Source organism: Monodelphis domestica, chromosome 4, assembly GCF_027887165.1.
Source record: "Monodelphis domestica isolate mMonDom1 chromosome 4, mMonDom1.pri, whole genome shotgun sequence".
NCBI lineage: Eukaryota > Metazoa > Chordata > Mammalia > Didelphimorphia > Didelphidae > Monodelphis > Monodelphis domestica.
The window spans coordinates 432,792,941-432,854,885 of record NC_077230.1 but is presented as its reverse complement, the minus strand read 5'-3'; the positions used below and the strand labels follow the sequence as shown (position 1 = coordinate 432,854,885).

Genomic DNA, 61,945 nt, shown 5'->3' with positions numbered 1-61,945 from the left:
TCTCTATCTTCTCTTTCGGTCTCTTTTCATTCCTCTTCTCTCTCTTCCATCTTTGTCTTTCTCCTTTCTCTCTCTCCTGTCTGCCTCTCCCTGTCTTTCTTCTCTCTCCTCCACCCCTGTCTCTCTCTACCTCTTTTTCCTTTCTCTTTAATCTCTTCTCCTCTCTCCCTCCCTTGTGTCTCTTTCCCTTTCTTCTCCCCATCTCCCTTTTTCCTTTCTTTCTCTCCTTTCTCCCCCTCTCCCACTCCCTTTCTCCTTCTTTCTCTCACTCCTCTTTTTCTCTTGAGTGTATCTTTATCTCTCCCTCCCTCTTTTCCCTCTCCTCTTTCTCTCCCTCTCCCAGTCCCTCTTCTTTCTCTCCCTTCCTTCCCTCTTGCTCTCTCTTCCTGTCTCTCTTCTTTATATCCTCCCTCTTTTCTCTCTCCCTTCTTTCTCTCCCTCCCCTTGTGTCTGTCTTTCTGTTCTCCATTTCTCCTCTTCCTTTCCCTCTACCCCTTTCTCAGTATCTTATCTCTTCTCCATCTGTTTCTGTCCCTTTCTCCATCTTCTCCACCTGTCTCATTCTTTATTTCTCTCCACTCCTCTGTCTTTCTGTCTCTATCTCTCCCTCCTTCTTTCTCCCTTTGTCCCTCTCCTCTCGCCCTCCCTTCTGTGACTTTGTCTCTCTTTTTCCCTTCTCTCCCTTATTTTCTCTTGCCCTCCCTTCTCTTTCTTACCCACTCCTCTTTCTCTGTCCCTTCTCTCTTTCTTTGTCTCTTCTCTCTCACTCTTTCTTCTGTCTCCATCTCCTTCACTCCCTCTGTTCTTTCTATTCCTACCTGTCTCTCTTCTCACTTTCTTTCTCTCCCTTTTCTGCCTCTGCCTTTCCCCTCTCCCTCCCTCCCACCCTCCCTATCTCTGTCTCCATTCTTTTCTCTCTCCCTTCTCCTTTCTCTTTCCCTTTTTCTCTCATGTTTCACTCTTCTCTGTCTCTCTACCTCTGCCTTTGTCTTTTTCCTTCCCCCTTTTTTCTGTCTCTTTTCCTTCCTCTTCTGTCTTTCTCCTTTTCTGTCTCTCCTGTCTGCCTCCCTGTCTCTTTCTTCTCTCTTTTCTGTCTCTTCCTCTTTTCTTTCTCCTTTCTCTCCCTCCCTTCTGTCTCTTTCTCTCCCTTCTGTCTTTTCCTCCTCTTTTCTCATTTCCTCTTTCTCTCTTCCTCCATCCTTCCCTCTCTGTCCCTCTTTCTCTTCTCTGTCTCAATGTCTCTTTTTCTTCTTACTCTCTCTCCTGTCTTTCTCCCCTCCCCACCTCTCCTTTCTCTCAATCTCTGTTTCTCTCTCCCTCTTCCCTCTTTCTTCCCCTTCACCCCATTTCTTTACCATCTTCCCTCCTCTGGTTCTCTCCTGTGCCTCCCCTCATCCTTTTCTCCCCATCCTCTTTATGACCTTTCTCTCTCCCTCTCTCCTTTGCTTTCACTTTCACGTTCTCTCCTTCCCTTCTCTCCCATTGCCTCTCTGACTCCCCACCTCCCCTCCCTCGTTCTCCCATCTTTTTCACTGTCCCCCTCTCCTTTTTCCTCTCTAGCCTCTCCACTCTATCCTTCTCTCTCTCTTCCTTCCCCCTCTCATTCCAATGCTCCCCGTCTCCCCCCCCCCCCGTTCCTCTCCACTTTACTCTTCTGTCCCCCCAACTTCCTCCATCTCGCAGTCTCCCCTCTTCCCTTATTTGGCCTCCTTTCTCTCCCTTGTATCTCCTCTCTGCGCGCCACCACTTTTCCTCCTTCCCTTCTGGTCCTCCACTGGATTCACTCCCTCTCTTTGAGCTCTCCCCCCTCCCCTCTCCGGCCTCTTTCTCGCTCCTGGGGCCAAGCAATGCGCAGGAGTTATTTACCTCAGCTGGGAAGTGTCTGAGGCTAGATTCAAACCCAGGCCCTGGCTGCCCCCCTCTCCTTCGCTTTCCAGTCCCTATTGATTACCGTGTGCACTGTGCGGGCCCAGGCCAGACCATGGGGATGGGTTCAATGGAGTTTTCTCCGTCTTGTGCCTCCTCCCTCCTCCTTTGTCACGATTGCCCTCCTCTCACCTCTCTACACTCTTCTCCCTTTTGTCCTCCTCTTCCTCCACTCACCCTCAACCCCTTCTTCTCTACAACTGATCCTCTGTTCCTCTCCCCTCCTTTTCTTTGTCCCTTCCCTCCACCCTTTGCTTCTCACTTCCCCTCCCTCCCTCTAGTTTTACTTCCTTCTCCCCTTTTGTCTCTACCTGTCTCCTGTCTTTCAAATCTCCACTCTCTCCCCTTCTCTGCCTCTTCTCCCTTCCCCTCTCCTTCTTTCTTACCCCCTAACTTTCCCTCCCCTGCCTTCTCCATCCCCCTCCCTCTCCTCTTTCCCAGCCCTTCTCTTCCTCTCACTTCTAGTTTTACTCCTCCCCATTCCACCTCCTCTCTCTTCTTTTCTTTCTTCTTTCTCTCCCATCCTCTCCTTTTTTTCCTTGCTCTCTCCCACTTCCCTATCTTTTACTCACTCTTTCTCTCCTCCATTTATCACTTTCTCTCTTCCTATCCCAACATTCTGTCTCTCCCACTTTCTCCCCTTTTCACTCCCTCCAACTTTCCTTCTTCTCTACACCATTCTGTCCCTCTCCTCTCCCCATTGCTTCCTTCCTAATCCCTTTTCCCCTTCTCAGACTTTCTTACTCCCTTTTTCTTTCTGCGTCTTTCCCCATTTTTGTCTACTCCCTCCTGTCTTATTTTCTTCCCCTCCTTTCTTCCTTCTCTCTTCCTCTTTCCCATCACTCTCTGCTTTCTTCTCCCTCAAAATTTCTCCACTCTCAATTCTCTCCCCTCCTGTCTCTCCTTTCCTTTGCTTCACTCCCTAACTTTCCTTCTCTGCCTCCTCCTCTCCACTCCTCCTTTTGTTCCTCCAACTTTCCCTCTACTTCCATTCTCTTCCCTATTTTCTTCCTTCCACCTTTTTTCTTTCTCTCTGCCCCTCTCCCTATCTTCTTTGCTCTCTCTTCCCTTTTCCTACCCTCCCATTTTCCAGTCTTTCCCTCCTTTTCCCCTCTCCTCTATTATTCTCTTCCCCTCCTCCAACTTCATCTCTTCTTTTTCTCTTCTCTTCCCCCTTTCCTTTGTCTGTCTCCTTTTCCCCATTCTCTCACACCCTCTACCTTCTGTCCTCTCCTCTCCACCCCCTATTCTGTCTCCTCTCATCACATTTTCCTCATTCTCTCCTCCTCCCTTGATCGCTTTCTCTCCTCTTCCCCTCTCTGTTACTTTTCTCCACCTCTCATTCTCTCTAACTTCCCCCTCTTCCTCTCTCTCTTCTCTCCCCCCCCCCCAAGGTTCTCTCTCCATCTCTCCTACTTTGGCTCACACTTGCATTTTCCTCTCTCCGTTATCCCTCTCTCTCTCCTCTTCTCCATCTTCCTCCTACTCTGTCCCTTCTCAGCAGTATCACGGAGTGGTTCCAAGGCAGAAGAGTGTGAAAGGGCAAGACAAAGGAGGTTAAGTGATCTGCCCAGTCACACAACTAGGAAAATGCTTGGGGCTGGATTGGAACCCAGGACCTCAATTCTCAATCCACTGAGCCACCTGGCTGCCCCCCTTTATCTTTTCTTCTCTCCATCATGTCTCCCTCCTTCCCACCCTCTGCCTCCTCCATCTCCTTCCTTTTCTCCCTTCTGGATCTATTGCTAGCCCACCTCGATTTCACCCCTTAACGCCCCCCCCCCCCCCGCTTTCCCCACCTTGTACTGACATTTTCTCTACCATTTCTCCTCCCTCCGGGCCTCCTGGCTCTCTAGTCCCCCCCATTCTTCCTTTCTGTCTCCTCACTCTTCTCCCCTCACCCCCCCCCATTCCTCATCCGTTTCCGTCCTTTTCCTCCTTAAATCACTCCGTTCTTTTTTGTCTCCCAGTCAAACCTCCTTCCCGTTTCCCCCCTCTTCTGTGTCCAGTCTCGTCCCCAATTCTGTTGTGCTCTGCATTCTGGGTAACCATTAGGTCCAGCATTTATGGAGGGCCCACTATGTGCAAGTATTTCCTCTGAGCTTCACTAGAGCCCTGGGAGGTCAGTGCTATTGTTATCCCCATTTTACAGTTGAGGAAACTGAGGCAAGCAGAGGCGAAATGGCTTGGCAAAGGTGACCGTAGCTGAGGCCAGCTGTGAGCTCGGGTGTGGTTCAGGGACGAGAGACGGGCTCAGTTGGCTACCCTTTGCCGAGGGCCCCAGAGACAACCTGAGTGGCAGCTTCTGACCCGTTGGCCTCCATGGTGCCGGGGGCTCCTGGCCTTTGCTTCCTGTGGACACTGCTGGGCCAGTGCAGCAAAGGCTCCTGGGAAAGGAGCAGGATTGCAAAGTGTGTCGAGCAGAGGACAGAGCACTTTGAGGAGGTGGAGGGCGGCCCACCGGGGCTTGTCGGGAGCTCAGCCTCGGCCTTGCCGCCTGGCTCTGTGGGTGACCTCAGTCTCCTCCTCTGTAAAAGCCCCGGGGGTTCGGGCTGGGCGGCCTCCAGGGCCGGAGCGGGGACAGTCATGGGAAGGAGCCCAGGACTGTCCGCGGAGGCCCCCGAGCCCGGCCCCTCCCCAGACCTTCCTCTCCCCCCCTTTCTGGCCAGTCAGACCCCCTAGTTTACCTGGGAAGACACTGAGGGCCGAGTGGGGGCTGGGCGGGGGCTGGGCAGCCCCTCTGACTCCTGTCTCTTCTCTGCCTGTCTCACGCCCCGGACCCGGAGCCCAGCCGAGGTGGCGCCAACAGGAAGAGGAGGACCCCGGCGGAGCCCCTTCCTCACAGGTGCCCATTCCCGAGGCCTGGGCGGGAGCTCCCGTTCCAGCCTTCTTCCGAACCCCCTGCGGCGTCCACAGGTGCTGCCCCGGCCCCGAGAGCGCGACGAAGCCCGACGAGGACGCCGCCGGCTCTGGCCACGACCGCCGTCCGTCCGGAGGGCCAGAGAGGAGCCCGGAGCCTGCTGGTCCCTGCAAGGCCGTCTGCTCGGCCGACTCGCTTTGGGGGGGCGGGGGGGGCAGCTGGATTGTCGTTGGAATAAAGTGCTTCTTCCCAGCGGGCACCACCACCCAGGGGTGCTCGGGGGCGCCCAAGAACGTGTGACCTTCTGGCCCTGGGACGGAGGCCCCAAAGCGGGGATCGGCCCCCCAAGCCCTGCTGGGCCGTGCGTGGGCGCCTCTTCGGGCTGCCTTGAATAAGAGCGGATTCTCCCTCCTGGCTGGGGCTGCTCTTGCTTGGCAGCCCCCCCCCCCCCCCCCCACCGGGTGGCAGCCCCAGAGCTCCCGAACCGCAGAACCGACTCCGCCGCTGTGGCTCCGCCGGCACCGGGGGGGGGGGGGGGGGGGGGGGGCGCGGCTCTGTGCAGCGATGCGCCCCAGCGGGTTTGGCTGCTCTGCCGGGGCGCCCAGTGCTGGCAGCTCAGGAGAAGCCCTCCCCGACCTGGCTGCCCCCCCCAGGGCTCTCTACGTCTCCTGCACTGGGCGAGGGAGCAGCGGCCATGCCCCACTTTCTGCCAGCTCGGGGGGCTCCCAGGGGCCCCCCCCTCCAGCCATCTGAAGGGCCCCCCCCATGCCCAACTCGAGCCAGGCCACATGAGGGGCTCGCACTCGGCTCCCAGCAGTTTATTCAGTGACAAACTTTACATCAAATAAACAGCCCCCCCCTCACCTCCCATTGCCCCCACCCGCCGCTGCCCCCACCCCCTCCCTGGCTGCCAGCATCCGGAGCGCCAGACATCATGAGGAACAGGACGATGGGCACGATGTACATCCACTGCAGAGACGCCGGGCGCAGGCGGGAGGGAGAGACAGAGAGAGACAGAGAGAGACAGAGAGAGACGGAGAGAGACAGAGAGATGGAGAGATGGAGAGAAGGAGAGGGAGGGAGAGAGAGACAGAGAGAGACGGAGACACAGAGACAGAGAGAGAGACACAGAGAGAGGGAGGGAGGGAGAGAGAGAGAGACGGAGAGAGACAGAGAGAGAGAGAGAGAGAGAGAGACACAGAGAGACAGAGAGAGAGAGAGAGACAGAGAGACACAGAGAGAGACAGAGAGACACAGAGAGAGACACAGAGAGACACAGAGAGAGAGAGAGACAGAGAGAGAGACAGAGAGAGAGAGAGAGACAGAGAGAGGGAGGGAGGGAGAGAGAGAGACAGAGAGACAGAGAGACAGAGAGAAAGACAGAGGGAGAGAGACAGAGAGACACAGAGAGAGAGAGACAGAGAGAGAGAGAGAGAGACAGAGAGAGAGACAGAGAGAGAGAGAGAGAGAGAGAGAGAGACGGAGAGAGACGGAGAGAGAGAGAGAGACAGAGAGACACAGAGAGAGACACAGAGAGACACAGAGAGACACAGAGAGAGAGAGAGACAGAGAGAGACAGAGAGAGAGACAGAGAGAGAGAGAGAGAGAGAGAGACGGAGAGAGACGGAGAGAGAGAGAGAGAGAGAGAGAGACGGAGAGACACAGAGAGAGACGGAGAGACAGAGAGAAAGACAGAGGGAGAGACAGAGAGACACACACAGGGGGAGACAGAGGGAGAGGGAGACAGAGAGACAGAGAGACAGAGGGAGAGAGAGAGATTTGTGAGACTTGGTGCCCTTCCCTTCCCTCCCCCTAACCCCGGGAAGAAGGGATGGGAGCCTCCATGTGAGGGGCAGTAGAGGCAGGCAGTGAGGGTTGGGGGGCCCAGGGTCCCCTACGTATCTACTGGAGGGAGGGCGGGCGGGCGGGCCAGGCCTGGGGCTGGGGAGGGAGGAGGGGGTTACTTGGGTCCTCACTCAAGCCTCAGGCGACGGTGCTGGGCCCCGGGCCGGACGCATGGCAGTGAGAAAGACGGCGCCCCCCAGGATGAGGTGCCACTGAGGAGGGAGACGGGGAAGGCAGGGTCAGGGCGGCCCAAGGCGTCTCCCAGCTGGCCCCCGGCCCCCACCCCACAGGCCAGGAGGGGAGCCTGAGACGCCGCCGGGTCGGAGGAAGGGCACAGAAGGGAGGAGAGCCGAAGAGAGGAAGCGGCCACCTGACCACCTGACCGCCAGGCTGCTGGGGTGCAAATGTTAGGAAAGGCGGCCGGCCGGGGAGAGCAGTTCCGAGGACCCAGGAGGGTCCCTCGGGCTAAACGCCCACCAAAGGGGTCTTTTGGAAGCTCTCGGGGGCTCCGCCAGGGAGCGGGACGGCTCTTGGGGCTGCAGGGCCCAGACGGGGGCCAGATGTGTCCAACTCCTGCTGCCCTGGATGACTTCCTGCCAGGACTGTTGGACTGGAAAGAGCAGAACAAGATGGCAGACGGATCCCCAGGGTAAGCTGGGAGACGAGCCAGAACAACTGCACCCTGGGTCTGCAGAAGACACCTGGGCACTATTGGGGGACAGGGAGAGGTCCCAGAGAGCCAACACCCCAATTTTCAGAAGAGTGGGAGGAACGGACCACAGGGCGCCTCAGACAAGTGGGCAAAGGCTAGGCGATGGGATTCAACGACGTGCCCCCATCACGCGGGGGGAAGGCCACGTACCCCTGGGGTGCCCTTTGGTCCCTGGCCAAGTCCCATCACACAATAGTAAAAGGGTGGCTCGTGAGCGAGGAGAAAAGGAAGCGGGGATCCCCCGAGCCAGTGGGCTGCATCAGGACGGGGTCGCCAGTCTAACCCGACTTCCTTTGCAGACAGGGTGACGGGCCCGAAGATGTGCCCGAGACCCACTTGTAGCCACGTCTGAGCAAAGCCTGCCACAAAGTCCCGAACCCTCGGCCCAAAGGCCGCCTCCGCCGTGAAGGCCTCTCCTGGTCCTCCAGAAGGCTGACAGCCCAAGATGACTATTTTGTGGGGCTGCTCCGGGGCGCGGGGGGCACGCGGGGGGCACGCGAGCAGGCCCGAGGCCGACACGCGGCGGCTCCAGAGGCAATCCGGGGGCAGGAGAGACGGGCGAAGGAGAGGGGACGGGCACGGCGGGTAGAGAGCCCAAGAGTGCGAAGCGGTTACGCGGCCCTGGCCACGGCGGCCATCGTGCTCTTACGGCACCCTTGAGGGAGGGGAGGACGGAGGAAGCCCGAGAGCCCAGAGAAGGCGGGGAGGAGCGGGAGGCTCCCCCTCTCCCGGGGCCCAGGAGGCCCTCCTGAGGCCAAGGCTCAGCAGGGAGGGACGCCCGGGGAGAGGTGGGGAGAGAGAAAGGAGGAGGCGGACAGAGCGCGCCGCCCTGGTCCTCCTTCCCCTCCGCCTGCTTGCTGCGGCTGCTCTCGGGCCTGGGAGCCCCGACACCGCCCAGGCTCTGGCCCTCTCCGTTCTCCCTCCGCCATTGCTCAACGGCCGGCGCCTGCCCAGGAGACCAAAGGGGCCTGGAGGGGGCCGGGAGGGGCCTGGAGGGGGCCTGGAGGGGGCCGGGAGGGGCTGGGAGGGGCCTGGAGGGGGCCTGGAGGGGCTGGGAGGGGCCTGGAGGGGGCCGGGAGGGGCTGGGAGGGGGCCGGGAGGGGCTGGGAGGGGCGGGGGCTTTCCCAACTGCTTGGGGGGGCACTCACGTATTTGGCAAAGAAGGACTTCTGTTCCTGGGGGTTTTTGGCCTTCTGGGCCTGTTCCATCTCCAACCGCTCAATGAAGGCGGCCGTCTCTGGCCTGGGGAGAAGTGAGCAAGTGAGACCACGGATGGAGCCAGAGGAGAGATTGAGGCTGGGAGAAAGGGGGGACAGGGACACCCCCAAGCCTGACCAACAGAAGAGCAGCCCAAGAGACCAGGGGCCCAGGGGCAGCCCCCCACCCCTGGGGAGACGTTCCGAGGCAGCAGGAGGGGGGTGCTGGGACCCTCACCCGGGGGCCGTGAGGGGGGGCTGCAGCTGGACGGTGGTGTTGAACAGCTCCAGGTCGACCTCCTCCACCTCGTGGCCCCGGCAGCCCCCAGGCTCGGTCACCACGGACAGGCCCACCACGTTGCCAGCAACATCCACGTGCAGGGTCAGCCGGTCAGACAGGTGGGACTCGACCAGGGAGCACTGCGGGGGCACCCGCGTGAGCCAAGGGCGTTGCTCCGGGGGGGGTCCCCCCAAACTCCCCCCCGCAGCACACGCCCTGCATGTGGGGGCCGCCCACGCCCCTCTGATCTGGTTCCCTCTAGCTGTGACGCGGGGACCCCCCACCCCGCAGAACAAAGGCCCGGCGGGAGGTGTTTCAGGGGACTCACCGCGGGGACGAAGGAGGAGACGTAGCCGGCTGCGGCCAGACCCTCGGCGGTCCCTGGCTTCCGGGGCACCCTGACCCTGTACAGGCCGTGGAGAGCCGCCACATCCTGGGGAGAAGGGAGCGGTGAGGGCCGGGGGTCGGCCCCTCGGGCTCCCTGGCGCCCCCGTGCCCCCGGCTCCTCACCCTCAGGCGGCCCCGTTCGTCCTCGGTCAGCTGCCTCTGAGTCAGGGTGATCGTCCCGTCCTGCACGTTCCACGTCAGGGAGCCCCGTTTCCGAAAGTGGACGCTGTCATCTGGGCGAGGGGGAGAAGGCTCAGGGAGCCTCCCGGGCTGCGCCCTCCCTGGGCCCCGGCACCCCCCAACGGCCCAGCAGGCTCCAAGGGAGCTCGGGCCGACCCTCGTCTTAGAGAGGGCCGCTGGGGGGGTCTCTGGCCTCACCTGTCTCGAAGGAGTGTTCCAGCAGAAGTCCGGTGGGCCCACAGCCTTCAGCCCCAGCCTGGCAGGAGAGACGGGAGTGGGGTCTGAAGGGCCCCCAGAGACCCAGGCCAGCCCCTCCCTGGGCAGGGAGAGACTGAGGTCCTTGGAGGGGGTCTGTGCCGGGCCCACGCTCTGGTGTGGACAAGATGGTGCCCCACGGACCGTGCCTCGGTCTCCCCGTGCATAAAGGGGGGCGCCCCAGGGGGCTCCATCTGTCCCAGCTGCCATCCCCAAGGTGGGGGGCCATGGGGCTCGGACCCCCCCAGATCTGGGAACCACAGGCACAAGGGACAGAGACCCCGGACCCCAGGCCTGGTTCCATCCGCTGAGCTGCCCGCTGCCCAAGGACTGCGGACTTCTTGGTCCTGCCTCGGGCTGGCTCCTCCACCGCCCCACTGCTGCCCATCTCCCCTCCACCCCCCACCCCATTCCTCCTTTCACCCAGTGTAGACTGCATGTCGTCTCCCCAGGGGCCTCATAAATGCTGGTCCGCCCTTAGGCCCCTCCATCTCCCGCCTCTGGGCCTTTGTCAAGGCCGTGTGCCTTTCCTGGAAAGCACTGTTCCCCCACCACCTCTGGAAACACGGGGCTCCCCTCAAAGCTCAAGCGCCGGCTCCTGCGGCGTCGTGTACCACGTGGGGTCCGAGGGGGCTTTCTGTGTGGCCAGGAGGCGCCTCCTCCCCCTGCTCTGCCCCCTTCCCCATCCCGAGCTCCCAACAGCATACCGCCAAGGCTAGCGGGCCCGACTTTTAGACAGAAGGGCCGTCTCCCCGCCCCCTCATTTGCATGGAGCCCCATTCGCCCCGCACCTCTCAAGACGCACGGAACGGTCGGCGCCCCACCCTCCGCTGGCATAGCGCCGCCAGACTGGCGCAGAGCCCCGCTCCCGTCTTTATTTGCATGCCAGCATTCCACGGAAGCCGGCCCCCACGCGTTTGCATCCTGCAAAACCTCCCGCCCCTCGATCCCGGCCGGCCGTACTGACCCCCCGAGCGTTGGCCCGGCAGCCGCTCCCCTGGATTGCGTCCGGCGCCGCCAGCAGCAGGAACAGGAACCAGGGGGCCGCCATTACCGTTCGGCCGTACTCACGTGACCGCGCGCAAACCTCTCTGGGAGCCCCTGCTCCAGCGTTCTGTCGCTCTCTCTCAGGCGCCTCCTCTCCCGTGACGTCACACAACAGAGAGCGCCTAAAGCAGGCCACGCTCCACCCTGTTCCCCGAATTACGCATGCGCATTGTCTCCCACGCGGGAGGCTCCGAATCGAGCCTGCCGTGTTCGAGACCATGTTCTGCGCGTGCGCAATTCCTTCCGCAGCCCCATTTTCATTGGAACAGCTGTCCTCGATGACATCACAGACCTTCGGTCCCGCCCGCGTCGCCATAGGAACCTGTTGATGTTAGGAGCCGTGTGGGATAAGTGGGAGGGGTCGAATTTCTGGGCGTGGGAGGAGCGCGCCCTACACCGCCTCCGCTCTGTCTATCCCAGCCACCCCCAAGGCCCCGGTCCCAGCAGCTACCCCCAACCTCGGAGAACCGCGAGGACCAGAGAGGGCCGACATGAAACCGGGCCGCGGACAGGAGCAGGGAGCCCCGCGAGGGGCAGGTGAGGGCGGGGCGGGACCGGGGTGGAGGTGGGCTGGAGGCCGTATCTCTCTGGGGCAAGTGAGGACAGGCTAGGCATGAAAGGGGGACCCACCGGCCAGGTGAGACTCACAGCGCTCGGGTCCGTCTGTCCACAGGGGCGAAGGCCGTCCCGCGGCCCTTGCAATCCAGCTATCCCCGGCCCGGTCGCCTCCAGCGCTACCTGTGCAGCGGGGAGTTCGACCAGCTTTGTGACTTCCCCATCTTCGAGAGCAACTTTGTCCAGGTGCCCGGGGCGGGGGCGGGTCTGAGCTCCCCACGAGCCCAGAGCTCTCCCCGCCCCCGGCCACCCTGGATCGTGACCTCGGACCCTGGGCCCCCAGGTCACTCGTTTTGGAGAGGTGGCCAACAAGGTGACCATGGGCGTGGCGGCCACCAGCCCGGCCCTGGAGCTGCCCGACATCCTGCTGCTGGCCGGGCCTGCCCCAGGGAAAGGGGGCCTACAACTGTTTGAGTGAGGACCCCCCAAGGCCCGCCCCTCACGGCACCCCCCCTCCTGGAGCCTCTCAGCCTCAGTGTCCCCATCTGCCTTGCCCCAGAGCTTGTGGGAATCAGAGGCAGCACCAGTCCAGGGACTGTGGGGAAGGTGCTCTGCCGATCCTCATCCTTTGAGGATCCTCCCAGATGGGAGCCCAGCCCGTGTGCCTCCCAGGGCCCTTGGGTGCTCCCCAGCTTGCCAGGCTTCAGCCGCCATTCTTGGCGGGGGGGGGGCTGCCACATTGCCCTGCCCATCCCGAAGCCCACACCCCCAGTTCCAGCCAGCCAGCCAGGGGCAGGATGGGGTTTATGAGCCTGGGCTCATGGGAAGGAGAAATGGGTGCTATCCGCGGGGCCTGGAGAGGGGGGGGTGAAGGGCAGGGAGTAGGAGCGAGCTCGGGGCCGCCCCGAGAACACGGAACAGCAGTGAGGGAGTGAGCATCCTGTCCTGTCAGCTGGCAGCCTGGCAGCCAGCACTTAGCCAACACCCTCAACAAGCCGGGCAACAGTGCTAAGCCCAGGGGGTAACGGGCAAAAACCAGCCCCTGCCCCCACAGAGGGGAAGCGAGGGGGCGCTGTGGTGCCCAGCGACCTGGGTTCAAGAGTGAACTCCGATACTTATTAGCTGCGACCCTAATCTAGTCGCTTCGCCCTGTTGGCCACAGTTTCCTCCAGTCAATGGAGCTGGAGAAGGGAATGCCGAGCCCTCCAGGAGCTCTGCCAAGAAAACCCCAAATGGGGGCACAAAGGCAGACACAAAGCCTGAGATCACGGCCCGTGAGGGGGAGACAGCACGAGAGAGGAGCTGAGCCGCGGAGGGCAGGCGCCTCGGGGGAGCTGGGAACGGCTCCTGGGGGATGTCGGGAAGGGGCGGCTGAGGCGCACAGTAGGGGGAGCTTGTGCCTCCTCCAGGGTCACAGGGGCGGGCGCGTGAACTTGGGGGCCCTGGGAGATGGGAGCAACAGATCAGGACTCCCAAACCTGCTCGCAAATTGCGCAGCCCCTGCCTGGCTCTAGCCGCAGTGACGGGAATTCGGCCCGCAGGAGCTCCTTGTTCTCCTGGGGAGAGAACTAAGCGCGCCGCCGCCGAGGGTTCAAGCCCAAGGCCACCTCCTCTGCCAAGGCCGATCTCTCTTCTGGGCGAAGTGGGGCATGGGGCCCCAGACTGAGCTCTTTGGGGCAGACCCATGTTGGTCTCTTGAGGGACCAAGGCCTATCTCTTCTGGGGGGCGGGGCCAGGCTGGTCTCCTGGGGAGGTGGGGACTGGCTGGTCTCCGGAGGCGGGGCTAGGTTGTTCTCTAAGGGGCGTGGCCAGGCCGATCTAGAGGGGCAGGCTAATGATCTCTGTGGGGGGCGGGGCCAGGCTGCTCTGTGAAGGGCGGGGCCAAGTTGGGCTCTTGGGGAGGTGGGCCAGTCTGGTCTCCGGGGACGGGGCTAAGTTGTTCTCTAAGGGGCGTGGCCAGGCGGATCTAGAGGGGCAGGGGCCGCCTAATGATCTCTGTGGGGCGGGATCAGACTGCTCTGTGAAGGGCGGGGCCAGGTTGGTCCCTTGGGGAGGTGGGGCCAGGCTGCTCTGTGAAGGGCGGGGCCAAGTTGGGCCCTTGAGGAGGTGGGGCCAGGCTGGTCTCCTGGAGAGGTGGAGCCAGGCTGGTCTCCGGAGGCGGGGCTAGGTTGTTCTCTAAGGGGCGTGGCCAGGCCAATCTGGAGGGGCAGGCTAATGATCTCTGTGGGGGCGGGGCCAGGCTGCTCTGTGAAGGGCGGGGCCAAGTTGGGTCCTTGGGGAGGTGGGGCCAGACTGGTCTCCGGGGGCGTCGCCAGGCTCATCTGTGAGGGGCAGGGCCAAGTTGGTCCCTTAGGGAGGAGGGGCCAGGCTGCTCCGGGAAGGGCGGGGCCCAGACTGGTTTCCGGTGGCGGGGTCAGGATGCCCTGTGAGGGGCAGGTAATGATCTCTGTGAAAGGGCCGAGTTGGGCTCTTGGGGAGGTGGGCCAGTCTGGTCTCCGGGGACGGGGCCAAGTTGTTCTCTAAGGGGCGTGGCCAGGCAGATCTAGAGGGGCAGGGGCCGCCTAATGACCTCTGTGGGGCGGGGCCAGACTGCTCTGTGAAGGGCGGGGCCAGGTTGGTCCCTTGGGGAGGTGGGGCCAGGCTGGTCTCCGGGGGCGTGACCAAGCAGGGAGGAGGGGCCAGGCTGCTCTGTGAAGGGCGGGGCCAAGTTGGTCCCTTAGGGAGGAGGGGCCAGGCTGCTCTGTGAAGGGCGGGGCCAAGTTGGTCCCTTAGGGAGGAGGGGCCAGGCTGCTCTGTGAAGGGCGGGGCCAAGTTGGGCCTTTGGGGAGGTGGGCCAGTCTGGTCTCTTGGGGAGATGGGGCCAGGGGCAGGCTGCTCCGGGAGGGGCGGGGCCGAGTTGGGCCCTTGGGGAGGTGGGGCCAAACTGGTCTCCGGGGGCGTCGCCAGGCTCATCTGTGAGGGGCAGGGCCAAGTTGATCCCTTAGGGAGGAGGGGCCAGGCTGCTCTGTGAAGGGCGGGGCCAAGTTGGTCCCTTGGGGAGGTGAGGCCAGGTTGGTCTCTTGGGGAGATGGGGCCAAGGGCAGGCTGCTCCGGGAGGGGCGGGGCCGAGTTGGTCCCTTAGGGGGCGGGGCCCAGGCTGGTTTCCGGGGGCGTGGTCAGACTGCTCTGTGAGGGATGGGGCCAAGTTGGTCCCTTAGGGCGGTGAGGCCGGGCTGCTCCGGGAGGGGCGGGGTCGAGTTGGTCCCTAGGGGGGTGGGACCAGGCTGGTCTCCGGGGGCGTGGTCAGACTGCTCTGTGAGGGACTGGGCCAAGTTGGTCCTGGGGAGCTGAGGCCAGGGGCAGGCTGCTCCGGGAGGGGCGGGGCCGAGTTGGTCCCCTTGGGAGGCGGGGCCCAGGCTGGTTTCCGGGGGCGGGGCCAAGCTGATCTGTTCTGGGGCCACGGGGTGGGGGGAACCCAGGCTGATCCCTCTCCAGTTTGCGGAGCTCTACATCCATGACGAGAAGCGGCAGCAGCTGAAGGTGAAACTGTGGTCGGGCCGGACCTTCTACCTGCAGCTCAGGGCTCCGGCCTCGGAAGACCAGGAGTTCGGCCGCTGGGTCCGGCTGCTCTACCGCCTGCGCTTCGACTCAGGCGCCAGGGTGCCCTTCACCCAGGCCCGCAGCGCCAAGGAGGAGGAGGAGAGGGTGAGGCTGGGGCCTGGGCTGCAGGGCTCCGCGGGCCCCGCAGCCGCTCGCCCCCGCTCCCGTGTCTCCTAGTGAAGACCGGAAGCCCCTCAGTTGTGCACATGGAATGCCGCCGCCGCCGCCGCCTGCCCCCCGGAGCTGGAGGCCCCAGCCGCGGGCCTCTGAGCCCAGCTCCCCAGGCTGCGGGCCTTCCAGGCTCCCCGCCCCCGCGCAGGGCCAGGACTCGGCCCCCTCCGTCCCCTGGACCCTGAGGGGCCAGAGAGAGACCTTTGTGCCGAGGACGGGCCAGCGGAGTACCCAGGCTAATAAAGATTCCCTATGTGAGAACCGCAGCCGGCGCCTCCCTCCCCCCTTCACTGACGACAGGAGCCTCGGGATGGGTCAAGTCTCGTGTTGGCCAAGAGCTGCAGAGGCGGGGCGGGGCGGGGCGGGGCCTCTCCGGTCTCCCGTGCCCTCGGGCGGGATCACTGCGGCACTGCGAGGAAAGAAGGGGAGCGGAGCGCCTTCAGCCCTTAAGCGGCCCCTCGCTCTGTCCCGGGGCTCCCCCACGGGTTCCTGGCAGGAGGTGGGCCGGGGGTAAGGAGGCCTTCTGTGGGGCCCCGGGGAGAGGGAGCGCCCGAAGAGCTTCATTGGGCTCAGAGCCAAGGCGCACCGGCAGGCCCCCATGGGAGCTGCCCACCACGGGGCCATCAGAGCTAGCCTTCCGAGGTTGTCCCCTTTCACAAACGAGGTGAAGTGACTTGGCCAGGGTCACAGAGTCGTCAGCTCTCCCAGCTCCTCTGGCCTAATCCTCACCCCGTTTGGTAGAAGAGAAGATGAAGGGCCCGCCTAACACCCACCACCGCTTGGTAACAGGATTTGAACCCACCTCCCTGCCTTCCGGAGCACCAGGCTCTGGGCCTCCCAGGGGAGCCAGCAGAGTCGGGCAGCCAGGCTGCTCCCCCCACCCCGGGCCCCCTCCTCACCTCGGACCTCGAGCTTGCATTCAGCCAGAGCCTCGCCCAGCTCGTTGAAGGCCCGGCAGGAGTAGGTGCCGCCGTCAAAGGGACTCGGCCGCCGGATGTTGAGGGTCAGGATGCCCTGCTGGTTGGTCATCAGGAACTTGGGGTCTTCATGAATCTCCATTTTGTTCTTCATCCAGACCACCTTCGGCTGGGGGGAGAGCGGGGGAGCATGGGAGCGGCCCTAGGGCCCACCCCTACAAACAGAGAAACTGAGGCCCCGAGGGGGGAGCGCCTCTGCCCACCTTGGGGTGCCCCCGGACAGCGCAGTAGAGAGCCGCAGAGTAGCCTGCCACCACCACGCGGTCCAGCAGTGGGGTCAGGAACTTGGGCGCCGAGCGGAAATCGTGCTCCCGAAACTCCGCAGGCTTGAAGGTGATCCCTGGCGAGGGCGCGGCCAGCGGCGTCACCAGTGGGGCCTTCCTGGTCCTGTGCCCCAGCCCCCCCCCCAGACTGCCGGCTGGGTCCCTGCCTCCCCCACAAGCCGCCTGAGGGTGCAGAGGCTGCTGGGGAAGCGGCTGCCTGCACCGAGCCCGCCGGGAGCGCCACCCCCTGAGCCACCCCATCAACAGCACCTGTTTTGAGGATCTTGGCCGTGTTCTTGGACACGCCAGGAGAGTCGCTGAGCCCACAGATATTTTCACTGAACACCCGGAAATAGTACTCATTGCCGATGATGAGGTCAGAGACGGTGCATCTGGTGGGCCGGCTGTGCTCGTAAACAGTGAACCACTCCTGTGGGGGGACAGAGAGGATTCTGGGGAGTCGGAGAATTCTAGGGGGACGAATCCAGGCAGAGGTGCCAGAGGGAGACTGGACGGGCACCTCGGCCCTCCGTCCCTCCACTTCCCATCCCTAAAATGAGGAGCCCCGGCCAGGTCACACTCTCACTCACTCACACTCGCACTCCTTCACATACTCACACTCAAGCACACTCATTCTCACACTCACACTCCTTCACATACACTCACTAACACACTCACACTCTCACACACTCACCATAGTCTTCTTGTCGGCCTTCTGGATGAAGTAGCCGGTGACCTCGCTGTTCCCATCATCCTTGGGGGGCTGCCACTCCACGAGGGCGTTGGTGCCCCACACCTCCTTCACCATCACATTCTCCGCAGGCCCTGCCTTCTCTGGGGGCAGGAGAGGGAGGGCTCTAGGCCACGGCGGGGCTCGGCTGGGCCCCGTTCGTTCTCTTGGAGCACCTCGTCCACTCCGTTCCCCGCCCATCTTCCTTCTCCTCCCTCTGGACCGGACTGGCCTCAGTCTCCCTGCCCGGCCTCCTGGCCTCTCCCCATTCTTCGGTCCCCCATCTCCTTCCCTTCCCCCGGCTCGCAGCCAGTTCCCCGGAAGCTCTCGCACCCACAACTCGGATGCGGATGGTGGCCGTGTCTCTCATGTTCTCGATTTGCACGCTCAGCTCATACTCTCCGGAGTCTGAGCGAGCCGCCTGGCGCACGAAGAACACGGTGTCCACGTCGCTCGTCCGAATGTGGATGCGGGACGTGTCCAGGGGCGCCCCCCCCTTCGTCCATGCCACCTGGGGTCGTGGCTTCCCCTGGGGACAGGGAGGGAGGTGAGGGGATGCCCCGCCGGCCAGCCCTCCCGCCCTGGCCCCGGCCTCTCCTACCTGGAACGGAATGAGCAGGTTGAGCTGCTCTCCCACCCTGCGGATGTAGGTCTGCCGCAGGTGTCTCGGGAGCCGGATCTTGGGTTGCTCTGCGGGGAGAGTGGGGGGTCGGGGTTCAGGGCCCGGCGGCGGCGGCGCGGGGCTCGCTCCAAGAGGGGGAGGTCGGGGTGTCCCCCGGCAGTGGGCTCGGCAGGTTGGGGAGGGGCCTGGGAAGGGCCACTCACGCACGATCTCCCTGATGGTGACCGGCTGGACCAGGGTGGCCGGCTCGCTGCGGCCGGCGATGTTGACGCCCACCACGCGGAAGAGGATTCTGGCCCCCGTGGGCAGGTCTTTGACGGTGAATCCGCAGCGCTCCACGGGCTCGCTGTTGGCGGCCACCCAGGCTTCGGCTGGCACGGGAGAAGGAGGGCTCGCTCGGGGCTCCCGTGCGGCCTGGCCCAGCCCCCCCGCGCCCCAGGCCACTCACAGCCCTCCAGGCAGTACTCCACGAGGTAGCCGTCGATGCCCCCCGCCCCGATCCTGTCCGGCGGGCGCCACTTCAGCGTGGTGGTCGTGTCGGTCACATCCTCTACCGTCAGGTGCAGGGGCTCGCTCGTGGGAGCTGCGGGGAGACAGGCGGGGGCAGGGGGGAGGCCCCGTGAGGAGCCTGCGGCCCCCCAAGCGTGGAGGGCCAAGTGGGTCGGGGGGAGGTCGGAGCGTCACGCGGGGAAGCTGAGGCAGGGCTGGCTCGTTACCGATGGGCATGAAGGGCTTGGTGTTCGTGCTGGGCTGGGAGACCCCGATGGCGTTGACGGCAAAGACGCGCATCTCGTAGAGGACGCCCTCGATCATCCTGGTGGACTCGTACGTGGTCTCCGTGAAGACCTCAAAGTTGAGCTTCATCCAGCGCTGGGAGCCCTTCTTCTTCCTCTCCATGAGGTAGCCTGGGGGCGGCGGGCAGAGCGTGGGTTGCTGGGAGGGCCCCGAGCCTCCCCGAGCCCTTCTCGCCTCCTGCCCGGAACTCACCGGTCACGGGCTGGCCGCCATCGTACTTGGGCGGCTCCCAGACCAAGATGGCCCAGTCCTCCCCGACGGAGGTGATGCGCACGGCCTCGGGAGGGTCGGGCACATCTGGGGAGAGGAGGGAGAGGTGGAGGCCGGTCCGGGCCTCACCCCCCCCCCAGGCCCGCGGCCGGCCGGCGCCCACTCACCCACGACCTTGACGAAGATGGAGGCCGTGTCCTCGCCGACGGGGTTGGTGACCTTAATGGTGTACTTGGCCTCGTCCGAGCGCTCGGCCCCCTCGATCACGAAGCTGCTGCTGTCCGGCCGCTGCTCCACGTGGGTTCGGCCCTCCGTCTCGGCGAATACCTAAGTGAGGGAGGGCTCAGGCCGGTCCTGCCCACCCAGGCTGGGCAATGGGGGCCCCCGGGAGCAAGCGTCTGAGGCCAGATTGGAACCCAGGACCTCCCCTCTCTAGGCCCGGCTGTCCATCCACTGAGCTAGCCAGCTGTCCCAAGGAGGGTGGTCTTCTGTCGGGGAGGCTCACTGGACGACGGGGCCCCAAAAGCTTTGCTTCCATGGTTGTCCAAGTGTCCGCCTCCTCAGGACCTCCGTTTGCCCGTCTTTGAAATGGGGCTGGACTCATCTTTCAGGGCCCCTCGTAGCGCCAGAGTCCAAGGTCTTGGGGAGGGTGGGCAGGAGCTCCTGCCTCAGCAGAGCCTGGGGAGGCCGTGGGAGAAGGCTGGGCGCCCCTCCGGAGAGCCAGAGCCTGCGGGGGGCCGCGCCCCTGCCCCCCAGTACCTGATCCCCCTTCAGCCAGGTGACGGTGGGAGGGGGCTCTCCTGTGATGGCCACGTCCAGCCTGAGCTTGTTTCCGGCCACCACCACGATAGTGTTCTCCGAGGTCTTCCCCGAGCAGTCCAGGTGGATCTTGGGGGGCTCTGGGGGTCGACGGAGGGGAGAGACTGTGGTCCCCCAGGGTGGCCAAGGCTGGCCCGGCCCCCCTGAGCCCAGCGCATCCGAGCCTCGGAAAGGCCCTGCCCAGGCCCCTGCCCGGCGCTCCTTACCTTGCTTGGGGACGTAATCGATCTTGATCTCTGGGGGAGAGGAAGAGAAGAGAGGAGACTCGCAGCCGTGGGGAGGGCAGGGGGCGCCCCTCCGCCAGGAGGCCGGGGCAGGGGGAGCCCCCGAGGGAGAAAAGCATTTGCCCCACAGCTGTGGCTCTTGCCCGTGACTGGCTTTGGGGGTCCCTCTCCCTTCCTCTGGGCTGCCTCGATGACTTCTGGGCCCCGGAGGGAGCTCAGGGGCCGTGTGGACCCCACTGTCCGGGGCCGCCAGAGCCTGGGGTGCTGACCCTGGAGGCGCCGGGAAGCCCCAGACCCGCCCTGCCCCCCAGAGGCCAGGCGCTTCCTCAGCGGTCTCTCCCTCACTGGCAGCAGCGACAGAGCCGGAGTCGGAAGGACCTCAGCAGCTACCTGGTGTAGCGAGCCCGGAGAGAAGCCCCTGCGGCCCGGCGAAGGAGCGGTACCGGCTGAAGTGACTCGGCCAGGGTCACACGGTGGGGTTTGGCCCAGACCCCCCTCATGCCCCCCCCCCCCCCCGTGCTCGGGTACCCCCCATCCTCACCCAAGAAGTTGAGCTTGGCCGACAAGGTGAGGGCGAAGCCGTCGGGCACGAAGGTGTAGTCGGCCTCGTCCTCGGGCCGGACGTCATCGATGACCAGCTTGTGCATCCTGGGGGAGGGGAGGGGAGGGGGCTCGGGGTGCTATTCCTAGCGGCGGAGAGATCCGGCCCCGCCCTCGCCACGCCCCGTGCCTCGGTTTCCCCATCCGTAAGGCGAGGGGCTGCTCCAAACCCGGCTGCCTCCTGCCCCGCTCTCCGAAGGCTCCACTCACCGGCCCTTGTGGGAGATGGTGATCCGCTTGCTGGGCCGAACCTCGACGCCGTTCTTGTACCACTTGCCCGTCACCTTCTCGTCGGACACCTCGCACGTGAACACGGCCTGCTCCGAGGCCTTCACGGTCAGGTCCGCGATGTCCTGGAGCACCTCCAGCTGCTTCTCTGGGGGCGGGGCGGGGCGGGGCGCGTCAGCGCTCGCCCAGCGGCCCGGGAGCCCCGCCCCGCCCCGCGCCGCCCCCAGCCCGCCCTCACCCTCCACGATGAGCTCCGCCTCGCACTGGCCGCCGTTGGTCAGGACCTTGTAGCGGCCCATGTCGTCCTGGGAGACCTCGGAGAAGATGAGCAGGTGCCGCTTGCCGTCCTTCTTGAAGCGGTAGCGGGCCTTGTAGGAGTCCTCGCGGGTCATCTCCACGCCGTCCTTCATCCTGCGCCGGGGCGGCAGGGGCCGTCAGGGGGCGCGGCGCGGCGGGCGGGCGGCCCAACCCCCGCCCGAGGCACCCACCACATGAGCTGGGCGCCCTCTTCCGACACCTCCACCACCATCTCCACGCGGTCCCCCACGAACACCTGCTGGTCCTCCAAGGGGGTGACGATGAGGACGGGGGGCTCTGGGGGCGGAGGAGGGGGTCAGGCGGGGCTCCCCAGCCCTGGCCCTCGCGCCCCCCGCCTCTCGCGGCCCCACCTTTGACGAAGAGCTCGGTGAAGCACTTCTCGTCCTTGATGGCCACCTCGTAGGCGGCGTCGTCGGCCAGCGTGCACTTGTTGATGGTGAGGATCCTCTTCTTGCCCACGTTCTCGAACACGTACCTGGCCCGGAGTCCGGACATGCTGGCCCCGCCCACTCCCCCGATGCCCCGCCCGCGCCCGATGGCCCCGCCCGCGCTCCCGCCGGCCCCGCCCACACCTCGATGGCCCCGCCCGCGCTCCCGCCGGCCCACGCCCCAATGGCCTCACCCACTCTCCCGATGCCCCGCCCACTCCCCAATGGCCCCGCCCGCACCTCGATGGCCCCGCCCGCGCTCCCGCCGGCCCACACCCACGCCCCAATGGCCGCACCCACTCTCCCTATGGCCCCGCCCGCGCTCCCGATGGCCCCGCCCACTCCCCCGATGCCCCGCCCGCGCTCCCGCCGGCCCCGCCCACACCTCGATGGCCTCACCCACTCTCCCGATGACCCCGCCCACTCCCCAATGGCCCCGCCCGCGCTCCCGATGGCCCCGCCCACACCTCGATGTCCCCGCCCGCGCTCCCGCCGGCCCCGCCCGCTCCCACACACACTTGCTGCTGGGCTTGAGCTCCTGCCCGTTCTTGTACCACTTGAGCGGGAGGTCGGGGTCGCTGATCTCCACCACCAGCTTGATCTTGTTCCCTTTGTCTACTTGGTAGGCGGGGTCCAGCTTCTTGGTGAAGGCTGCGGGGCGGGGTCAGGGGTCAGGTGGGGCCGGCCCCGCCCCGCCCCGCCCCGCCCCGCCCCGCCCGGGCGGCGCCTGACCTGCGCTCTTCTTGACCTCCACCTTGACCTTCTTGAGGCGCTTGAGCATGCCGCGCAGGTCGGTGATGCCGTACTGGAAGGCGATCCTCTCGTACTCGCTCTTCTTGGCGCCCTTGAGCAGCTCCCAGACCTCGGGGGGCAGGCCCAGGTCATCCTCGTCCTTCTTCTTCTTCTTCTCTTCCACCACCTCCCTGCGGCAGGGCACAGCCAGGCTCAGCGGGGGCGGGGCGGGGCCGGCGGGGCGGGGCCGGCGGGGCGGGGCCGGCGGGGCGGGGCGGGGCGGGGCGGGGCGCGCCTCACCTCTTCTTTAAGAGGCCGCTGAAGTCCAGCTCGCCGGCGTCTTCAGACTTCCCCTCCCCCCTGCGGGGAGAGGCGGCGTGAAGGGATGTCCAAGCGCTGGGCCGTCCCCCTCCCGCCCATTTGACAGCGTGGTGGGAGCCCCGGATTGCGGGCTCCTGAGGGGGTCCCGGGTCCGCCATGGCCCCCCAGGGTGCTGAGGGTCCGAGCCCGGCCCTGGGCCACTCACGAGCGCTTGAAGCTCTCCAGGATGTTGCCGCTGTCCTGGCTGGGGACTGAAGAGAGGGCACGGGGCCAGGAGTGAGCGGCGGCGGCCCCCTCGCGGGCCCACGCGCCCCCCCTGCCCCGGGCCCCCACCTTCCACGTCGATGTTGAAGCTGCAGCTGTCGCAGGCATCTTTGGCCTTCACCTCGCACCGGTAGTCCCCGCGGTCGCCCACCACCACCTTCCCGATGTGCAGCTCCGCGGTGTAGACCTGGGCAGCACCGGGAGAAGTGAGGCAGGCCTCCGGCCGGGTGGCCCTCGGGCGCCCCCTCGGCCGGCCGACTCACGTTGCTCTGCGGGTCGTGGGTCTCCTTGAAGCTGAAGCGCGCCCCGCTCTTGCTGCCCAGCTCCAGCCACTTCCCTTTGAACCACTTGATGGCGGGCTTTCCCGGGAGTTCCTTCCCGTTCACCCTGGCCGTGATCACCACGTCCTTCCCTGGGGACCAGACGGGGATGGCTAGGGTCCGAGGCCCTCAGCCGGCCTCCCCCGGGACCTCGTCCTCCCCTCCTTACCCGTCTCTACCGACACAGTCTCCGGTTTCTTCAGGAAGATCCCGGCGGGCTCCTCGGCGGTAGGCGACTGGTCCTCAGGGGCCGGCTCTGCTGGGAAGGTTGGGAAGGTTCAGAGGCTCCAGAGCGCAGGGAGGAAGGTGACCTCAACTGCCCCAGAGTGCCGGTCAGCAGCCCTGTGCCAAGCGCTGGGGAGGCCCAAAGAGGCAGGACAAGTCCCGCCCTGGAGGGGCAGGGATGGGGATGGGGGTGGGGAGGGCAGCCACTCCCCAGCGGTAAAGTGAGCTGGGCTGGGGGCCAACCGCAGAATGTTGGAACACGAATCCTCGGCCAGTTCTACACCTGGGGAAACTGAGGTTCAGAGCGCATTAGGGTGGGCCTCAAGGCCACCGAGGCTGAGCCTGGACTTCCCCCAGCCTGCCATTTATCAGGTGCTGCGATGGATACCCAGACAAAAGGGAACCCTGGGGAAGGAGGGAGTTACACAGCAGCCAGGGACATCGGGCCCATAGAAAGGGAGAGGAGGCAACTCCCAGTCTACAAAGACAAGTGATGCTCCTGCCAGCCTCCAGGCAGCCTGCTCCCAGCTCAAACCCTAAGCCAGTACCAGAGCAGCTTCGGAGGGGAGAAGAGGAGTGGCGCAGCCCAGCTCCCCCTGGGGGATCCTTAGCCAGCCGGATTGGCTTTCTGGCCACTCCCCTGCCCCTACCCGGGCTGCTTGTCTCCTCATCAGAGCATCCCGGAGCGCTGTGCTGTGCTGTGCCGCGCCGCTACTTAGGGCAGAACTTATCACAGAATGAAGCGGGAAGCCAGAGATGGAGGGAGGATGGGCTGGGAGAGGCTGACTGGGGAGGGGGGAGGGGGGCACTAGGAGGCTCCTTGGAGAAGGCTGAGGCTCTGAAAGCTCCAGACCATTCAGTGAGGACGGATGGTGGGAGTGGCCAGGGGAGCCTCTCCGGGTCGTGGGACAGTCCATGATGGGGCTCGGGAGCTGGAGGGGCACCAGTGGCCTCTACATCACTCTGGGCTTTGCATGGCAGAGCGAGGTGCAGGGAAAGGAGTGGGGAGTGGGGATAGGAGCGAGGGAGCGAGGGAGGGCAGAGCTTCCAAGATCTGGGGGCGTGGGACAAGGGAGCACAGAATGGAGGATCCTGGGGGGGGGGCGGCAGAGGTCCCTCTCATCCCAAGGGCAGGAAGGGCAGGGCGGGGGGGGGGGGGGGTGAGTGGGCCAGGGCCAGTCCTACCACTGGGTGAGGCAGGTGGAGCCTCCTTGGCTGGGTCGGGTGCTTTGGGGACATCCTTGGCTTTGGCAGCGGACTTCTTGGCAGCTGTTGGAGGGATGGAGGCAGGGGAGGGTCACGAGGGACCTGGGAACCCCAGAATCCTGAGCCCTGGCCCTCAGCCCCTCACGGACCCAGGGGTGCCGGACAGAGCCCCTGTCCTCCTGGTGGCCTCCGGGCCGGGGCAACACTTCCTCCCATTCTCTGGCACAGAGGTAGGGCCAAAGGGAGTTCCCCAAATAAAGCCTCAGCTCCTTCCTCCCTCCCCCTCCCCCCAGAGCCCAGGCCAATGGTCCTGACCTTTTCCACATGGGCTGGCCTGGGGTATAATTAGCTTGATGTGGGGTCAGGTAACTGGATATCCATGTGCTGAGCTGAGCTCAGCACCCAGCACCCAGCACTCAGGACCCACCCAGCACCCTACTTGGGGCCCCCTTCTTCCACTGAGTGCAAAGGGGCTCCCTCTCCCTATGAGCTCCTTCTTTTATATAAGGGGCTCCCTCCTCATGCCAGGGGCTCCCCCCTTATGCCAGGGGCTCCCTCCTCATGCCAGGGGCTCCCTCTTCATGCCAGGGGCTCCCTCCTCATGCCAGGGGCTCCCTCCTCATGCCAGGGGCTCCCTCTTCATGCCAGGGGCTCCCTCCTCATGCCAGGGGCTCCCTCCTCATACCAGGGCCCCCTCCTCATGCCAGGGGCTCCCTCCTCATGCCAGGGCCCCCTCCTCATGCCAGGGCCCCCTCCTCATGCCAGGGGCTCCATCCTCATACCAGGGCCCCCTCCTCATGCCAGGGGCTCCCTCCTCATGCCAGGGGCTCCCTCCTCATGCCAGGGCCCCCTCCTCATGCCAGGGGCTCCCTCCTCATACCAGGGCCCCCTCCTCATGCCAGGGGCTCCCTCCTCATACCAGGGCCCCCTCCTCATGCCAGGGGCTCCCTCCTCATACCAGGGCCCCCTCCTCATGCCAGGGGCTCCCTCTTCATGCCAGGGGCTCCCTCCTCATACCAGGGCCCCCTCCTCATGCCAGGGGCTCCCTCCTCATGCCAGGGCCCCCTCCTCATGCCAGGGCCCCCTCCTCATGCCAGGGGCTCCCTCCTCATACCAGGGCCCCCTCCTCATGCCAGGGGCTCCCTCCTCATACCAGGGCCCCCTCCTCATGCCAGGGGCTCCCTCCTCATGCCAGGGGCTCCCTCCTCATACCAGGGCTCCCTCCTCATGCCAGGGGCTCCCTCCTCATGCCAGGGGCTCCCTCCTCATACCAGGGCCCCCTCCTCATGCCAGGGGCTCCCTCCTCATACCAGGGCCCCCTCCTCATGCCAGGGGCTCCCTCCTCATGCCAGGGGCTCCCCCTCATGCCAGAGCCCCCTCCTTGATCCTGGGGCCCGGTAGGGAGCTCTCCTCCCTCCAGTTCTCCTCCAGAGGGCTCCTTCCCCTCTAGACCAGAGAATCTCTCCCCTGTCCTCCAGCAGGGGCTCTTTCCACCCCGGCCGCCCCGGTCTGCCCTCGGGGGTCCTCCTCGTTTGGGGCTCCGCACCTGGTTTGGGCACGGGCATCTTAGCCTGGGCCAGTGGGGAGCCTTCGTGAGACAGCAGGCCCGGGCGGTGGCGGGGCGTTTTAAGGAGGCCGGAGCTCCCCAGAGACGCCTGACTCCGCCCCCCCCCCCCCCCCCCCCGCCGAATTCCCCAGGCGTTCTCTAAAGGGCGAGAAATAACAGCGGTGGCTCCCGGCGGCCGGGGGGGGGGGGGGAGGGGAGCGCGGAGAGCCGGGACACCTGGGGCGCCGCAGAGGGCTCCAAGGGGGCGCACCCAGCCTCGGGGCTTCTGCAAGTCAGGAGTTTTCAGGAAATTGGAGCCTGGGCTGGGGAAAGCAGGGCCGGCCGGCGCCCAGGGGCAGCGGGGAGGGTCGGGTTTCACCAGGCCCGGCCAGAGCTGAGGGCGCCTGGCACCCCAGAGGCCCCGCTCTCCGCTCGGGCTGTCGAGAGCCACTGGGGGCCCCACCTCGGGGAAGCGCTCCCAGCCCAGCTGCTGCGGCCAGCCACCTGCTCTGCTGGGCTGCCCCTCCCCGGAGCCCGCTTCCGGAGGCCTGGCGCCCAGCTCCCCCAGGAGGGAAGGGGCAGGGAGGGCCCGGAGCCAAGCTAGTCTGGGGTAGAAAGTAGCGGAAGGAGGGTTGGAGGGACTCCGTTAGCTCCGGCCCTCCCACGCCGACTGGCTGGCCAATCCAGCGGCCGGATGCTTGGTGACGTCACCAGTCTCTGGGGAGACTCTCTCGGAGAGGGAATGGAGCGGGGCCGGGGCTGAGCAGGGGCGCCGGGGAGTGAGAGAGCCCTGGGGAGGAGGAGAGCCCGCAGGGAGACCTGAGAGCCAGAGAGACGAGAGACAGAGACAGAGACAGAGGCAGGCCTGGAGGGGGGGGGGGGAGCCCCAGAGGGCCCTCGAGGAGACAGCGGGAGAAGGGCAGAGAGCAGGAGCGCCGCCTCCCAAAGGAACAGGCCGAATCCGAGTGGGATCATCTTTTATTGCAAAGTCGCTGCCTGGCGGAGCGAGCCGGCCGCGCGGTGGCTGCTGGGTCTCTAGGCACTGGGAAGGAGGACCGTCGGGGCCTGGCCATGGTCCTGATGGAGCTCTGGCCTCTCTGGGCCCGCCCCTGCCCGAGGCCCAGGGGGCCGGCACACGCCCTGGTGAGCTCTGGGACCCCAAGGCGGAGCCTCCACAGCATCTGGCCAAACTCCCTTAGGGAGAAACTGAGGCCCGGGAGGGCAGTAGCGCCCTGGAGCTCCCGCCGAGGGAGGCGCCTGGGCAGGAGCCCTGGTTTGCCGCGCGCGGGGACGCCGAGGCCCCCGGGCCGCTCTCTGGGTGGGGGAGGCAGTCAGGCCCGCGCGGGGGGCAGCAGGGTGCTGTCGAACTGGTAGGTGAGCTTCCGCTTGACCTTGCGGATCTCCCCGGTCTTGGCGTAGTTGCGCAGGGCCCGGGCCAGCTTCTGGTAGGTCATGCGCTTGCGGTTGCCTTTCTGCTGGCCCCAGTGGCGGGCCAGGGTCTCCTTGTGCTTGGACGAGAACTGGAACACGCCGGCCCCGGGTTCGACCCACCACACGCACTCCCGCATGTCCCCGCGGGTCAGCAGCCCCAGCAAGAACTGGTAGAGGCGCAGCTTCTTCCGGGCGCCTGGGGGGACGGGGCGGGGTCAGGCCGGAGCCCCCCAGGAGCTCCCGGCCCCCGCTTAGTGCCAGCCAGCGAGGAAACGGGCCCCGAGGGGAGCCCCGCCCCGCCCCGTACCTGCGTCGCCTGCTCTCCCCTCCCCTCCGGCCGCCACGGCCTCGTCGGACTCGCTGTCGGACACCTCCAAGGCCCGGCTGTCCAGCGGGAACTCCTCATCCTCCGACAAGCCGGGACGGGGGAACTGGGGGAGCCAGGCGGCGGCGGGCTGGGGGCGGGAGGGGCGGCTCAGAGCCCGGCCCGGCGGCCGGCCCGCCCGCCGCCCGCCGCCCGCCCGCCCGCCCGCCCGCCGGGCCTCACCTGGCCCCCGAAGGTCTCCTCCAGGCAGGCGCTGCCCGCCGGGCCCAGGCCCGGCTCCGGCTGCCCCCCGGGGCCGTAGGGGAGCGGCAGGTAGGAGAGCTGCAGGCCCTGGAACGAGGGCTCGAAGGGCTCGTAGGCAGCGGCCAGGCTGGGCGTGGGCTCCGTCCAGCCCCACGGGGAGTCTGGCCGGGCACAAAGGGGCGATTGTGGGCCGGAGCTCCGCCGCCGCCCCGGGATTTGCATGCGCGGGGAGGGGAGGGGAGGGGGGGAGGGGACTCGGACCCTCCGGCGCGCTGCGGCCCGAACTTACCCAGCAAGCCCTCGGGGGCCGCGCCGGGGCCGGCGTGGCTGCTGCAGTCTAGATCGTAGAAGTCTCTGTCGGGGTACTGAGGGGGCGGCAGCAGGGGTCAGCCGGGCCTGCCGAGGCCGCCCCCCGCCGCCGCCCCCGCCCCCCCCCGCCGGGGCAGGCGCCGGAACGTGGGCGGAGCCTCCTCACCTGGCAAGAGAAGGGCGAGTCCTCCAACCTGCCGAGAGGAAAAGGGTCGGCCCGGGCTCCGCGCTCGGACCCGGGCTCCCGGGCCCCCCGCCCCCAGGGGAGGTGCGCAAGCGAACGGGAGCCAGCGTGGGAAAGTGCCCGGAGAGCGGAAGGAGGGGGCTGCCTGCGGCCTCGGGTCCGGGGCCCCACTTACAGCGCGGCCTCCAGGGCGAGCATGGCGGAGCAGGGCCGGGGAGGGCACGGGCGCGGGCACTGGGCTCCGACCTGGCATCGCCATCACCTTATAGCCGGGCCGGGGGCGGGGCCAGTGACCTCACCGAAAATCCCCTCCGAGGGGGGGCCGGCACTTGGGGGATTGCTCAATGGCTCACGTGACTGGGGGGCGGGGGGGGGGCACCCGGAGCGCCGGGCTGGAGGGGGCGGGGGGCGCCTCGGAGACACCTGGGGAGGGGGCGGGGCTCTTCTGTCCTGGGAACGAGGAAGCTCGGCTGGGGGCGGGGAGGCCCCAGGCTCAGTCTCCCTCTGGGTAAAATGGGCTCAGGGGGCCCCCAGACACACAGAGCACACGAGGGTCCGAGCCCAGAGTCTTTATTGCCGCTTCTCCCCCCCCTCCCCCCCCCCCCCCGCCGTTGTCGTCCGTCCGTCGTCACCAGCAGGCCGGCCCGGGGGGCCCGAAGCGCGCCAGCAGCTGCTCCTGGTCGTCCAGGTCCTTCTGCACCTTCTTCCGCATGTAGAAGATCGGGCAGTCGCGGCTGCAAGAGGGCGTCGCGCTGCCGCCTACCGGGCCGTTCCCAGGACTTTGCCCTCCCCGCGCCCGCCGCAGCCTGATAAGCCCGAGGGCGGCCTGTGGGAACCCGGCGCTCCCGCCCGTTCCCAGGGGAAAGGCCGGCCTACCTGGTGCACAGCACATCCTCGTGCAGGCTGCCCTGGCAGCGCTGGCACTGCGTCCACAGGCGCGAGAAGCGCTCCTCCAGCGCGCTCAGGTGCGCCACCTAGAGGCGGGGGAGGGCAGGGCAGGGCGGCTGCGGCAAGGCGCCGCCCGGCCGCCCAGCGCCCGCCGAGGGTCCCCCGGCCCGGCCGCCCCCTCACCTCCTTCTGGTAGAGCTCCGATTCCCGGGGAAGGCAGAACTTGCACACGGCTCCTAGAGCAGGCCCAGAGGGGGGTCAGGCTGGCCGAGGGGCCGCCGCCCCCCCCCCCCCCCCAGAAAGTCCCGGCCCAGAACAAGGGAGCCTGTGTGTGGGAAAACTCCCCGGGGAAACCCGGCGGGCGAGGCTCCCCCGCCCGCCCGCCCGCCCGCCCTCACCGTGGTGGCCCAGGACGGCCCGGCAGCCGATGCAGCTGCTCCTGCGGGTGGCGAAGGCCAGGAGCCCCCCGACCTTGGCCGTCAGCACCGTCTTACAGCGGGTGTGCTCGCCACCTGGGGGGCACAGGGGGGCTCAGCCGCCACTGGCCCAGCCCGGCCCCCCCCACCCCCCCACCCCCACCCCGCGGCCCTCACGCAGCAGCACGGCCTCCGCCCGGCCTTCCCCCAGGATGGGCTCGAAGATCCTCAGCAGGGGCTTGGCCAGCTGCTGCTCCAGGTAGTACTGCGTGTCGATGGGCAGGTTGTGCTCCAGCACGAACAGGGGGTCCTGGGGAGAGGCAGTGGGCGCTAGAAGGGCCCCGCCTGGCCCAGGGAAGCCCCCACCCCCACCCGGCTGCAAAGGAGCAGTGGGGGGCCCACCTCTGACTTCATGTAGGCTGCCACACCCTTGGCCGCGCTGATGATGACGTAGGGCACTCGGTCCCCCAGGCTGGGGGCGCTGCCTGGGTCCCTCTTCCTCATCCTGCGGGACAGGAAGGGTCACCCGTGGCTCTGGGAGCAGCCCTGCCCGGCCGCCGGCCCGCCCCCGGCCCGCCGGCCCACCTCTCGGCCAGCTCCACATGGGCCTGCTTCCCCGCGTAGTCGGCCGCGGCCCTGGTCAGCTCCTTGGTGATGACCAGCTGCGAGATGTCGATGCGATTGCACAGGAGGTCCGAGATGACGTCCTGGGCGTGGGCCACGGCTCCCAGGGGGTCCCTGGGCGAGGACAGACACAAAAGGGACCCAGGCCTCAGGCCAAGGAAACAACTTCCTGATGTACAAAGGGTCAGAGCCTAGAGACCCATCCCACAATCCCACCCACACCGACCGCCGGACCGAAGGACCAGGCAGCTGGGCCCCCACCCCTCCATCAGCCCTGGAAAATGCACGCCAGACCTCTCTGGGGCCCCGGGCTCCTCTGCTGGCCTACTGCAGCCCCCCAACTTCCAATGTTGTCCCTCATCTGTCTGATGGTGACTCAGGTCTGTTTCTGTGTCTCATCTTTCACGTGTCTCGTCTCTTTCACATCTGTCTCGTCTTTCACATGTCTCGTCTCTTTCACATCTGTGTCTCGTCTTTCACGTGTCTCGTCTTTCACATCTGTCTCGTCTTTCACGTGTCTCGTCTCTTTCACATCTGTCTCGTCTTTCACGTGTCTCGTCTCTTTCACATCTGTGTCTCATCTTTCACGTGTCTCGTCTCTTTCACATCTGTGTCTCGTCTTTCACGTGTCTCGTCTCTTTCACATCTGTGTCTCATCTTTCACGTATCGTCTCACATCGGTCTCTCATCTCAGGTCTGTGCCTCGTATTTCATGTGTCTCATTTCTCACGTCTGTGTCTCGTCTTTCACGTCTGTCTGTGTCTCATCTTTCACATGTCTTGTCTCTTTCACATCTCTCATCTCTTTCAGGTCTGTCTCATCTTTCACGTGTCTCATTTCTCACGTCTGTGTCTTGTCTTTTACATGTCTGTGTCTTGTCTTTCACGTCTGTCTGTGTCTTGTCTTTCACGTCTGTCTGTGTCTCATCTTTCACATGTCTCATCTCTTTCAGGTCTGTCTCATCTTTCACGTGTCTCATTTCTCACGTCTGTGTCTTGTCTTTCACGTCTGTCTGTCTTGTCTTTCACGTCTGTCTGTGTCTCGTCTTTCACATCTGTCTCGTCTTTCACGTGTCTCGTCTCTTTCACATCTGTCTCGTCTTTCACATCTGTGTCTCGTCTTTCACGTGTCTCGTCTCTTTCACATCTGTCTCATCTTTCACGTGTCTCGTCTCTTTCACATCTGTGTCTCGTCTTTCACGTGTCTCGTCTCTTTCACGTCTGTGTCTCGTCTTTCACGTGTCTCGTCTCTTTCACGTGTCTCGTCTTTCACATCTGTCTCGTCTTTCACGTGTCTCGTCTCTTTCACATCTGTGTCTCGTCTTTCACGTGTCTCGTCTCTTTCACATCTGTGTCTCGTCTTTCACGTGTCTTGTCTCTTTCACATCTGTCTCGTCTTTCACGTGTCTCGTCTCTTTCACATCTGTGTCTCGTCTTTCACGTGTCTCGTCTCTTTCACGTCTGTGTCTCGTCTTTCACGTGTCTCGTCTCTTTCACGTGTCTCGTCTTTCACATCTGTCTCGTCTTTCACGTGTCTCGTCTCTTTCACATCTGTCTCGTCTTTCACGTGTCTCGTCTCTTTCACATCTGTGTCTCATCTTTCACGTGTCTCGTCTCTTTCACATCTGTGTCTCGTCTTTCACGTGTCTCATCTCTTTCACATCTGTGTCTCATCTTTCACGTATCGTCTCACATCGGTCTCTCATCTCAGGTCTGTGCCTCGTATTTCATGTGTCTCATTTCTCACGTCTGTGTCTCGTCTTTCACGTCTGTCTGTGTCTCATCTTTCACATGTCTTGTCTCTTTCACATCTCTCATCTCTTTCAGGTCTGTCTCATCTTTCACGTGTCTCATTTCTCACGTCTGTGTCTTGTCTTTTACATGTCTGTGTCTTGTCTTTCACGTCTGTCTGTGTCTTGTCTTTCACGTCTGTCTGTGTCTCATCTTTCACATGTCTCATCTCTTTCAGGTCTGTCTCATCTTTCACGTGTCTCATTTCTCACGTCTGTGTCTTGTCTTTCACGTCTGTCTGTCTTGTCTTTCACATCTGTCTGTGTCTCGTCTTTCACATCTGTCTCGTCTTTCACGTGTCTCGTCTCTTTCACATCTGTCTCGTCTTTCACATCTGTGTCTCGTCTTTCACATGTCTCGTCTCTTTCACATCTGTGTCTCGTCTTTCACGTGTCGTCTCACATCTCTCATCTCAGGTCTGTGCCTCGTATTTCATGTGTCTCATTTCTCACGTCTGTGTCTTGTCTTTCACGTCTGTCTGTGTCTCGTCTTTCACATGTCTTGTCTCTCACATCTCTCATCTCTTTCAGGTCTGTCTCATCTTTCACGTGTCTCATTTCTCACGTCTGTGTCTTGTCTTTTACATGTCTGTGTCTTGTCTTTCACGTCTGTCTGTGTCTCATCTTTCACATGTCTCATCTCTTTCAGGTCTGTCTCATCTTTCACGTGTCTCATTTCTCACGTCTGTGTCTCGTCTTTCATGTGTCTCGTCTCTTTCACATCTGTGTCTCGTCTTTCACGTGTCGTCTCACATCTGTCTCTCATCTCAGGTCTGTGCCTCGTATTTCATGTGTCTCATTTCTCACGTCTGTGTCTTGTCTTTCACGTCTGTCTGTGTCTCATCTTTCACATGTCTCATCTCTTTCACGTGTCTCATTTCTCACATCTGTGTCTCGTCTTTTACATGTCTGTGTCTCGTCTTTCACGTCTGTCTGTGTCTCGTCTTTCACATGTCTCATCTCTTTCACGTCTGTCTCATCTTTCACGTGTCTCATCTCTTTCACGTGTCTCATTTCTCACATCTGTGTCTCGTCTTTTACATGTCTGTGTCTCGTCTTTCACGTCTGTCTGTGTCTCGTCTTTCACATGTCTCATCTCTTTCACGTCTGTCTCATCTTTCACGTGTCTCATCTCTTTCACATGTGGGTCTCATTTCTCACATCAGTGTCATCTCTTTGGTGTCTGTCTGTGACTCGGCTCCCCATCTCTGCCTGTCTTGCTGTTTGTCTCTCACTAGGGTAACCAGCTGGGATCTCCTCGTTTAACAGCCAATTGTCTCCACCTGGACATCTCCCTCATCTTCCTGGCCTTGTGATCAGCCCCCTCCTCCTCCCCCATGTCTCCTCCTCCACCCTTCACGCCACACCCAGTGCTGGGTCCAGGCCCCTGGATCTCTGAGCTGGCCTTGTGCCACCCAGCCATCACAGACGCCACCCTGATGCTCCCTGGTGGCCCCGGCACCCACCCCCACCTCTGCCTCCGGCCGCTCCTCGGGGGCTGGGCACTGACCGGTCAATGAGGAGACGGCGCAGCGATGAGGTGACCAGGTTGGCCACAAGTGGGCAGTTGTCTCGGCGCACGGCTTCCAGGCCTTTGCAGTCCATCTTGTCGTGGGTGTCCGGGCGTGAGGAGAAGAGCAGGCCAGCATAACGCTTCTTGCTGATGAGGAGGTAGGGGAAGTAGACCTAGAGGCAGGAGAGCTCCAGGGTGACCCCGGAGGCCAGGAAAGCCCCTCCCCACCCCCAGCCCCCAGTTACCTTCTCAAACTCCAGCCGTATGGGCGACACAAAGTGGCCGGACACCCAGTCGGCCGCCTCTCGGCCCAGGGCCATGGCCTCGGCCACCGAGGAGACTCCGAAGCGGCACATGACAGAATCCGTGTCCCCGTACACCACCTGCGAAGCAGCGGGCGTGTGGAGGTAGGCCCCAGCCTTGGGGGCCCCTGGCTGGCCCGGCCCGCCCCCTCACCTTGGCATCAGCGCTGTACCCGCTCTGCACTGTGTACTTGGACTCCACCAGCTGCTTGGTCTTCTCGATCATCTGGCGCCCGAAGCCCGTGACGCTCTGAGGGCCAGAAAGGAGAGGAGGCCGGACGTCCCGTGGCTCCAGGCCCGGCACCTGCCCCCTGCCCCCGGGGGCCCGTCTCCTCCATCTTCCTGATGACTTCCTCCTGTCTATCTGTCCATCTCCTACGCCCCGCCTCCCTGCACCCCCCGCCTCCCAAAAGAGCCTCAAGAGGGACGCCCCAGGGCCCGGGGCTCCTGCCTTAGAGAACAGCTCCCCGGCAGCAGTTTAACGCCCTCGGTCAGGACTATGCGTCGATGCCAAGGCAGGGGAGCAGCCAGGGCCACGCTTGAACTCAGGGCCTCCCCTTCCTGGCCCAGGAGGTTCTGGATCAAATCCCAGCAGAGGCAAAGCTAGAGGGCCCACAAGCGAAGGGGGGGCTGCCCCAGAGTCCGCCACCTACTCCCGGGGTGACCCAGGACCAAAGGATGTGACTGTTGCAGGGGGCCAGCTGAGCCCCGAGAACACGAGGACCCTCCCTGAGGAGCGGCCTCCTGGGGGACCCGTGCTGCCGCCCCCGGTTTCCGTCACGCAGCTTACCTGGGAGATCTCCACACAGGGCAGCTTGCCCACCTGGGCCCCGGTGAACCCGTACACAGAGTTGGCACTGACCTTCAGCGCCAGCTGCCGCCCATCCAGGACCTGCCGCCGCAGGGGATCCGTCTCTCTGGCCAGCTCAGCCTTGGCCCTGGGGGGATCGGGGGTCAGAGCCGGGCCCCGGGGGGCCGGGGGCCGCGGGGGGCCTGGGGCCATTCCCACCTCTTCCGGGCGCTGAGCAGGTTCTCCAGGATCTGGGGCAGAAGCCCCTTCCGCACCGACGCCTTCACGAACTCGTTCCCCGTCGGGGTCTTTATGAATTCGTCAGCGGTCAGGCTGTGGAGGCAGGCGAGGCATCCTGCGTCAGGAGGGGGCCCCAGGCTGGCCCCCACCACAGTGCCCCCCCGGGCGGCCCCGTACCCCAGCTTCTGGGCAGCCCCCGGCCTCAGCAGCGTGGTGTAGCACAAGTTGTGGGCCATCATGATGGACGGGTACAGCGAGGAGAAGTCCAGCGTCGCGATGGGCACGTCGTAGTACCTGAGGGGACGCGGGGGGTCAGCGAGGCTCCCCCGGCCCCAGCCAGCCCCCTCTGCCCCCCCGCTCACCCTTTGAGGGGCTCGATGACGGTGGCGCCCGCGTAGTCCTCGCCCCCCTCCGTCTTCACCACCGGCATCACCAGGCCCTGGCGCGCCGCCTGCGGGGAGGGACGGGTGTGGGCGGGGGCGGGAAGGTGGGAGCCCCGCCCGTGCCACCCACCGCCGGGCACAGGGAACGGCCCCACCGCAGAGCGGGCAGGAGATCCCGGGGAGGAAACCGAGGCCGGGCGTCGGGGGGAGGCTGGAACGCGAGGGAGCGGAGGCGGCGGAGCCGCGGCTGACCTGCCGCAGCAGCTGCGACACCACCTTGACCTGCTGGCCCCGGGTGAGCAGGTAGCCGAGGGGGACGCCCGTGACTCGGGCCATCTCCACGGCGTTGACCAGGACCATGAGGCGCTCCAGGAGCCGCAGGGGCAGGAAGGCGTCCTTCAGGCAGTAAACGGCCAGGCGGCGGCGGGACTGGTCGTTGCCGTTCTGGGGTGAGGACGGGGCCACGGAGGAAGGGGTTAGTGGTAGTGGCAGAGGACGGGGGCACAGAAGGGGGGGGCACGGGGGCAGAGGACGGGGGGCACAGAAGGGGGGGGCACCGGGGCAGAGGACGGGGGGCACAGAAGGGGGGGCACCGGGGCAGAGGACGGGGGGCACAGAAGGGGGGGGCACCGGGGCAGAGGACGGGGGGCACAGAAGGGGGGGGCACCGGGGCAGAGGACGGGGGGCACAGAAGGTGGGGGGCACCGGGGCAGAGGACGGGGGGCACAGAAGGGGGGGGCACCGGGGCAGAGAACGGGGGCACAGAAGGTGGGGGGCACCGGGGCAGAGGACGGGGGGCACAGAAGGTGGGGGGCACCGGGGCAGAGAACGGGGGCACAGAAGGGGGGGGCACCGGGGGCACCAGGGACAGAGCGGGGGGGGGGGGGGGCGGCACCGGGGGCACCGGGGTCAGAGCAGGGGGGGCACAGGTGGGGGCACGGGGGCACCAGGGACAGAGCAGGGGGGGGCACCGGGGCAGAGCGGGGGGGGGGGGGGGGGGGGGTACCAGGGCAGAGTATAGGGGGGCACCGGGGGCACCAGGGACAGAGCAGGGGGGGGGGGCACGGGGCAGAGGGGGGGGGGCACCGGGGGCACCTGCAGGTCAGTGATGATGCTGTGCTGCACGTCCTCCTTCTGCTCGCCCAGGAAGTGGAAGCTGACTGCGTTGAGGGTGTAGGAGCGCAGCTTGTGCTCTCGCAGCAGGACCTGGGGGGGGGGGGGGCGTGCCTGAGTGGGGGCCGCGCCTAAGTGAGGGCCGCCCCCTCCGCGTCGCCCCCTACCTGCAGCATGTCCATCTGCACCCGGCCGGCCATGCTGACCACTTTGCTGTCCCTGCGGCCCGTCTGCTTGGACTGGAAGGACGAGTCCCGGATGTTGGAGCGAAGGCCGGAGATGCGGCCCAGGAAGGGGAAGGCGGAGACCTGGAGCGGGAGAGGCGGAGGGGAGGGGCTGTGGCAGCCGAGGGGAGGGGGAGGGGCCTGATGGGGAGGGGGGGAGGGGAGGGCTGCCCACCCACCGCACCTTGAGCGTCTGCGCCCGGGCGATGAGGTAGGGCAGGTCGAAGTTCTGGATGTTGTAGCCGGTGATGACGTCGGGGTCGAGGGCGCGCACGAAGCTGGCCCAGGCCTGGCGGGAGGCAGGGGAGGGTCAGGGGGGCCCCAGAGGTCCCTGGGGGGCCCTGAAGCTGGAGGCGGGGGAGGGGCCGTCACCTGAAGGAGGTCCTCCTCGCGCTCGTAGCTGCGCACTTGGGCGCCCAGGATGGCGGCGCAGGGCCGCAGGGTCAGGGCCAGGCGCAGGAAGGGCTCGGGCTCCCCCCAGCGCAAGACCACGGAGCAGATCTGGATCACGGGGTCGCGCTCGGGCTCCGGGAAGATGCCTGCGGGGCGCCGGGGATGACCAGGGCTCGCCTGCCCCGCCCCCCTCCCCAGGCCTCGGTCTCCCCACCCGTGAGGGGGGCCGCCAGCCGCCCACTGCCCGCCCCGCCCCCGCCCCACCTTTCCTCCCGGCACACTCGATGTCGAAGCTCAGCACCCGGAGCGGCGCGATCCGCTGCCAGGGCCCCTCCGGGGGGTGACTGACCACGTCCGACCACAGCACGTCCGCCTCCAGCTGGCACAGCGTGGCCTGGGGGGAGGGGCGGCTCAGCGGAGGAGCCCCGCGAGGCTGCCCAGCCCCCCCTCCGAGGCCGGGCCTCACCTTCCCCTCCGTCCTCAGCCGGTACTTCCCCGCCGGGAGCTCGATCCAGTTACAGCCCACGATGTCCGCGTCCACCATGAACCTGGTGGAGGGGAGGGGGCGGGGTCAGGAGGTGCCGGGCGGCCCCGGGCGGGCAGGGGCGAGGGGGGCGGGGCCACTCACCGGATCTCGAAGTCCACGTTGGCCTCGTAGGGCGCGAAGCTGGGGGAGCCGAGGCCGGGCACGCGGATGCCGTTCTCTAGGAGGCGCCGCGCTGGCGCCACCAGGCGAGGCAGGGCCAGGGTCACCCGCAGGAAGGGGGAGGGACCCCGACCCACATAGCCGTACATGCCTGAGGCAGAGGAGGGGAGCTGTGGCCGCGGGGGCGCCGCCCCTCCCCATGCCCCCCTTCCCCGCCCCGCATGGGCACCGCCCCCTCCCATGCCCCGCCCCCGCCCCGCATGGGCACCGCCCCTCCCCATGCCCCCCTTCCCCGCCCCGCATGGGCACCGCCCCCTCCCCCGCCCCGCCCCCGCCCCGCACGGGCACCGCCCCTCCCCCGCCCCAGCATGGGCACCGCCCCCTCCCATGCCCCCCCCCACTCACTCTCGCGGGAGCACAGCTCCAGGGCCAGCACGGCGGGCCCCCTCAGCTCTTTGCCCCCGCGCTGCTCCCGGCTCACGGCTGAGTTCAGCTCCCGCTGCAGGTCGCTCAGGTGTTCGGGGCCGAAGCCTGTGGGGGGAGAGGCAGGGGTGCCGGAGGGGCCCCTGGGAACCCCACCCTACAGGCCCGGCGGACTGTGGCGCCGCTCACTCACCCGGGGGCGCCGGCACGTAGAAGTAGGGGGCGAAGCCGTGCACGTGGCAGCACACGGAGACTCCGGCGTCCGTGACCCCGAAGGCCCGCAGGACCGGCACCGACTCGGGGGCGGGGCCGGGGGCCGGATGGGGGGTCCCTGGGAGTGGCGGTGACAGCGGGGGGCCTGGGGAGGACAGCGGGGCTCAGGGGGGGCCAGGCCCAGGGCGCCCCCCTTTCCCCACCCCCCCACTCACCCACGTAGTGGTCGATCTCCAGCTGCTGGAAGACCAGGGGTTCGGCCTGGGGGTCCAGGGCAGGAGGGCTCGGCCGGAGCCATCGGGCATCCCGGGCAGACGCGGGGAGCTGCCCTGGGGACCGAGACGAGGGCTCTGTGGCTCGCACACAGGAGAGGATCTTGGGGGACGCCGAGCCAGGAGGAGCCGGGGAAGAGCCCCCCTTGGCCCTTGCAGGGATGGGAAGCTCACTACCTCCCCAGCCAGCCCAGGACACCCTCCAAGTAGGCCGGGCCTCGGGCCCCAGCTGCCAGGGACGGAGGGGGCGGGGCTCACCGTCCAGCGCGCCGTCTGGGGGCAGCTGCAGTGCCTCCTCCTCCTGCTCCTGGAGCCTCCGCTCGGCCTCCATCTCCTCCATGAGGGCCAGCTCCTCCTCGAACTGGGACGGGGCCGCCTCGTCCTCTTCGGCCCAGGCTCCGCCACCTCCGCGCGGCCGCTTGGCCCCGGGCAGCCCCGGCCCCGTACCTGGTCGCCGTCTCGACTCCATGCTGCGGGAGGGGGGAGCGGGGCGGCGTTGCTGACTGGGGGTCCGAGCCGGGGAGGCTCGCGCCCCGTTCCGTCCTATCCCCCCGGCCCGGCGCCCCTTCCCCAGAACCCGCAGTCACTCACTCGTCACCCGGAACTGAGCTCCCCTCTCTCAGGCTTACGTTTCCCGCCACCGGCGCCGGCACGCTTTGACCCCTGCGCGCGCAGGCCGCCCCGCCCCGTCTCGGCGTGGCTGAACTCTGATTGGTCACTCCTCTGCGCGAGGCACGCTCTTCACGTAGGGGGCGGAGCCGGGCCGAGTGTGGCGGAAGCCGAAACCGGGCATCCCCGTTACGTCGTCGATGTCCTGTCCCGCCCCCCGCCGGCCCAGAGAGGGAGAGCGCCTCAGCCAGAAAATGCCCGGACCTGAGCAAGGGACTCGGGCCGAAGCCGGGGAGAAGCCTTGGTCCCCTCCTCCCGCGGTTGGAGGGACGCAGTGACGGCGTGGGGGCTGCCCCTGGCGCTGCGGGGGAGGGAGGACCCGCGTGCAAATCTCCCCCAGACAGGCAGTTTGTCCCCACGACCCCCCCAGCTCCCCGGGTGCAAGCAGGACTCGCTCGGTTCTTTGTGACTCTTTATTAAGGTTCTGCGTCGTCTGGTTTGTTAAATAGGGGGGCGTGGCGCCTCCCCGACCCTAGGCAGAGGCGTCGCCCCCATCCCTTCAAGGTGCAGCACGCTGTGGAAGCAGGGAGGGCGGGAGGGGGCGCCGGGCCTCGGAGCCGCTCGCGCTGGGCCTCGTGGCCGGAGCCGGAGGAGGGTGCCGGAGGGGCTGGCGGGGAGCACCGCGGTCACTCGTGGACGTCCCAGATCTCGGACAGCAGCGGCGGCAGCTTCTTGTCCTGCAGGCGGAGGGCGAACACCTGCTCCGAGTGCACCGAGCTCAGCGTGCGCAGGCTCACCAGCTTCATGAGCATCCGCGGGAACCGCAGCTGGTCCTGGGGGCGGGGACTGGCCGTCAGGGGGGCCGGAGGGTGGGGGCGGGCCGGGGGCGGGGCCGCTGGGGCGGGGCCGGGGCGGGGCGCTCCCCACCTGGGGCATCTTGATGCGCGTGTAGGACAGCAGGGCCTCCACGTAGGGCTGCTGCAGGGCCTCCACCCGGCCGGGCTCCTGCACGTTGGGCCGGTCAGCAGAGAAGATGTTGATGGCGATGAGGAGGGCGTACTCGGCGTCGTCCAGGCCCAGGCGCCGCATGGCCCGCGAGAACTCGAAGATGGGGTTGATGAACTCCACCTGCAGGCCTGGGAAGGAGGGGGGCCGTCAGGGGGGCCGGGCCTCCCGAGTAGCCCCCAGCCCGGCCCCGGCCCGCCCCTCGCACCCGCCCTGTGGAAGTCGTCCTTGCTGTAGGTGAAGTCCTTCAGGAAGGTGATGCACTCCGTCTCGTGGTTGTAGCGCCGGGCGGTCTCCAGCAGCATGATCTGGGGGTGGGGGTGGGGCAGGGTCAGACCCCCCCAGCCCGCCCCCTCCCCTGCCAGCCCGCCCCCTCCCCCAGGCCGGGAGAACCTCGATGGTGGAGGCCTTGAGCAGCGCTATCTGGTCCTCGCGCCCGAGCTGCAGGAAGCCGGGCACCTGCTTGGCGAAGTCCACGATCTCCTGCACCGAGATGATGGCCAGCTCCGTGAAGTGGGCGAAGCGCTGCTGCCGGGCGTCCCTCGACTGCGGGTCAGCACCCAGGGGCCAGGGCTGCGGGCAGAGGCGGCTCAGCGGAGGCCGCGGCCCTCGGCCGTCCCCCCTTCCGGCCCGGCCCGGCCCGGCCCGGCCCTCACCGTGACCTTGGGCTGGTCCGAGAAGGAGCGCTTGTTGCACTGCAGCTGGGCCGCCACCAGCTGCTGGATCATGAGCTTCTGGTCCGGCGTGAGCTGCACGGCCGCAGCACCGTCCTCTGGGGAGGCTACCGGCGACCCCGTGGGCCCGGGGGCAGCCGCCGAGGCCCCAGGGCTGGGCCCGGCCCCCGACGGCTGCTGCTTCTGGACCTTCTTCCTGCGGATCTGCTCCTCGGACAGGACGCCTGGGAGGGGGTGGCAGGGCTGGAGCTCACACTGGCACCCGCGTGTCCCCCCACTGCCCCCCCGCCCCGCCCCCGCCCCCCCACTCACACTGCTCCCTCATGCCGGCCTCCCGGCACTTGCGCAGGCGGCACTCCTGGCACTTCCGGCGCATGAAGGCGTCCATGTGGCAAGCCCCGCCCCCGCGGCAGCTGTAGCGCCGCGCGCCCCCCTGCACCACGCTGCGCCGGAAGAAGCCTTTGCAGCCCTCGCAGCTGAGCACGTTGTAGTGGAAGCCCGAGGCCTTGTCTCCGCACACGCGGCACAGCTCGTGGCCCAGCATCTTGGGCGCCGGGCCCTTCTTGCGCTTCCGTTCAGGCTCCAGCTCCTCCACTGCGGGCGGCAGCGACGCATGGGGGTGAGGGGGGCCGGACAGGCGGGCCGCCCCTCCCCCCCACCCAGGGGCTCTCCCCAGGCTCACCCACGCCGCAGGCTGAGCCCTCCCCGGCCGGGGTGGGGCCGTCGGGCTCCGAGCTGGGGGGCCCGGTGCCGGTCAGCCCCGGCTCGGGCCCCTCTTCCTTTATGAACTTCGTCGTCCCGTCGTCGTCGTCATCGCCTGGGGAGAGGGAGAGGCCGGGGAGCCCCTAGAGCAGCAGGGAGCTGGCTCCGAGCACTGGGGCGCCCCCTCCACCCTGGGCGCCTCCCCGCGTCTGTGAAACACGGGGGCCCCTACTGTCACCCCAGAGGTGTTCTGCCAGGGGGATCTGGGTCCGACCCGAGGAAGAAGGCGCCTCACCTGGGGCAGGGGTAGGGGCGGGGGCGCCCAGGGGCCCCGGGGAGGCCATGGCAGGTCACCGTGGGCGAGCCTGAGAGGAGAAACAGAGGCCTGAGCCCACCTGGCCCCCAGCCCCTCATCTCTGTACCCCTCCTCCAGAGAGCACCCCAAGTCAGCTCCAGCTCCCCTGCTCTGATCTCCGCCCCCCTTCCTCCTCCAGCTGGAACCCCAGTGGCGGGACCCCCGGCCCCGCCCCAAGCCTTCCTGGACCCGCCCACCGCCCCCGCTCCCTAGGCCCTGACCCCTGACCTGCCCCTCCCCCTTACCCGGCTCATGGCTGCGCACGCCAGGACCTCGGTCCGGACGGAAAGGTTCCTGTCTGCGGCTGCTCCGGAAGCGTCGCCCCGCTCCTTCACTCCCTCAGCCCGCCGCCTGCGCCCACCGCCTCCCGGCAGCCCCCCCAGGATCGCCCCGCGAAAAGTAACTTCGCCACTTCTTCCGGCAACCCCAGACTCGCGTCAGTTCCGTCCGGCTTGAGGCGGAGTTCACGTGACGCGCGGCTCGGCCTGCCTGGGCGGAGCCAGACGACCTTCTTCCGTCTCATCCCGGAAGAAGGTCTCAATCATCCCGGAAGGTCCCTGTCCTCTCCGGTCCGAGCCCATGTGCGGTCCCGCGCGCAACAATTGGGGGCAGGCTCAGACGAGACTGCTGCCCCGTCCCGCCCCTCTGGCTGCGCTCCCCTGCAGACTAGGCCTCGCGGCGGAAACTTCTCTGCCCTGGACAAAAAGGCGGCCAGCCCACGCCTGCGCCCCGCACTCTTGACCCCCAACACACCCACGTCGGGGTGGAGAGCTCGAACGCTGCCCGGCAGGGGAAGGGTCTCTGCCCGCCCAGTTACTCTGTAGTAGAGCGTCGTAGGGCCCCTCCTCCCCCCATTCTTCATCGAGGGGTACCTGGGCCCGGAAGGCTTCCCAGGAAGGAGTTGGCTGCCTAAAAGTGGGGTGGGCGGTCCAGGGACCCTCTCTGGGGGCTCCCCTCCCCCTCCTGGCCATCCCATCTTCCAGCGAACACTGGCGGGGCTGCCCGGAGCCGAGGGGGGAGGGACGTCTGTCGGTCACATGGTCTCCCCCCCCCCCTCCGGGCTCCCGGGAGGCCTCTGGGAGCCGTCTGGGCTCGACCCACGGAGGCTGCTGATTAGGGCCTGGCAGGGAGAGGAGGGAATGATAGGGTGGGGCAGGCGGGCGCTGAGCTAAGAAGGGCTGTGATGGGGGGTCCGCGGCTCCCCGGCTCCCCCGCGCTCCTGCTGCTGCTGCTGCCGCCTCTCTCCTGGGGGAGCCAGCCCGAGCGCCCCCCGGGACCCCTGGCTTTCGTGGCCTTGGTGAGGCCCCCCCCTTCCCCAGCCCCTGCTCTCCTGGCCCCGCTGTCCCCACATCCCCCACATCCCCGTCTCCCCAGGTCTATCGCCATGGCGACCGCGCTCCCCTGGACTCCTACCCCACGGACCCCCACCGCGACGGCGCCTTGTGGCCCGAGGGGCCCGGCCAGCTCACCCAGGTGAGGAGGCAGAGAGCGGGCAGGGTGGGGGCCGGCTCCGCTCTGCCCCGCCCTCCTCACGCCCCCCCCCCCTCTTCAGGAGGGCGTCCGGCAGCAGCTCGAGCTGGGCAGCTTCCTGAGGGCCAGGTACGGGCACTTCCTGAGCCCGAGGTATCGCCGGGAGGAGGTAAGGAGGGAGGCACGCTGCCCCAGCCCTTCCACACTGCCGGCGCCCGGCCCCAGCCCTGACCTGCCCCTCCTCCCTAGCTCTATGTCCGCAGCACCGACTACGACCGGACCCTTCAGAGTGCTCAGGCCAACCTGGCCGGGCTCTTCCCGGGGTCTCCTCTGAGCCCCGGCTGGATGCCCGTGCCCGTCCACACTGTTCCGGCAGCTCAGGACAAGGTCAGGGCCCTGGGGCGGGCCTTGGGGGGAGGCGGGGCAGAGCCTGGGGCTCCCCCGGGAGGTGTGGATGGGCAAGTGTAGACCAGGCCCTGGAGAGGCTCAGAGGCCGGGTCCCCCCCACCCCACCCGGGCTCTGAGGCTCCCCGACGTCTGCAGCTGCTGAAGTTCCGCTCGCAGGAGTGTCCGCGTTACCAGAGACTCCTGCGGGAGACGGTGGAGGGAGAAGACTACCTGCGCGCCCTGGAGGGCTGGAGAGTGAGGGGGGGGGTGCGGGGAGGGGGAGGGGCGGCCACAGCGGGATAGGGCGGCGGCCAGATGGCTTGGCCTCCCCCTCCCAGCCCTGGGCTCCCCCCCAGGATTTCCTGGTGCGTCTGGGGAACCTGACCGGCTTGTCCCTGGCCGAGGGGCCCCTCCACCGGGCCTGGAAGGTGCTGGACACGCTGACCTGCCAGGTAGGGCTCCCCCTTCCCCCCCAGACCCCAGCGGCTCCCCGGCCCCCCTGACACTCCTCCTGCCCTGCCCCCCTTTCCTAGCAAGCCCACGGCCTCCCCCTCCCGGCGTGGGCCACCCCCGACGTGCTCCGCTCTCTGGCCGGGGTCTCGGCCCTGGACGTTCGCGCCCACCTTGGCCCGCCGCGGGCACAGGAGAAGGCCCAGCTCAGCGGAGGTGAGGGGGGTGCAGGGGGGGCCACAGAGGGAACGGGGCGGGAAGGACTCCAGCCGGCTCCTCGCCCTTCTCCCAGGAATCCTGCTCGATGCCATCCTAACCAACTTCACCCAAGCTCGGGCGCGGGGGCTGCCCCTCAAGATGGTCATGTACTCAGCCGTGAGTGCCGGCGGGCTGGGGGCGGCCCATGGCCCGGGACGGGGGAGTCGGGCTAGAGAGCGGGGCTCTGGAAGAGGAGCCGGAGGGCCCCGCTGGACCACAAGCTCAGCCTGGATCCCCAGCCTCAGAGGGCATGGCGAGGAGTGATGGGCGAGGGGGAGGGGGGCGCAGAGGGGGGCGGGATTCTGCAGGTCAGGCAGGACAGCCAGAAAGCACGAGGGTCCCTCCCCAGCACGACAGCACCCTGCTGGCCCTCCAGGGAGCCCTGGGCCTCTACGACGGGCACCACCCACCCTATGCTGCCTGCCTCGGTTTTGAGTTCTGGAGACGCCTCGGAGAGCCAGAACAGGAGATGGATGAGGGGTAGATGGACCCTGTGCCCCTCCTGCTGCTGTGCCCACTCTGATGATGCCCCCTAGGCCCCTCCTCTAACTGTGCCCACTTTGACGATGCCCCCTAGGCTCCCCTCCTGCCATGCCCCCTCCAATGATGCCCCCTAGGCCCCCTCTAGCTGTGCCCACTCTGACGATGCCCCCTAGGCCCCCTCTAGCTGTGCCCACTCTGACGATGCCCCCTAGGCCCCTCCTCTAACTGTGCCCGCTCTGACGATGCCCCCTCCGATGATACCCCTTAGGCCCCCTCTAGCTGTGCCCGCTCTGACGATGCCCCCTAGGTCCCTTCCTCGTCTTGCCCCTTAGTCCCCCTCTTGGGCAGTGTGGGTAGGCAGGGTCTGGAGGAGGCCCAGGCTCTGTGGGGCACCCTGGCACCAGCCCGCAGTCTGGCCACTCCTCCCTGAGGGCACTGCCCGCTGACCCAGTGCCGCCGCCTCAGGAACGTCACCATCTCCGTGTTCTACCGCAATGACTCTTCCCGGCCCCCCCTGACCCTGGAACTGCCGGGCTGCCCCTCCCCATGCCTACTGGGCCACTTCCGCCAGCTGACCGCCCAGGTCCGGCCACCCCCAGGGGGCCCTCTGTGCCACGGCCCGTCCGAGGATGCCAAGCCCGCAGGTGGGCTCCCTGGGGCTCCGGGTGGGGAAGGGAGCGCCTGGGCCCCTGTGGCTGGCTCACCCCTCCTTCCCCTCTCCTCCAGGTGCTGCCGTGCCCCTGCTGGCAGGTGCTGTGGGCGTGCTGGGCCTCCTCAGCCTGGGGCTCGCGGCTGTGCTGTGGGCTGGGCACTCCCTGGGACCCAGGCCAGGCCCCGTCTGAGGGGGGAGCCCCGCGTGCCCCTGTGGGCGGGGGAGACAATACACGGACTATTACAAGCAGAGCGGAGTGCTGGCGCTGTGGGGTGCGTGTGGGTGGGGATGGGAGCCAGGTGTCAGGAGGAGAAACTGAGGCCCGAGGGGGTCAGGACCTCCCAGGCTGAGGGGCCCCGTCACCCCCAAAGCCCTCCCAGCATCTCAGCATTTCACGGAGAATAGGGGCGGGGCTAGGCGGAGCCCACAATTCCCAGCCTCAGTCCAGTAGCCACGCCGCTGCTCCCGGGGGATTCTGGGGAGGAGACAAGCGGGGGAGACCCCGGAGACCCCCTCCTCGAGGTCCCTAGCGCCAGCTCCACCCCATCTCACGTCCGGAATGCCAGGCCGCGGCCATGATGGTCAGGCCCTGCCTCGGAGCTGGAGCGCAAGGCGGGGGTGGGGGATGGGGAGAACCCACGGGGGAAACTGAGGCCTACAAAGGGTCGGTCCAGGGAGAGCCAGAAAGATCCTGCGGACCCGGCCAGGCCCGGCATCAGCCTCCTAACATCCTCCGAGGCCCCTCCCGAGGGGGAGCCCCGTGCTACCCCTGGACGGGAGGGACTTCAGCGCTCTAAGCAGCTCGCTGCCGAGGGTCCCCCAGGAGGGGACAAGGAGGAAGGCGCCCTTGGGGGCCCTCTGGCAGGGCAGCCCCCGGGAACGCTTGGAGTCAAACGCGGGGGGAGGGGTGCTCCCTGTTTGTCCTGGGGGGCTCAGCCTCGAGGGGAGCGGCCCGGAGCTAAGGAAGCTTGTGCGGCCCTTTCCGATGGGGCCAGCCTCCCTGCAGGCTCCTCCTTGCCCCGCCCAGGGGAGGGGAAGCGCTCCCATTGGCTGCTGGCGGAGGCGGGGAAAGGAATGGAATGTAGAGAGGGGGAGGGGAGAGGCTTCCCCGCTCGGCCCTCGGTCCTCTGTGGGCCGCCCACATTCCCCCGGTGTGTTCCCATTGGCTGCTGGGCAGAAGGGCGGGGGATGTGAAAAGTGCTGTCAGGTATGGTGGAAGGGGGAGAGGAGCAGCTCGACTCGGAGCGGCGGGGGCCCATAGACGGCGCTGTGCGCGCAATCTCTGATTCGCCACCATTGGCCTAGGTAGGGGGTGGGACCAGTGGTGAGTGACAGCTCAGGACCGGGCGGGGGAGGGGCGGGGTCAGGTCAGTGACTGACAGCAGATGCCTCTCCAGAAGAGACGCCTGTGGGGGCGTTGGCTCCCTAGTGTTCCACTCCGCCCGGCCGCGACCGAGCTTGGGCGCCCAAACAGCCCGGAGTGTGTCTCCATTGGGGGGCCTAGATCTCCGGCCCAGCACACACTGCGGGTTTGCGAATCACCGGGGGCGGGGGGGACGCGGGGAGCCTCTCAGCCCGCCCCATCTTCATTCTGCGTCCTGCGGAGGGTCCGCCCGAGCCCGGATCTAGCTCCAGAATCGGGGTTGCCGAGAAGCCCTTCTCCGGAGCTCCCGGCGGCGCTTCCCCTCCCTTGCGGGGAGCCGGCATTCCGGCACTCACGCGATCGCGTGATCAACAACTGCCACCTCGGCGACATGGCAGGGCGGCCCCCGCAGTCCAGGAATCCCAGACCGGGCCGAGCGCTCGCAAGGAAAACAAGGACAATGAGGGGGTTCCTGATTTTATGGGGTGCCCGAGCCCGCAGCCAGCCCCCCGCCGTCGGGAAAGGATCCGTGGCCTGAAAGAGAAGGGAACCCCCATTAGTAAGCGCAGACTTTTTAGGGACGCCCCCAGCCCACAGATGGCCTCCGAGCCTTCCTCACGGGCCCTGGACAAGTCACTTAACCCCCACTGCCTCGCCCTGACTGCCCCACGCTGACTATTGACTGGAAGACGGATAGACCAAATCCTATATCCTGCCTCTCTCTCCTCCCTCCTTCCTCCCTCCCTTCCCTCCTTCCTCTCTCCCTCCCTCCCTTCCTTCCCTCTCTTCCTCCCTCCCTCCCTCCCTCCCTTCCCTCCTTCCTCCCTTCCTTCCTCTCTCCCTCCCTCCTTCCTCCCTCTCTTCCTCCCTCCCTCCCTTCCTCCTTCCTCCCTCCCTCCCTCCCTCCCTTCCTCCTTCCTCCCTCTCTTCCTCCCTCCCTCCTCCCTCCCTCCTTCCCTTCCTGACTTTGTGACAACTCTAAGATACAAGGGCAAAGGTTAAGTGAGGTCCTCCTGACTGCAGGCCTGGAGCTCTGTCCACTGTGCCTTCTTGCTCTGCCTTTTTCTGTCTTGTGCCTTAAGGTTCTGCTTCGTTCTGTTCTATGTTCTAAGCCCCCTCCCAGCCCTGATGTTTTAGGTTCTAAGGCCCCTTCTAGTCCTGTCACTTCAGATGCTGGGTTCTAGGTTCTGCCTGGGCCCGATGTGGAATTGACTTGGTTCCGCCATTTTGGTTTTATGCTCCAGGCCCCAGGCCTAGCTCTGATGTTCTCCCCCTGCAAATGGATGTTCCAGGTCCAGTTTATCTCCTTGTGTCGATGACCCTCGGGGCTTCTGTGCAGCCCTGCCAACCCCCATTTGAGTCTGGGCCAGTGGCTGGCTGCTGTCCAAGGATGGAGTCACGGTCCGACTTGTCCATGGGGAACAGAGTCAGAACAGAAGAGCCAAGGCGCTCTGAGAGAACAGTGCTGCGCATTCACTCGTTCATATGGTCCTAAGTGGGCAGGCGCGGTATCTGTATCATCGCCCTTCACAGCAGAGAGAACCGAGGCCTACAGACTCCAAGAGTCGCCCATGTCACAAAGCCAGGAAGGGTCCTGGACCTCAGAGCCCAGCCAGTGCAGGCCTCTCGGTGAATCGAGGAGACAAGGGTGCCTGACTGACCCGAGGTGAGAGGCTGGGATGCTCCCACGTCCCCCGGGCCCCGGAGCTCTCACCTGTCACCTGGAGCTCCGCAGGGTCACTCATCTCTGAGACCAAGATGGGCGCCACCCTGGTGGCGTAGCGGCACCTGTACTTGCCCCCATCCTGGCGATTGGAATTCTTCAAGAGGAAGTCCGCAGCGCGGTCGTTAATGGGCAAGGCCCACACTTCCAACTCCTCATTTTCTCCATCCCTGAAGAGCTGGAAATGGGAATTGGGGATCTCTCCTGAGCAGCGCAGGACTGCATCCCTCCCAGGGGCCACTATGGGGTGCATGGGGTGCAGCGTGGGCTTGGGGAGAAGGCCTGCAACAAAGGAGAGACCCCCCCAGGGTTGGAAATGGAGCCTCCCTAGGTGTGGAGCTCTCTGGGCCTCGGCTTCTCCATCTTCCAGGTGCAGAGCCTGGACCGGGACAGACCTGCGCTCCCCAAGCAGCTCCGCAACCTTTCGGGGCCACCAGGACTTGAGGACTTTGGGCGGGTCTCCCAGGAAGAGGGTGTCCTGCTGCCCACGGCCTCCGCTTCCACACCCTTAAAATGACCCAACGGGACAACATCCCACACTATAATCTCATGACCTTGGTATCTTTAAGGCAGTTTCTGCCTGGTTTCAAGCAAGTCTCTTGGCCTCAGTTTCCCCCTTTGCAAATAGCGATAACAAGTAAAGAATATAATCATGGGGGCAGCTGGGTAGCTCAGTGGATTGAGAGCCAGGCCTAGAGACGGGAGGTCCTAGGTTCAAATCCGGCCTCAGCCACTTCCTAGCTGTGTGACCCTGGGCAAGTCACTTGACCTCCATGGCCTAGCCCTTACCATTCTTCGGATTTGAACCCAGGCCTCCCAGCTCTAGGCCTGATACTTTATCCACAGGGCCAGCTAGCTGCCCCCTCAGTGCTCATCCTTCTTGTACTCTCAGCCCTCCTCCTTTATACTCTTCTTCTGGGGGGTGAGGGGAGCTCCCACCTCTTGGACTCCCCCTTCTCAGGCTACTTTGTTGGCTGACCCCTTATGACGCATCTCGCTGGCCTCCCTCCTCTGCTCCCATCTTGACCACAATCTGATGAGCCGCAGATGTAGACATCCACCGGGCCCGGGCCTGGGCCTTCCGCATCGCCCGCCAGCGGCCCCTCGGAGCTTTTCAATGGGTTCCGGGAGCTACGCGGCCCAAGCAGAATCCCCTTCCTTCCCCCACCAAACCAACCCAGCTCCCAAACATCCGGCCCCTCCCTCACCGTCCACTCGGATCTCCACGTCCTCGCTCCTTTGGGAGCCGGCCAACGGGGCCACGGCCTGAAGGTAAAGGCAGCTGAAGTTGCCCGTGTCGTAGCTCAGGATGTCCGGGAGGACGAAGTCGACGTGGGGCTCGGCCGAGCTCAGCACCGACACGGGCCCGGGGGAGCCCTTCTTCAGCAGCACGAAGCGCACGTTGGGCTGGGAGCCCCGGCAGCGCATGGTCACGTTGGTCCCCCGAGGAATCGCGGGCCCCCGGGGCTCCACAGACAGGGAAGGCTTGGCCAGCGTCTCTGGAAACAGGAAAGGCCCCCGCGTTAGCCCTGGAGGGGCGGCCGGAAGTCGCCTGGGCAGGGGAGGCTGAGAGCACCGAGGCCGGGGCCAGTCCGTGCACCGGGGCCTTGGGGCAAAGAGCCCAGGACGGCAGCACCCAGACAGCAGGAAACTGGGGACCCGCCGGACACGGAGCGTCAGCACTAGACCAAGGTCACCCATCGCACGCATGCATGGGTCTGGCCCACTCTTAAGAGAGATCCCTCGGGCAGCAGTGGGTGGGACGGGCCCGGCGAGGAGGCCACGGCCGAGACCTAGGCTGCGAGGGATGACGGGGTGACGGCCTCCACTGGGCCGGGGAGCGGAGAGAAGGGTCAGCCGGGAGACACAAATGGCAGGATTTGGCACCAAGTGAACACTAGGAGAAGGGGAAGAGGAGTCCTGGGTAATGGGGACACCAGAGGGACCGAGGAGCCGACAGCAGAAATGGGGACTCAGGAGAGAGACTTGGGTGGGTTATCTGTCAGCCTTTCTATCTGGCTGGCTGGCTGTCTATCCGTCTCTCTGTCTGTCTGTCCGTCTCTCTGTCTGTCCGTCTCTCTGTCTGTCTGTCCATCTCTCTGTCTGTCCATCTCCCTGTCTGTCTGTCCATCCCTCTGTCTGTCCATCTCCCTGTCTGTCCGTCTCCCTGTCTGTCTCTCTGTCTGTCTGTCTGTCTCTCTGTCTGTCTGTCCGTCTCTCTCTCTGTCTGTCTGTCCGTCTCTCTGTCCGCCTGTCCATCTCTCTGTCTATCTCTTTGTCCATCCCTCTGTCTGTCCATCTCCCTGTCTGTCTGTCTGTCTGTCTGTCCATCTCCCTGTCTGTCTGTCCGTCTCTCTGTCTGTCTGTCCGTCTATCCCTCTGTCTGTCCATCTCTCTGTCTGTCCATCTCCCTGTCTGTCTCTCTGTCTCTCTGTCTGTCTGTCCGTCTCCCTGTCTGTCTCTCTGTCTCTCTGTCTGTCTGTTAGTCTCTCTGTCTGTCTGTCCATCTATCCCTCTGTCTGTCCATCTCTCTGTCTGTCCATCTATCCCTCTGTCTGTCCATCCATCCCTCTGTCTGTCCGTCTCCCTGTCTGTCTCTCTGTCTCTCTGTCTGTCTGTCCATCTGGCCGCTGCCTGCCCACTCTGGGGATACTCTAGATAACGGTGCCAATTACCCCGGGGGAACTGATGCGGTTGCCAGAGGAAGGTGTTGGGGAACACTCGTCGTCAGGTGGCACGAGCTGAGTGCTGAGCCATGAGAGGCTGGGAAGGCGGGGAGGGGGCCTTCCTTCCCGCAGGCCTCGCTCACCCGTGCTCAGGACCAGCTCCAGGGGCTCGCTGTCTTCTGACCAGATCGGCGGCCCGTCCTTGAAGCGGTAGCGGCAGCTGTACGTGCCCCCGTCCTCCGGGCGCAGGTCCATCAGGTGGAAGCGGATGCGCTGGGGGTCCGACGAAGACAGCCTGGGCACAAACACCTGCTGCCCGTCTTTGAAGAGCTTGAATTCCAGCCTGGAGAATCTCCCCCCGCAGTGGAATGTCACGGAGTCTCCAGGCCTGATGACTCGGTTGTCCCCCGAGGAGAAGGAGGGCTTCGGCAGGGAGTCTGGAGCCGCAATCAAGCGGATCTCTGACACAACTGGCAGGCTGCTTTCCATCTCCCACCCGCCCAGCCCACTGGACGCCCCTGCTGCCTTCTTTGAAGCCCTTACCTTCTGCCTTCCTTTCAATTCTCAGACAGAGGAGCAGCAAGGACTAGGCCACTGGGGTCAAGTGACTTGCCCAGGGTCACATAGCTAGGAAGTACCCATGGCCAGATTTGAACCCAGGACCTCCTGACTCCAGGCCTGGCCACTCTATCCATAGGGCTACCTAGCTTCCTCTGTGAAGCTACTGCTGGTGGGTGCCAGTCCTGTGGGGCTCCAGGAAGAGAAGGCTCCCGTTTTGCCCTTCTGGAGGGAAGGAGCCGGAGAACCTGGCGACCACGAAGCCAAGAGAGGAGAGACTATCTGGGAGGAGAAAGTGGTCCACAACACCCAAAGCTACAGGGAGCTCACAGATGGGGGCAAAGGATGGGAGAGAGAAAACGAGCTGGGGGTCTCAGTGCCCCCAAGGGAGGGATCGGCACTCTGGCTCCCGCCCCCTCTCCTCCAGTGCCTCTGCGTCTTCCTGGGCTCTGGGGTCCCGAGAGGCCCTCACCTGGAATGGCGGCGTGGATGGTCTGGCTGGGCGCTGACTTGGTGCCAGGGGCTCGGTACAGGCAGCTGTAGTTCCCGGCCTCGCGGATGACGAAGGTGGCTTCCGCCCCCGGCGGCGTGTGGGAGCTGCTCACGAGCTCCCCGTCCCGGTACAGGTCAAAGGTCATGCCCAGCAGCGCCCCCTGGCAGTGCAGCTGGGTGTCCAGGCCGTGCAGGATCCAAGGTCCGGGGTCGGCCCGCAGCGAGGGGGCAGGCAGAGGCTCTGTTTGGAGCACAGGACGGCCGAGCCTCGTGGAACCCCAGCCGGACCTCCCGGCACGTCCAGGAGGGGGCGCCGCGGGGCCCGGCCCGGCACTCACCTTCGCCCGTAGCCTCCACCGGGGCGCTCACCGAGCTCCAGCGCTTTTCTGCCAGCTCCACCCGGCAGCGGTAGATGCCCCTGTTGTGGGCGGTGACCGGCCCCAGCCGGAAGGCGGCCATGGGGCCCCCGGGGGGGAGCGTCCGGAAGAGCTCCCCGTCCTTCCACAGCTGGAAGCTCAGCGCCGCTGTGTTGGTGGCCGCGCACTGGAGGCTCGCGTTGCTCCAGGGGCTGGAGGGGGACTCGGGCTCGATCCACAGGCGAGGAGTCGTCTCGACATCTGCGGGAGGCCCGAGAGATGGCGTCGAGCCGGCCTGCGCCCGGCCTGCCCTCGTCTGCAAGGGGCGCCTCCCCCTCCCCCCTTCGGGAGACGGAGCGCACAGTGGGTGCTCTACGTGCTGGGAGAGCCCACAGGCCATGGGAAGGCAGAGCGCGGGCGGGTGCTTTTATGATGTCTACCGGACAGAGGAGGAAATGGAGGCATGTAGAGGCCAAGCGACTGGCCCAGGGCCACCAAGGCTGAATTTGAACTCAGCTCTTCTGGCCTCCAGGCGTAGAGCTCTGTCTGCGGGAGTCCTCTCTGAAGGGACTGATTTTAGACGGGAGCCCAGTAGGGGGAGCGGGAGGGGAGGCTGGGGCTTGGGGATCTCTGGGGCTCACTCACACGTCGCGGCCTCCACGTCCTTGTTGGGGTCCAGCCAAAGCCCTAGAAGACAGACAGGGGAGAAGCTGGCTGCCACGGGGGCTTCTGCCAAGTGCCCGGCGGGCATTTCGGGGTCACTGTTTTCCTTTTTACAGAAAAGGAAACCGAGGCGAGGAGCGCGAAGGCGTTCTGTGGCTCTGGCCAGGGTGAAGGGCCAGCAGGGTCACCAGCCGCTTCTCTAGGACGTCGGAGCGACCGAGGAGGAGCCGGGCTGGCCGGGGACAACCGAGGGAGAGAAGACACTTGGAGAGGGAGAGACGGGGCGGGGTGGGCCGAGGGCAGCCCGGGAAAGGGGGGAGGGAGCTGGGGGGCCCAGAGCGGGACCCAGGCCGAGCCGAGGAGCTTCCGCCACGTACCCAGAAAGAAGAGAAGAGCCAGAGGGGCAGCCATGGCTCCGTCGTCGTCGTCTTCCTGCGGGGAGCCAGCGAGGGGCAGCCTTTTAAGGGCGCCCCCCACCCCCCACCCCCCGCAGCGCTCTCTCTGGGCCAATGGGGACTGTCCCCCTCAGCGCTCCGGGCTGGGCCGGTCACTGCCCTTCGGGACCGCCCTGTCGGCCCTGAACCTGACAAAGTCCACTCGGGCCCCCGCCCTCCCTCCACAAGTCCCTCCTCCTCCCCGTTCTGTTCTCAGCTCGGCTTCCCTGCCCAACCGGACCCTCTTCCAGGCGCCTACTACGTGCCAGCACTGCTGTAAGGAGCTGCCCAGGGAGGGAGCACGCTGTGGCTGCGTGACGGCCCGAGGGGAAGGAATGGCTGCAGGACCGCAGCCTTCCCAGGGTCACTGCCACCCTGCCCTTCCTCCTGCGGCCTCCCTTGGCCACGGGCCTCTCCCATGCCTGGGGCCTCCATGCGGCAAGCAGGAACTATTACTGGGTCCATTTTGAACGTGCTGGCCTTGCCCTGGAGCTGCCCCAGCCTCCTCGTCTGGTTCCACTCCTAGCCCTAATTTGTGGCTACCCCAAAGCAAGCAGCAGGGAGTTCTCCGGAGCTCTGTGGGGGAAAGCCTGGCTGAACCTCTTTCTAGGCTGCCATGTTGGCCGGTCGTGATGGTAGACGGTCCGACTCCTACTTGCTTGGCTACCTGGCAGCTTCATTCCAGGAACCGATAAAGTTCTGGGAATCTAGACTGTCCCACAGAGGCCACAGCAGCTGATAACAGCTTATCTTCCTGACGGGCAAAACACACACACACGCAGGCGGGGAAAGGGATAAAACGGCTCCCTGAATGTTTAACTTGCACACGGGAATCCCAAAGGTCCCGGGACTGTGTCCAATGCAATTCAGCTCGCTGTGTTTGCTCCCGGAACGCCCTGTCCTGTGCCAGCCCCCTTCAGGCCCAAAGTCGCCCAGCTCCAGCGCAGGAAAAGGCAGCTCCTCGCCTGAAGTTCTGCCTTTCCACGCGGCGCAGTCTCCTTGGGGCTTTCTCCCCTGATGCAAGTCTGCTCCCAAACCATCCAGATAGAACCCTTTCCCGGTTCCTGGTTTCCAGCCACCACTGACCTATTGGGGGCTCCTGAAAATGCCGTCAGTGTCTTCAGTGGCTCCTGGATTTCTGCTCCTGCCTACCTGCGGCTGGCCTTGGCCCGGCCTTTCTTGACCTCCTGATTTGGATTGTTCTCAGCCACACGAGCGAGATCGCCATCGAGCGTCTTTGACAACGATTGCATGGCCCATCAGCCGTTTCCGTATTCTTTGGCTGGGGGCAGCTGATAGATGCCATCTACCCTTCTGGGCTCCGTTCTGTCTCCCTGCTGAGGCCGTGAGTGATGCCCATGCCTGACACAGGCTCTGGGCAGCTTTAGACCAGCATCTCTGGTACTTGGCCAAAGGAACACGTTGCTTGGCCTCTTCTCACCCTCTTCCTTGGTCTTCCCAAAGGGGATGACTTACCAGCACACCCAAGCAGTTCACATCTCTATCCTGGCCGTGTCAGCCTGCTGAGAGGGAGGTAGCTGACATAACTCAGGACTTATTCTCAAACAGGAAGAACGCTCTCTTTGCTTTGTGCTACTTTGTACTTCCAATTGGTCAGCAAGGGTCCTAGTCTGTAAACCAGAGGCACCCTAGCAACCAGCCTAGGCCAGTGATGGTGGCCTTTTTACAGAACATGTGCCAATCCCCACCTGCAGAAACCAGGGTGCCATGCCCTGCCTCCCCCCTTATTCTAGACAGGGGAGGAAGAACTTCCATTGGACTGCTGAGAAGACAGTCAGGTGAAGTGAAAAAATGTCTGAAGTGTGGTAGAGAGAGGGAAGGGAGTAGCTCCCCAGAGGCCCTCTGCCTTTCTAGTAAAGAAATCTGGTGGGCAATGGTGTGCATGCCAAGCGTGCCATAGGTTCACCATCACAGGTGGAGATTATCATGAACTTGTGGAATGGGGCGCTACTCCACTTTGGTTCTCTCATTCAATATCTCTGATATCTTCAATATCTATCCATGTGGATCTTCCTGATACTCTGAACTACCAGCACTGGCCAAGAGATGCTGTGCTCCTGCCCTTCCTTCACTGACAGATTTTTCATATGATTTCCGCAGTCTTCTGTCTCCAGGACAGTATTGCTCAAGGTCAGGAGTCGTGAATCACCCCTCAAGCACACGCCACACTTCAGTCTGTATTTCTCTCTCAAATGAGCCTTCCACTGGAGAGTTGCTGAGGCTCCAGCTCTCTGGACCCATTTCAGAGAGGTAGCAAAAGGCTTTATGGAGGTTTTTTGTAGCATTCCAAGCACATTCACATCTATGAAATATAAATGATTGTATGACTACTGTGTCTTCAGACACAAGGTGATACTCTGATATTTGTGAATGGAATCTTGACCCGGCCACATGGCCAGTGCCTAGGACAAACTCATTAATATTTTGGCTGGGAGAAAGCCCTGTTGATATGTACACGCCCATAAAGCTGTCACCTTCACCTTGTCATCCAATCTGAATTATCTATGCTTTGTTCCGAGGTCATTGATCCTGGCTATCCCCAAGAAAGCCTGGGGTAAAGGCGTGATTCCTTCTCTCTCTCTCTCTCTCTCTCTCTCTCTCTCTCTCTCTCTCTCTCTCTCTCTCTCTCTCTCTCTCTCTCTCTCTCTCGTTCCAGCAATCTTAAAGCTTCCTGACTATCTCCTTACTAAGGCCTCTCTGGGCCACATGCTTTCTATCTCGGAATCCGTACTTCCATGTGTCTGCAAGCTTCTCACATTCTCCTACCTAGGAGAATGTCATAGGGATCACGACTGCTCTATCCATTACTTTGACTTGTCTCTGTCTGTCATTCTTCACCCATATTCTCAGACTCCTCGCTTCTTCTCGAGTCCCAACCCACAAAGGAAAAATCCCTTTTTGTAACCACCACTACCAGGTTACATTTTTTGAGAGCCAAGCCCACAGTCTCTCAAAGAGGAGGGTCCTTCTGACTAGGTGGAGCAGTCAGGCGAATGAGGAGATGACTGAGTGCTCAGACCTGTGCTTAGGTGTCACTCAGTGTTCTGCCATTGCACGGGGTTTGTTTATTATATAGCTTCAGTGAGTACATGCCTTTTTGGCACACAATTTCATTCTCAACATACATGTTTCCATAGAACCTAACAATAGACATAAAGCCTAAGGAGATAGTCAACAAAACATTGTTGCTAAGTGCAGGGTCAGAGGGTAGAATCAACATGACCCAGATATAGGTTAGGGAATTCAGAGCACAGATTTCCCAGAACTTTTTATGCCTAGAAAAGTGGGTCCTATCTAAGTGAGTATACAAGAATCCTTAGGTTCAATTTTGTAAGTGGGATCTCCTGGTAATATCCTGGTGGGGCAGAGTGAGACATCTATATTAACCCTACAAGCATGTTGCTCTCATCTATTTTTCCCGGGGCTGAGTAAGAATAATAATCATGGCAATTCCAAATAATAAGGGGATGTTAATAAGGAAAGTAACAGGGATGTTTCAGTGGGTGTTTCCATCCTTCTTGGGGGCTGCTTTGCAGTCCCTGGTTTCCATGTGTGACAATGTGGTCTTTGATGGCTCCTGGCAGAGGTTTATTATGGGATGGGCACTGTGCTATGTAAAGGGTAAATTTAGGGGTTTTGACCAATATATTATCCTTATGGTCACCAGGGATTAAAATCTCAATAAAAATACTCGTCAGTTTGGGAATTTTATAGTGGTTTAATTAATATAGAGGGAAGGCATTAAGAAGAAGAGAGAGGGAAAAGGGTATAAGATTTCTCTGGCCTAGCCTGAGCCAAGGGGAGTTCAGAGACCTTCCAGCCACGAGGCCTCCTCCTAGATGAGGGGCCTCCTAGGAGGATGGCGTTTTTAGGAAAGGTAAAGGAAAAAAAGGAATTGGCCTAAACTCTGAGAGAGCTCAGGGAACACGCCTCACCTGACCCACGATATTAAGCTTCTCCCAGTTACTGTGTCAAGGACGCTCACTGCCAAACTCGGACACTAGCTGTAGCCATGCCAAGAAGCCCAGCACGCTGCCACCAGCCACCTCTCTGTGAAAAAAATAAAGCTGGCAAGAGGAAGTTTTGCTAATAGACTTTTTTTAAAATTTTATTTTAATATATTTTATTTGATCATTTCCAAGCATTATTCGTTAAAGACATAGTTCATTTTCTTTTCCTCCCCCCCCCACCCCCCATAGCCGACGCATAAGTCCACTGGGCATTAGATGTTTTCTTGATTTGAACCCATTGCTATGTTGATAATATTTGCATTAGAGTGTTCATTTAGAGTCTCTCCTCTGTCATGTCCCCTCAACCGCTGTATTCAGGCAGTTGCTTTTCCTTGGTGTTTCCACTCCCATAATTTGGCTAATAGACTGTTTTTTACATCACTTCCTGCATCTCACATGTACCAGTGGTAGCTTAAGCTTGACTTAGGACAGCCCAGGGGGTCTGTCAGTTGTTTCTGATTTGTCATTCACAGGCCATCCTCCTCAACACTTAATCCTTAAGTAGGGGTGTAGACATTCCTGGTTGTTAGACTAAGCAGAGTGGAGTAAATCTAAAGTTCTCAGCTACACACCAGGAATGCAGATGCTACCCTCTCCAGAACAACTGATGGAGGTGGAAGTGGGGGGCTAGAATTTTGCAGAAAAGGTAGTCCTAGGAGTCAGGAGCTAACCTGGATTTGAAGCAAACATGGCTGGCATGGGGACCTGGAAGAGGAGGGAGGAGGGTTCAGGCCTTGGTGACATGAGAAGGCCCCTAGGACCGAGCTGGCTTTGAAGGGAGTATGGATCAGTGCTGCTTCCCGGCTGGTTTCGCCTCCTCCCCATTTAGCCTCGTGAGGGCCAGACTTCTCTGGAGACCACATGTGGATTTAGAATTGTTTATTAGAGGCAAGAGAGGGGCCCATTGTTGGCCACCTAGCCGACGTGAGCTTAGCACCCACCTCATGTCCTGCTCCCATGGGCCACTTACTGGCTGCCTCCTAGTCAAGAGAGCCATAATTCACAAGCCTGGAGACAGACACTTCCCTTTTTCTGGGTCTCCCTGGTTGGCCAGTCTAGCCCTTGGGCTCTGGGAGTGGTGTGGGAGAAGAGGCAAGAGGCCTCTCCTTATCAGATAGGCTGCTTCCGGGTCTCATTGGGCCAAGCCCAGTTAGAGGGCAGAACTCTCTGGAAACCTTTCCTGGTAGAAGGAAAGGAGGGGCACAATTTATATGGAATTCACTCCACCTCTTCTTCCTTCCTTGGAGCTCAGGCTGCACGCCTAAGCGAGCCTTTCCTGGGTCTATTATTCCGCCTGCTCCCTCCTATTTCCCCCTTCAGTTGAATGAAAAGCCTTACTTTCAATCTTAGAATGTTCCAAGGCAGAAGAGTGCTAAGGGCTAACAATGGGGGTTCAGTGACTTGCCCAGGGTCACCCAACCAGGACGTGTATGAGGCTAGACTCGAACGCAGGACCTCCCATCTCTAGGCCTGACTTTCAGTCCACTGAGCCACCCAGCCACCCCACCCCTTCTCCCTTTTTAATCTAGTCTAACACCCTCAATTTTATGTTTTCTTAATAAATTCTTTTGTAATTAAAATGTACTTTTTGCAGTTGGCATAAATCTTCTCCCCATCCTGCCCTCCACTTGGGAAAGAAAGCAAAGCAGGCCCCTTTGACAGCATGGAAAGTCAAGGCAACCAATTGCCAAAGTGCCCGTTTCTGCCCTCTCACCGGCCCCTGTAAGCTGGAGGGGGGCCTGCTGGCCAGGAGAGCTCCGGCAGCAGGGCTGATGTCCCCCTTGCCGCTCTGTCGCTTTTCTGGCTAAGTGACTTTGTGCCATTCGGTGGGGATCTCCAAGCCACGGGAAACGCCGTCACCATTGGAAACTCCCTTCTCCCCCGCGGTCCCCCCTCAGCCCTTTGGAGCACGGCCGCCTAGAAGGGCCCGAGGTGCGAGCCTCGGCAGCTCTGATTCCCGAGAGGCGCTCCAGCTCGCTGCCCTTTCCACAGGGTGTCCTTCATGCCGTGTTCCCAGGTGAGCGTCACCTTTGTTTATGGCAGGGCTCAAAGGGCAGGTGGTCATTGGGGGCGTGGCACAACCAGCGTCTCCCCTGGGATCCTCCTGCCCTCCCTGCCAGGATACCCCCATAGTGGCCCCCCAAGCCTGCTGCTGCCTGTTCCTATGGACCAACAGAGAAGCTCGTGGCCCTGGTAGCTGAAGGACTGCTCGGCCTTTGGGAACCCTGGGCCAGCCCTGACCCAGGAGGCGCCACCCAAAGGTGGCCCGGGGAGGTTTCCTCATTCCTGTAGCTCCCGCAGCATTTCCCCCAAACAAACCCTTAGTACATTGGTGGGAGATCCTGGCCTGGCTTTGTGAACAGACAGGGATACAGTGATCAGGGCTGTTTGCCTCCTGGGAATCAGCCTGGTTGTTTTGGGGGAAGTGGGGGGCCTCTCAGTGCCCTTCATGGGGGACACGGGCAGAGGGATGCCCCCCTCCCCCCTCCCTTTGCCATAGTGCTGCCATGGGCTGCACAAGATCAGCCTGGTGTTCCTGAGAGCCCACTTCCCCAGCTCCGGAGCTCCAATCACCAATCACTCTGGAACCCCTGGCTCCACCGTGCTGGATGCCAGCTCCCACATGCCGTTTCCATGCCCAGGGAGGAGGGATGGAGGGTTCACCAGCACTGTCCTCCTCCCCCTCACCTCCCTCTTTCCTTCCATCTGGGCTGAGCCCTCCCACCAGTGCCCCAGGGGCAATCCCCAGGCCCCTCCAGGCTGGATAAGGTATGGCGGAACACAAGGGGCCTCTGGGAAGTCCGGATTCTCAGTTCCTCTCTGGCCCTTGAACAGCCGAGGGGCACCTAGTGCACAGACAGGCCATCCGGAAGTGCCTGAGCTGGCTGCCCTGCTTGCCCAGCTTCTCCTGAGGGAGGTCTGAGTTGGAAATTGCCCAGCCTTGGAAGTTCAGAACTACAGCTTTGCCAAGGTCCCGGCTGCCGTGGGTACCAGATAACGACTTGGAGGCTGGGGAAACCCAGTAACATGAAACTGCCAAGGTCCCAAGCACAGTATGGAGCAGATAAGGGCTGGGGGAGCCCACAGGCTGAAAGATACTTAAGGGCCAGCCTTAAGGAGGGAACCCGGAGCTCTTTTGGCAGTTTCCACGGGTGCGCACCGCAACAGTCAACGGCCTTTTGGCCCGATTGCATTGTCTCCGGGTCTTCCTTGGTGGTGGGCGAATACCCGGACCCTGACACTCCACCTGCCTAGTTCACCTCCCCGAGCCTTAGGGATGCCTTTGCTGGCCTCCGTGTGGCCCCCGTTTGGGTGGGAAAACCCCCTAGGGGCCGGAGGTCTCTGTTTATGGACCCACCAACCAGGAGGGGTCAAGGACCGCCCACTCTGTGGCCAGGCCCCTGCGGGCGGCAGCCTCTCCCTCTTCCCTTGGGAAATGCTTCCTCTCACCCCGCCACCGGGGAGCCAAGCTGGGCAGCACCCCGGCTCTCGGCTCTCGTAGAGCTTCTCCCTAAGGCAGGGGACGAGGGCTCGGGAGAAGCGGGCTTCACGGGCACCGGGGGCCTGCTGGGAAGAGGGGCGGACACTCCCAGAATTCTCGCAGGAGCCCGCCCCCAATCTGATGCCTCCGCCAAGCTCAAGCGCCAATCTGCGCAGGCCCGTGCTGGGGGATGGCGGGGGTGGGCTGTCTGTGGCGGCCGAAGACAGAGCTGCGCTGGCCCCTGCCTCGGCCCTTTGCCCCGCCGGTGCTCCCTGCCAAGGAGGCCCGTCGGCTCAGCCTCGGCCGTCCATCGAGGTGACAGTCCTCACTCGCTGGTGCCCTGGATGGGTTCTGGGCGCTGCAGGAGGCTCGAGCCCGGGCCGGCCGGCGCTACACCGGACTCCTTTGTGAGAACCCTGCGCTCTGGCAGGAAGAGTCGAAAGGCTCCCCGCCTCCTTCTGCCCGGCGGAGGTTTGCTCCGGCCGCTCTGGCCCCCTGGACGCACGGACGGACGGACCCACAGACGGACGGACGGAGTTTCCTTAAGGGGGCAGGACGTGTGCTGGCTGCAGATGGCCGCGGAGCGCCCAT

The 61,945-nt window shown here is 64.4% G+C and overlaps 8 protein-coding genes across 18 annotated transcripts; 2 read left to right on the top strand and 6 right to left on the bottom strand.

Annotated features, from left to right (window-relative positions):
• Positions 1–5,589: 5,589 nt before the first annotated feature.
• Positions 5,590–10,843, bottom strand: EMC10 (ER membrane protein complex subunit 10). 2 transcript variants are annotated; one of them, XM_056825629.1, is made up of 8 exons: positions 10,609–10,803; positions 9,585–9,642; positions 9,330–9,439; positions 9,148–9,252; positions 8,778–8,959; positions 8,492–8,585; positions 6,763–6,843; positions 5,737–5,755 (listed from the first exon to the last, which is right to left on the bottom strand). In XM_056825629.1, exons 1-7 carry the CDS (start codon positions 10,690–10,692, stop codon positions 6,763–6,765), a joined length of 714 nt encoding a protein of 237 aa, XP_056681607.1. In that variant the 5' UTR covers positions 10,693–10,803; the 3' UTR covers positions 5,737–5,755. The 2 variants fall into 2 exon arrangements, with proteins under 2 accessions (XP_056681606.1, XP_056681607.1); XM_056825628.1 differs by lacking the exon at positions 6,763–6,843 and having other exon boundaries at positions 5,590–5,755; positions 10,609–10,843.
• Positions 10,844–10,977: 134 nt separating this feature from the next.
• On the top strand, positions 10,978–15,259 carry GARIN5A (golgi associated RAB2 interactor 5A). The gene is made up of 4 exons (XM_056825637.1): positions 10,978–11,225; positions 11,362–11,489; positions 11,587–11,717; positions 14,702–15,259. The coding sequence occupies exons 1-4, from the start codon at positions 11,180–11,182 to the stop codon at positions 14,997–14,999; spliced, it is 603 nt and encodes a 200-aa protein (XP_056681615.1). The 5' UTR covers positions 10,978–11,179; the 3' UTR covers positions 15,000–15,259.
• Positions 15,257–25,946, bottom strand: MYBPC2 (myosin binding protein C2). 3 transcript variants are annotated; one of them, XM_056825564.1, is made up of 28 exons: positions 25,822–25,946; positions 24,255–24,338; positions 23,014–23,103; positions 22,788–22,936; positions 22,594–22,711; positions 22,466–22,511; positions 22,240–22,299; positions 21,940–22,130; positions 21,726–21,858; positions 21,130–21,254; positions 20,950–21,055; positions 20,700–20,872; positions 20,444–20,609; positions 20,175–20,281; positions 19,616–19,645; positions 19,350–19,489; positions 18,758–18,917; positions 18,573–18,677; positions 18,302–18,490; positions 18,034–18,168; positions 17,789–17,956; positions 17,565–17,653; positions 17,297–17,492; positions 16,928–17,067; positions 16,504–16,663; positions 16,174–16,310; positions 15,893–16,079; positions 15,257–15,402 (listed from the first exon to the last, which is right to left on the bottom strand). In XM_056825564.1, the coding sequence occupies exons 1-28, from the start codon at positions 25,838–25,840 to the stop codon at positions 15,392–15,394; spliced, it is 3,414 nt and encodes a 1,137-aa protein (XP_056681542.1). In that variant the 5' UTR covers positions 25,841–25,946; the 3' UTR covers positions 15,257–15,391. The 3 variants fall into 3 exon arrangements, with proteins under 3 accessions (XP_056681542.1, XP_056681544.1, XP_056681543.1); XM_056825566.1 differs by having other exon boundaries at positions 21,762–21,858; XM_056825565.1 differs by having other exon boundaries at positions 23,014–23,100.
• An 835-nt stretch (positions 25,947–26,781) lies between these two features.
• On the bottom strand, positions 26,782–28,660 carry SPIB (Spi-B transcription factor). The gene is made up of 6 exons (XM_056825631.1): positions 28,489–28,660; positions 28,296–28,323; positions 28,110–28,185; positions 27,800–27,981; positions 27,560–27,707; positions 26,782–27,448 (listed from the first exon to the last, which is right to left on the bottom strand). The coding sequence occupies exons 1-6, from the start codon at positions 28,509–28,511 to the stop codon at positions 27,153–27,155; spliced, it is 753 nt and encodes a 250-aa protein (XP_056681609.1). The 5' UTR covers positions 28,512–28,660; the 3' UTR covers positions 26,782–27,152.
• Positions 28,661–28,839: 179 nt separating this feature from the next.
• On the bottom strand, positions 28,840–39,287 carry POLD1 (DNA polymerase delta 1, catalytic subunit). The gene is made up of 27 exons (XM_056825567.1): positions 39,134–39,287; positions 38,801–39,012; positions 38,486–38,599; positions 38,251–38,415; positions 38,040–38,165; positions 37,617–37,785; positions 37,455–37,536; positions 37,253–37,382; positions 36,968–37,134; positions 36,780–36,884; positions 36,539–36,679; positions 36,354–36,464; positions 35,511–35,702; positions 35,238–35,326; positions 35,053–35,169; positions 34,855–34,968; positions 34,636–34,783; positions 34,000–34,095; positions 33,789–33,926; positions 33,541–33,716; positions 30,203–30,355; positions 30,020–30,122; positions 29,795–29,927; positions 29,600–29,713; positions 29,385–29,437; positions 29,190–29,287; positions 28,840–29,047 (listed from the first exon to the last, which is right to left on the bottom strand). Exons 2-27 carry the CDS (start codon positions 39,009–39,011, stop codon positions 28,942–28,944), a joined length of 3,351 nt encoding a protein of 1,116 aa, XP_056681545.1. The 5' UTR covers position 39,012; positions 39,134–39,287; the 3' UTR covers positions 28,840–28,941.
• Positions 39,288–39,610: 323 nt separating this feature from the next.
• Positions 39,611–42,360, bottom strand: NR1H2 (nuclear receptor subfamily 1 group H member 2). Of its 2 annotated transcripts, none has more exons than XM_056825613.1 (9): positions 42,133–42,360; positions 41,828–41,897; positions 41,513–41,647; positions 41,143–41,424; positions 40,813–41,054; positions 40,550–40,729; positions 40,365–40,464; positions 40,079–40,287; positions 39,611–39,984 (listed from the first exon to the last, which is right to left on the bottom strand). In XM_056825613.1, the coding sequence occupies exons 2-9, from the start codon at positions 41,874–41,876 to the stop codon at positions 39,838–39,840; spliced, it is 1,344 nt and encodes a 447-aa protein (XP_056681591.1). In that variant the 5' UTR covers positions 41,877–41,897; positions 42,133–42,360; the 3' UTR covers positions 39,611–39,837. The 2 variants fall into 2 exon arrangements, with proteins under 2 accessions (XP_056681591.1, XP_056681592.1); XM_056825614.1 differs by having other exon boundaries at positions 40,616–40,729.
• A 19-nt stretch (positions 42,361–42,379) lies between these two features.
• Positions 42,380–45,836, top strand: ACP4 (acid phosphatase 4). Of its 7 annotated transcripts, none has more exons than XM_056825618.1 (11): positions 42,380–43,184; positions 43,262–43,360; positions 43,440–43,526; positions 43,607–43,744; positions 43,901–43,999; positions 44,101–44,196; positions 44,278–44,410; positions 44,487–44,569; positions 44,829–44,932; positions 45,401–45,579; positions 45,662–45,836. In XM_056825618.1, the coding sequence occupies exons 1-11, from the start codon at positions 43,071–43,073 to the stop codon at positions 45,775–45,777; spliced, it is 1,248 nt and encodes a 415-aa protein (XP_056681596.1). In that variant the 5' UTR covers positions 42,380–43,070; the 3' UTR covers positions 45,778–45,836. The 7 variants fall into 7 exon arrangements, with proteins under 7 accessions (XP_056681596.1, XP_056681594.1, XP_056681599.1 ...); XM_056825616.1 differs by having other exon boundaries at positions 42,387–43,184; positions 43,922–43,999; positions 44,802–44,932; XM_056825615.1 differs by having other exon boundaries at positions 42,400–43,184; positions 44,802–44,932.
• A 1,575-nt stretch (positions 45,837–47,411) lies between these two features.
• On the bottom strand, positions 47,412–53,898 carry LOC130458807 (venom metalloproteinase inhibitor DM43-like). Its single transcript, XM_056825609.1, has 8 exons — positions 53,786–53,898; positions 53,391–53,432; positions 52,728–53,006; positions 52,370–52,630; positions 51,483–51,776; positions 49,882–50,172; positions 48,665–48,955; positions 47,412–47,484 (listed from the first exon to the last, which is right to left on the bottom strand). Exons 1-8 carry the CDS (start codon positions 53,817–53,819, stop codon positions 47,429–47,431), a joined length of 1,548 nt encoding a protein of 515 aa, XP_056681587.1. The 5' UTR covers positions 53,820–53,898; the 3' UTR covers positions 47,412–47,428.
• Between the last annotated feature and the right edge of the window lie 8,047 nt (positions 53,899–61,945).

Excerpts from the sequence above, each read along its gene's own strand:
- EMC10 (XM_056825628.1), bottom strand. The coding sequence starts at position 10,692 with ATGGCGGCCCCCTGGTTCCTGTTCCTGCTGCTGGCGGCGCCGGACGCA. Across the intron at positions 9,253-9,329 it reads ACGAACGGGGCCGCCTGAGG|GATGTGGCGGCTCTCCACGG; the intron begins GTGAGGAGCCGG and ends CCTTCTCCCCAG. Across the intron at positions 5,756-8,491 it reads AGTCCTTCTTTGCCAAATAC|TGGATGTACATCGTGCCCAT; the intron begins GTGAGTGCCCCC and ends GCGTCTCTGCAG.
- GARIN5A (XM_056825637.1), top strand. The coding sequence starts at position 11,180 with ATGAAACCGGGCCGCGGACAGGAGCAGGGAGCCCCGCGAGGGGCAG. Across the intron at positions 11,490-11,586 it reads TCGAGAGCAACTTTGTCCAG|GTCACTCGTTTTGGAGAGGT; the intron begins GTGCCCGGGGCG and ends CTGGGCCCCCAG. Across the intron at positions 11,718-14,701 it reads GGGGGCCTACAACTGTTTGA|GCTGATCCCTCTCCAGTTTG; the intron begins GTGAGGACCCCC and ends GGGGGAACCCAG.
- MYBPC2 (XM_056825564.1), bottom strand. Across the intron at positions 22,131-22,239 it reads AGCGGCCTCTTAAAGAAGAG|GGAGGTGGTGGAAGAGAAGA; the intron begins GTGAGGCGCGCC and ends GCCCTGCCGCAG. Across the intron at positions 18,918-19,349 it reads CCTGGCTGAAGGGGGATCAG|GTATTCGCCGAGACGGAGGG; the intron begins GTACTGGGGGGC and ends TCCCTCACTTAG.
- SPIB (XM_056825631.1), bottom strand. The coding sequence starts at position 28,511 with ATGCTCGCCCTGGAGGCCGCGCT. Across the intron at positions 28,186-28,295 it reads ACTCGCCCTTCTCTTGCCAG|TACCCCGACAGAGACTTCTA; the intron begins GTGAGGAGGCTC and ends CCGCCCCCTCAG. Across the intron at positions 27,982-28,109 it reads GGCCCCCGAGGGCTTGCTGG|ACTCCCCGTGGGGCTGGACG; the intron begins GTAAGTTCGGGC and ends GTGCCCGGCCAG.
- POLD1 (XM_056825567.1), bottom strand. The coding sequence starts at position 39,011 with ATGGAGTCGAGACGGCGACCAGGTACGGGGCCGGGGCTGCCCGGGGCC. Across the intron at positions 34,096-34,635 it reads CCTGTGTGGAGATCTCCCAG|AGCGTCACGGGCTTCGGGCG; the intron begins GTAAGCTGCGTG and ends TCTGGCCCTCAG. Across the intron at positions 33,717-33,788 it reads TACGGCTGGAGTTTGAGAAG|GTCTACTTCCCCTACCTCCT; the intron begins GTAACTGGGGGC and ends TCCTGCCTCTAG.
- NR1H2 (XM_056825613.1), bottom strand. The coding sequence starts at position 41,876 with ATGGCCTCCCCGGGGCCCCTGGGCGCCCCCGCCCCTACCCCTGCCCCA. Across the intron at positions 41,425-41,512 it reads GGGCTCAGCCTGCGGCGTGG|TGGAGGAGCTGGAGCCTGAA; the intron begins GTGAGCCTGGGG and ends TGCCGCCCGCAG. Across the intron at positions 40,288-40,364 it reads GGACGACTTCCACAGGGCGG|GCCTGCAGGTGGAGTTCATC; the intron begins GTGCGAGGGGCG and ends CCTCCTTCCCAG.
- ACP4 (XM_056825615.1), top strand. The coding sequence starts at position 43,071 with ATGGGGGGTCCGCGGCTCCCCGGCTCCCCCGCGCTCCTGCTGCTGCTG. Across the intron at positions 43,361-43,439 it reads GGCCCGGCCAGCTCACCCAG|GAGGGCGTCCGGCAGCAGCT; the intron begins GTGAGGAGGCAG and ends CCCCCTCTTCAG. Across the intron at positions 43,527-43,606 it reads CGAGGTATCGCCGGGAGGAG|CTCTATGTCCGCAGCACCGA; the intron begins GTAAGGAGGGAG and ends CCTCCTCCCTAG.
- LOC130458807 (XM_056825609.1), bottom strand. The coding sequence starts at position 53,819 with ATGGCTGCCCCTCTGGCTCTTCTCTTCTTTCTGG. Across the intron at positions 53,007-53,390 it reads GGACGTGGAGGCCGCGACGT|ATGTCGAGACGACTCCTCGC; the intron begins GTGAGTGAGCCC and ends GGCCTCCCGCAG. Across the intron at positions 51,777-52,369 it reads CATCCACGCCGCCATTCCAG|ACTCCCTGCCGAAGCCCTCC; the intron begins GTGAGGGCCTCT and ends TTGCGGCTCCAG.